The 60,948-nt window shown below is 44.6% G+C and overlaps 2 protein-coding genes and 1 non-coding gene across 6 annotated transcripts in view; 2 read left to right on the forward strand and 1 right to left on the reverse strand.

Moving 5' to 3' along the window:
- The window catches only part of LOC103182533 (striatin-interacting protein 1 homolog), a 16,333-nt gene extending 9,097 nt beyond the window's left edge, over positions 1-7,236 (reverse strand). Inside the window, 8 exon segments of the mRNA XM_007899598.2 lie at positions 240-346; positions 637-705; positions 1,034-1,154; positions 1,834-1,968; positions 2,925-2,999; positions 3,117-3,186; positions 4,892-5,627; positions 7,199-7,236. Of these exon segments, the coding sequence (XP_007897789.2) occupies positions 240-346; positions 637-705; positions 1,034-1,154; positions 1,834-1,968; positions 2,925-2,999; positions 3,117-3,186; positions 4,892-5,627; positions 7,199-7,236 (1,351 nt within the window).
- Positions 7,237-16,090: 8,854 nt separating this feature from the next.
- Positions 16,091-60,687, forward strand: rap1aa (RAP1A, member of RAS oncogene family). 4 transcript variants are annotated; one of them, NM_001292429.1, is given in 8 exon segments: positions 16,091-16,139; positions 44,123-44,208; positions 48,978-49,046; positions 52,600-52,656; positions 53,828-53,968; positions 57,854-57,997; positions 58,349-58,464; positions 60,073-60,679. In NM_001292429.1, coding segments are annotated over 6 exon segments (555 nt in total). In that variant the 5' UTR covers positions 16,091-16,139; positions 44,123-44,151; the 3' UTR covers positions 58,436-58,464; positions 60,073-60,679.
- Positions 20,473-20,547, forward strand: trnas-cga. The gene has a single exon. It is a non-coding gene; the product is annotated as a tRNA-Ser (tRNA).
- Positions 60,688-60,948: the final 261 nt, after the last annotated feature.

The following is a 60,948-nucleotide window of genomic DNA, read 5'->3' on the forward strand; positions in this document are numbered from 1 at the left end:
GTTCCGTAAATGTGTCCTGGCCTCAACCAGTTCCATCTGTTGATTCCCTTCTGTGAGCAGTGAATGAGGTTAGGGTAGAGAGCTCCAGTGGAGGGGGAAGTGAGCACCAGCAGAGAGAAATGAATGGCCTCCTCCTGCATTGTGTTGTATCGCTATTAATATCAAGGCTTACAGACATCACACGGTCAATAACTTCCATTGTTTTCCCATCTGTGGAACAGAATGATGTCACCACAAACCTAGGTCAGCTCTGAAGGCCTCCCTCATTGTTCTCCACTCCGACTTATCCTCGTCTGCTTCCTGACGGATCGTCTCCACCATTAGGTACATGATGTTCAGCAGCACTCTGCGGGAGAAACAGGAAACCGGATCAACTCCAGGCCGGCCGGAGCCAGCGAACGCAGGGCACAGAGCCAGGTCCTTCAGTGAAGCATCTGCAAACAAACAGCGCGTCCTCCTCCCACTAAACCCATTGTGCGAGGGTGGACCCGGGTAAATATACTGTTAGCTTCACGAACAAAAGACCTCATAGAGACATGACCTGCTCAAACAAACCTCCCCTCTCTATTTCTGGGTCGGCTCTGAGCAACGGCAGCGTTGGATGGGCCATTAAAAAGTGCCTCCGCACATTCCTACCTGAGATCTGTGCTGTCAGCCAGAGAGATGGCCGGCTTCCTCACTGCGTTGCTACAGGCAGCACTGTTGCTGGAAGGCAAGGAAGCGTGATTAACAAACGGCAACTTCATAAATCTCAAGAGAGGCTTCAGGGCAGCCTACAGATCACAAGACGTCCTCCCGACGTGAAAAGCGCTATATCAAATGCAAGGATTATTATTATTATTAAGAGGCAACATCTCCCCCCGCGCACACACACACGCGCACACACACACGCACGCACACACAAACACACACACATACACAATGCAGACACCCCCCAAAACGCACCCCCCCCACCCCCATCCATCCACACACACACAATGCAGACACTACCCCCACCATACACACACCTCCACACACACAACGCTCCACTCACTCGATCTCCATGCTGAGCAGCTCAACCAGAGCCGTGAAGGTGCCGACCTCGAGGAGAAGAAAGACATTGTACCGCATCCACTGCTGCACCTCGGCCTCGGAGTTACATTCCCCAAAGGTCCCTGTGGAAGGAGAGGAGAGAACCACGGTTAGCACAGAGTCCGTCACCGGTCACCAGTCATACAGCAGGGCTCCGAGACCCTAACAACATCCATACCAACACGAGTCGTTACTGTATACAATTTGCCTACAAAATACAGTCACTACACCTACTTCACAGTTAAATTACACACATTGTAAAATTATGACGACGCGATAAGCCGTCATAATAAGGATTATTGCTATTGTATATAGTGAACGATCAGCCATCAGAGATTCAGCTACGGAGAAAGGCAAGTCGTTATCTTTCCCCTCAACCTGCCCGACAAGCTGCCGCTTCACGAGGTGGCTGGCTGCTGTAAACGTTTCATTCTCTTCATCATTTCAATCACCCCCGCGCTCCTTAACATTCGCAAACATTGGTAAGTTTTAAATAAACAATCGACAGAGTTTTCCCCTTCTCTCTCTCTCTCTCATCGCCACCAAATGTACTCTTTCGCCCACAAAATATACATCAATTCACTCTGCAGTATATTCTGTGAAGCACTTTGCGATGTCTCGAAGACGCTATATCAAACCATGGATTATTGTTATTATTATTATTATCCCTCCCCCATTGCAAAATGACAGAGCCAAGCGAGCTCGGAGGTGCTTTCTGTTGACCGTCTCTGCTTCACTTGTTACGAGCAGGAGGGACCATACCTTGTGCCACGTAGAGTATCGCTCGAGCCACTCTCAGTCTCTTTTCCCTTGCGGTGACCTCCAGGCCATCCAGCAGCCTCATGGCATGAGCTCTGTGTTCGCAAATATCCACCTCCGTCCATTTCTTGTCTTTCACTGCATAACAAGGCATTGAGACCCACAGGTTATTGTGGTGAAGCAACGCGTGTCATCAGGACAGAGCTATACACTGTTTAAAACTTAATAAAAATAATAATAAATTGGTCACATCAATCCACGACTGTTTGCGGGGACGCTGCTGTTCGCAATTGGCTGCCGCGTTTCACCCCGTAAAATATCCAGTCACTTCACTTTACAGTATTTTCTGGGAAGCGCTTTGAGACGTGTCGATGACTTGATAAGGTGCTATATCAAATGTGAGGATTATTATTATTAGACACCTGAGATATTGCTGCAAGACGGTAATGTGACTGAGCTCCTACAGCTTCAGAAATACATCCACGTGACAGCCACAGGTGTGGAGAGAGGAAAGGCTGTTCAGCTATAAGGACATCAGAATTGCTGGATGAAAGAAGACCAAGGTACATCCAGTTCACCTTCCACCAATCTGGCAGTCGCTTGCACATGTCATGTCCCAAAGTACACTTTATCCCAAGATATTAGTTCCTATAAGAACAAAAGAATTTCTACACAAAATCGACCAGGTTCTGCTTCTTCCGTAGACAATGCAGCTGGTAAGTACTCTATATCCTGAGGTAAAGCTCTGCATGAATATTCCCGACTTCAAAGGTAATTAAGCAAAATCTCCACAGTTATCCCATCCCTGTTACTCTCCGAAACATCACACATTATCTCATCCCAGTACACACCAAGCCCCAAATTCTTGCACAAAAGGCAGGGTGATCATCCATCAGTCAGCAAAACTAAAGCTAGCTGTAGAGGTGAGTCCACCTCAAGTACCAATCGAAAAGAACTGACTGCAAATTATAACACAAAATTACATTTGTATAGTGCCTTTCACGTCAGGAGGAGGTCACAAGGCGCTGGACAGTGAGGGATTTGGAACCGAGCTGGGGGTCGGGGAAGTGGAGGACAGGGCAAATAGTTATTACCGTGAGTCCTGAAGTCTTCTTCGAAGCATTTTCTGTTCAGGTGCAGTTCAGGGCCCTCTGTGTAACTGTATAGTTCTGTCGAAACAAACCTATATATTCAATATACCAGCTCCCCGAAAGAGCGCTTCACTCTAATCCCATTCCCCAGCTCTTTCGTTGTGTAGCAATTTTTTCTCCCCTCCCAGTTCTTACCGGACAGCTCTGCAGTCCATTTATCGGTGTCTGCGTATTCAAACTCGAGGTCGGGAGACTCGGAAAAACCCTGGGAAGGAATCAAAAGGTGCCATTTAGTCTTATAAGAGCATAAGAATGTGCTATTAGGCGACAGAAGACCGAAGTCCTTCTAGTGCGCCTTCCACCATCCTGGCAGTCGCTTGACACGTCGTGTCCCAAACTGTATACTGGGTCCCCCACACATTATTTTCCAGCAGAAATCTATCTCGTTTGTTCTCTAAACAAACAACACTTTCTGCTTCCACCGTCTGCCTCCCTATGTTTACTTCTCGCTCGCTGAAGTAGTGTCTCCGCAGATTTGTTCTCAGCGAGAAAGGAGGGAAAATCAGCCGCAGTTGAAACCAGCAAAAGAAAACAGTCAACAACAACAACTTGCATTTATATAGCGCCCTTCACGTCTCGGAGCACTCCTGGGACAGCAGTCTTAAGGAGCAGTAAATAGCTTTCTAATGGAATCTACGACAATATCACTTTTTCTTCACTGTATAAAGTGCGACAGTAAGTGTTAGTGTGAAAGACAGTGAGTGTGACAGTGTTTCAATGAGTGTGACAGGGTGAGTGTGTGACAGGGTGAGTGTGACAGTGCCAGTGAGTGACAGTGCCAGTGTGTGACAGGGTGAATGTGACAGTGAGTGTGGCAGTAAGTGTGAGTGTCACAGGGTGAGTGCGTGACAATGCCATTGTGTGAGTGAGTGTGTGACAGTGAGTGCGTGACAGGGTGAGTGTGTGACAGTGTGACAGTGAGTGTGACAGTGACAGGGTGAGTGTGACTGTGAGTGTGTGACAGTGAGTCAGTGACAGTGAGTGTGTGATAGTGAGTGTGTGACAGTGAGTCTGTGACAGTGAGTGTGTGATAGTGAGTGTGTGACAGTAACAGTGTGAGTCTGACAGGGTGAGTGTGACAGTGACAGTGTGAGTGTGCTACAGTGAGTGTGTGACAGTGAGTGTGTGACAGTGTGAGTGTGTGACAGTGAGTGTGTGACAGTGACAGTGAGTGTGTGACAGTGACAGTGAGTGTGTGACAGTGAGTGTGTGACAGTGAGTGTGTGACAGTGAGTGAGTGTGTGACAGTGACAGTGAGTGTGACAGTGAGTGTGTGACAGTGACAGTGAGTGACAGTGACAGTGAGTGTGTGAGTGACAGTTAGTGTGTGACAGTGTGTGACAGTGACAGTGAGTGTGACAGTGAGTGTGTGACAGTGACAGTGAGTGACAGTGACAGTGAGTGTGAGTGACAGTGAGTGTGTGACAGTGAGTGAGTGTGACAGTGACAGTGAGTGTGTGACAGTGACAGTGAGTGTGTGACAGTGACAGTGAGTGTGACAGTCAGTGTGTGACAGTGACAGTGAGTGACAGTGAGTGTGTGAGTGACAGTGAGTGTGACAGTGACAGTGAGTGTGACAGTGACAGTGAGTGTGACAGTGAGTGTGACAGTGACAGTGAGTGTGACAGTGAGTGTGACAGTGACAGTGAGTGACAGTGAGTGTGTGACAGTGACAGTGAGTGTGTGACAGTGACGGTGAGTGTGTGACAGTGAGTGTGTGACAGTGACAGTGAGTGTGTGACAGTGACAGTGAGTGTGACAGTGAGTGTGTGAGTGACAGTGAGTGTGACAGTGAGTGTGTGACAGTGAGTGACAGTGAGTGTGTGAGTGACAGTGAGTGTGTGACAGTGACAGTGAGTGTGTGACAGTGACAGTGAGTGTGTGACAGTGACAGTGAGTGAGTGACTGACCTCAGAATCCTTCCGCTGGTGCCTGAGCAGTTCACGGCCTTTGGGTAACGGGCGGCCTTTGCCGAAGCCGCCGGGGCCTGACACCGGGGCCGCGGGGAGGAGACCTGGACCTGAGCCCGGGGCCGGGGAGAGAGACCCTGGGGCCGGGGCTGGAGTGGGGGTGACGCCGGGACCGGGGCCTGGGGTCGGGTTCGGGGAGAGGCCTGGGCCTGGGCTCGGGGAGAGGCCGGGGCCTGGGGTTGGGGAGAGGCCGGAGCCTGGGGTCGGGGTCGGGGAGAGGCCGGGACCGGGGCCGGGGGTCGTGGAGAGGCCGGGGCTCGGGGAGAGGCCTGGGCCTGGGGTCGGGGAGAGGCCGGGGCTCGGGGAGAGGCCTGGGCCTGGGGTCGGGGAGAGGCCGGGGCTCGGGGAGAGGCCTGGGCCTGGGGTCGGGGAGAGGCCGGGGCTCGGGGAGAGGCCTGGGCCTGGGGTCGGGGAGAGGCCGGGGCCTGGGGTTGGGAGAGGCCTGGGCCTGGGGTCGGGGAGAGGCCGGGGCTCGGGGAGAGGCCTGGGCCTGGGGTCGGGGAGAGGCCTGGGCCTGGGGTCGGGGAGAGGCCTGGGCCTGGGGTCGGGGAGAGGCCTGGGCCTGGGGTCGGGGAGAGGCCTGGGCCTGGGGTCGGGGAGAGGCCTGGGCCTGGGGTCGGGGAGAGGCCGGGGCTCGGGGAGAGGCCTGGGCCTGGGGTCGGGGAGAGGCCTGGGCCTGGGGTCGGGGAGAGACCGGGGCCTGGGGTCGGGCTCGGGGAGAGGCCGGGGCCTGGGGTCGGGGAGGGGCCGGGGCCGGGGGTTGGGGAGAGGCCGGGGCCGGGGGTTGGGGAGAGGCCGGGGCCTGGGGTCGGGGAGGGGCCGGGGCCGGGGCCTGGGGTCGGGGTGACACCGGGAGACAAAGCCGCCGCCTCCATCCCGCCGCCGGGCAGCAGCTCTCGCGAGATCCGCGCCGCCCCGAGAACAGCGCGTCACACACTGGGGCACAAGCCCCGCCCACACCACGTGCTATAGATTCCATATACAACAATAACAACAATAACAACAACAACAACAACAATAACAATAATAATCATTGCATTTGATACAGCGCTTATCACGTCGGGAGGACGTCCCAAAGCGCTTCACAGAACACACTGTAAAGTGAAGTGACTGTATATTTGTGGGCGAACGCGGCAGCCAATTGCGCACAGCAATGTCCCACAGACAGTCGTAGATTGAAAATGACCAATTTATTATTGTGTTGGTTTTGGAGGGATTATTATTAGGCTCTGTGTGGAGTAAGGAAACTTGCCCAAGGTTTCGCCCTGACCCCCCGGGGATTGAACTCAGGTCTCTCACTTGCAAAGCGAGTGCTCTAACCACTGAGCTACAGGACTCCACGAATACCATAACACACCACAAGACACCGTAACGCACCACAAGACACCGTAACGCACCACAAGACACCGTAACGCACCACAGCACAGCACACACCACAACACACCACAGCACAGCACAATACACCGCAACACACTGAGATTATCCATCTGTGACCCCCCAGAGACATGTGAAGTTTTTTTTATTGTTGTATAAATATTCTATCTTTACTGTATTACTACTATATAAAACAACCGATGTTTTGAATATGTGTACAAGTTTCTTTGCTCAACCTGTGGCTTGGATTGTTAGCCAAGCGATAATAATAATCCCGGCACAAAAACAGGGAGAGCTGGGAAAACTCAACAGGTCAGGCAGCATCTATGGAGAAAGGAAAGTGAGTCAACGTTTCAGGTCCACGACCCTTCTTCGACTGCAGTATTTTGTGTTTTAATAATAATCCTGGCATTTTGATACAGCGCCTTGGGACGTCCTCCCGACGTGAAAGGCGCTCTATAAATGCAATCTTGTTGTTGTTGTTGTTATCACGTCTTCGAGACGTCTCAAAGCGCTTCACAGCATATACTGTAAAGTGTAGTGAGTGTATATTTTGTGGGCGAAACGCGGCAGCCAACTGTGCACAGCGAAGTCCCCACAAACAGCCGTGGATCGAGGTGACCAATCCAAGTAAAAAGGGAGGGAGGGGGAGAGGGGTGGGGGGGGGGGGGGGAGGGGTAAAATAAAAATGGTGGTGACATGCAGATTATTCAGTGATGAGTGTTCACACAAGGGGAGGGTCAATATCCTCTGAGGTTCCTTTGGGCCAAGGTCAGGTAATTGGAATTGAGGTACAGATCAGCCCATGACCTTATAGAATGGCGGAACAGGCTCGAGGGTCTGAATGGCCTCCTCCTGTTCCTATGCTCGTGCCCTGCCACTTGCTGCCACACGGGGACGATGTTGCTCATTCCGAATCCCAAACTACACACATTGACCCACAGGATTCAATCCAATTCGGTGCTTTAACAGTCAAAACATCTCAAAGCTCTTCACAGGAGTCATCTAACGCTGGGTCTCATGATTGCTTTTGTTGCGGGCAAATGCAGCAGTTTGGAGTCCTGTAGCGTAATGGTGACAGCACTCGCCAGGCAAGCGAGAGGACCCGGGTTCGATTCCCGGTCAGGGCGAAACATTGGGCAAATTTCCTTACTCCACATGCACCAACACAAACCCCCCTCTGTGTATTCAGCAGTAAGTAGAAATTTACTGACAGATCGCTTTTCTGAGGCCAATAATCTCTTCAAAAAGTCAAGAAAAGAAAAATGATTCTGTGGTCACTCAAGTCCATGTTGGCCGTGGGACGCTGCTGTGTGCAATTGGCTGCTACGTTTCGCCCACAAAACACACAGTCACTCCACTATAATAATAATAATAATATAATAATAATAATCCTTGCATTTGATATAGCGCTTTTCACGTCGGGAGGACGTCCCAAAGCGCTTCACAGAATAGACTGTAAAGTGAATTGACTGTATATTTGTGGGCGAACGCGGCAGCCAATTGCGCACAGCAATGTCCCACAAACAGTCGTAGATTGAAAATGACCAATTTATTATTGTTTTTGTTTTGGAGGGATTGTTATTAGGCTCTGTGTGGGGTAAGGAAACTTGCCCGAGGTTTCGCCCTCTGCCTGGAATTGAACTCAGGTCTCTCACTTGCAAAGCGAGTGCTCTAACCACTGAGCTACAGGACTCCACAGTGTAGCAGACGTGCTAAGGCGCTGTATGAAATGCAAGGATTATTTTCTTTATTATTATATGTGGATTCCCCACCACCCGACCCCACCCCACACCGCATCGGTTGGAACCCCAGCCCCGGCCCCTCCCCACCCAAGACCATCACCAGAAAGACTCCCATCACAAGAGCCATCCACCACCTGCTTCCTCTTTTCTTCAAGCAGCTGCTTCCTGCTCTAGCCTCGCTGTGAGGGAGGGACTCGCTGTGAGTCTGCATCACTGCTCTCTGGGATTGTGTACAGGGTGTCCGCAAAGTCCTGTTACTGCAGTAATAATACAACTGAAACATGTGGAAGAGCAATGCTAATTATTTAGAATAATAGGGATAATAACAATAATAATCCTTGCGTTTGATACAGCGCCTTATCACGTCTTCGAGACGTCTCAAAGCGCTTCACAGGATACACTGCTCAGTTAATTGACTGTATATTTTGTGGGCGAAGCGCGTACTTAATAAGAATAATAATAATAATTTTATGTATACATTAAACCTCACATTTCCCTGCTCAGTGTCCAGTGGTAGACATTGCTAAGCGCTTATGTGAATTGCGCTGTGTTAGTGCAAGTGGTTGCTGTAGAGAGAGGGAGGGGGAGGAGGGGGTGGTGGTGGGGGGAGTGGACCTTGCCTCTGGGTTGAAGCAGAACCTTTCTCGGTCCAAACTTTCTTGTGTTTTGAAGCCCCAAAAAGTTTGTTTTGAAACTTTCTTTCTCAGTGCGTTGGCAAGCTGATTATGTACTGTGCTCTGGACAAGATCAGAAATAGGCAGCAGTTACCATTGCTCATAAAATCCACCCACGCCGTCAGTTGGTGTAAATCGTTCCAATTCTCCTTTTAAAGCCAACAGAACCTATTGATATTCCTGAGACTTAGAGAGTGGAGGTGACCGGAAAAAGATAGACAGCCACAGTTAGTTAACATGGGACGTCCCGCTGCTATAAGGTGTAGGAAGAGAGTGAGAGAGTATTGTTCATGTCTACGAGTTTTGCAGAGACACTCAGACTGACAGAGAGCTGAACGAGGTACACCCATTCGCCTTTTGCAATGACTCATATCCCATTTTTTCCTCAAGGGAGGGGTTGTGTTTGTGTAGCTGCTGTTTGTACAAATGCTCTGAAATACTGTGAACTTGGGTGGGAGTGAGAGTGGTTGGGTGGGGGAGGCTTAGTATTGTTTATCATTGGAGATGTCATCACAAGACCTTTTGATTTTCCCTTTGACCCATAAAGCCTCTTCCCATCCCTGGACATCTCTCTCTCTCGCTCTGTCTCTCTCACATAGTTCAGTGTGTGTGTATATTAACTAGATTCATCAGGTCTCTGTCTGGCTCAGTCAACGCACTCTCACCTCTGAGATAGGAGGTCGTGGGTTCGGGTTACGGGGACTTTGAGCTCACAGTCTAGGCTGGCCCTCCAGTGCAGTGCTGGGGGAGTGGGGTGAGGGGCACATTGTCAGAGGTGCTGTCTCCACATGGGCCGGTCTGTATTTCTTCAGGTGGACTCAACAGATTTAAGGCAAAACCTTAGGCAAGTTTCCTGACTCCACGCACATGCCTCTGTTTACCGAGCAGGAACCCGGCTGTCAGTCGATTTGCAGATCGTTTTTCCGGGGGGTAATAATCCCTTTTTGAAAAAAAAAATAATTTGGTCAGTCAATCCATCACTGTTTGTGGGGACGTCGCTGGGCGCAATTGGCTGCCGTGTTTCGTCCACAGAATACACAGTCACTACATTTTACAGGGTATCCTGTGAAGCGCTTTGAGATGCCTCGAAGCCGTGATAAGGCGCTGTGTCAAATGCGAGTATTATTATTATATTTGTATTATTATCTGAGATGGATTGGGGAGGGATGGGCGTTGGAGTTTCTGACGTCCCAGGCTACGTGGGAAGAAAAGGACGACACGTCTGTTTAAACAGCTTGGTTGTACCTGCACTTCCTGGTTGGCGGCCCCGGCCCTGTTTTGTCCCTGTGCTCCTGTCACCACAGCAACAGTTGCCTGTTAAACAATAAACCAAAGCGGAGCTAAACACAGAACAATACTGAACGGGAACATGGGAAGCTTCGCCCTTGTTCAGAGGAGACGTTTGCTCGGTCCGGTCTGCGATTGAACCCAGATCTCAGCCACGAGAGGGAAGGAACTTAACCCTCCCATTGCCAAAGAACCCCCACCACACCTCCCTCTCCCCCCGTCTCCCTCCCCTTCCTGCGCACAAGAATCGTGTTGGCACTTTTCAAGCACTTTTTAGACGTCTTGGAGACGTGATAAGTCGCTAAGTCAAATCAAGGATTATTATTATTATAATGTGTCGGGTCTCAAGCCGTGGCTTTGTGGAAAACTCTTAAATTCAGTCGTTAATTCAGAAGGAAGCCGGTTTCTTTTTAAGGACGACAGAGAAAGAAAAAAACAACATCTAAACGAAGTCTTTGAGAATTTACCGCAATTCTTATACGCCATCTTTTTAAGGTTTATAACAATGGTCTCAGGGCCGAGAAGGGGTGGAATTTGAGGCCTGGCTGTTGCCGAGCCCCACGACAATGGGAACGATCACTGGTTAACAGCGAAACACCAGAGAAGCCAATATAATAATCACTTGAAGGTCTCTCTCTAAGAGCCTCATCAGGAGGTCAGCAGACACTGCTATCTTCTCCCAAGGACTTCATTGATTTCTGAAAACTCTTTAAGTTCTGCATTAAGTTGAACGCAATGAATGAATTCATTAACGGGCTTAGGATATAAGAGCCTTGAGGTTTATTTGACCGCAGGCCAAGGAAACTTCAGATCAATCCACTTCTCCGTCTAATGCTGTGGGCTAAAAGCAAAGCCAGGTTGATTCCATTTCCTGAAATTGCTATTTTAACACTGTAATAAAAATCATAATCCTTGCATTGGATGCAGTGCCTTATTACGTCTTCGAGACATTTCAAAGCACTTCACAGGATAGAGCGTAAAGTGGTTTCGGTTTGTGTATTTTGTGGGTGAAACGTAGCACACAGTCACACCCAGCAGTGCCCCACAAACAGTCGTGGAGTGAGTAAATGACCGATTTTGTTTAAAATTTTCTTTAAATGTGTCTTTAATTCCTGTTTAGTTTCCGTTCACTGACTCGCTTTCCTTCCCTGCGTTCAAGAGGCCTTTGGGCGGCATCATAATAATCCTTGCATTTGATACAGCTCCTTAGAGACATCATAAAGCGCTTCACAGGATATGCTGTAAAGTGCAGTGACTGTGTGTTTTGAATACAGTCATTGCCGTACAAATGAAGAGTCAGTGGAAATTTTAAATGACAATCCATGTTACACAGCCCCACACATCTGTCTGAGGCGCTCATTTAAAGGGACAGACACACACACACACCAGCACGGCAGTGGGCAGATGTTTGCATAGGGGAGGTGAGCCCGAATGTCTCTCCGATGGAATATTCATTAAGCAGGAAGTGAGGCCGCTGCTCGAAGGGCTTCCTGTTTCACACGCAATCAACTGCCTGGTTTCCTGACAGGCAACAGGCATGTTTGTCAGTTCAAGGGGTTAACCTGTACCTTATTCCCAGCCAGCGACTTCTCTCAGGCTTTGTGTGGAAACTCAACCAGGTCCTGTGGAAACTCTCTCCCAGGAGACGCAGTGATTGTGCGGTGGACACAGCGAAGAGGAAATAGATAAATAGGGCCTAAATTCTAGTCCTCCTCTCCTCCTTCCCTCTCTGTTTCTCAGTGGTGGCTATATGGAGTAGCTCTCTCCCCCGTGCATTTCTAAATCATTACAATCTTTGTCATCCTGATCTCAACGGGGTCTCAGCCTGGGGTCAGCTGGTAACACTCTCACCTCTGAGTCAGAAGTTTGTGGGTTCACCTTCACCCCCTCACCCCCCGCCCTTGCCCCCTTCAAGGCCCATCTCAAGACCCTCCTCTTTACTCTTTGACCGTGCCTTCAGTCACCCTCCCACTGCGAATCCCCCTGCCCTCCACCCCCTCTTGATTCCAACCCTCAGCTTGGGTGCAAACCCTTCACTGTCCAGCACCTTAGGACGTCCTCCCAATGTGAAAATACAAGGATGATTATTAATATTATTATTGTTCCAGTAAGAACTGCCTCAGTGTCCAGTGGTTAATTCTGCACCACTGTTTCCACAGCTGCACTTCCCATGTCTAGGCTTTAACAGGATGGATGGCTCTATTATTCTTAGGAGGTGAATGCCCACCTGACTGCTCCCGTCTCCAAAAATAGCGAATCAGCTAACATTTACTCTCCCCACCCCCCCTCACACACACACACACACATATATACACACATGCAACCGCATACACACACACTCCTCCCTCTCACTTCTGCTTAAGGCTGTTCCTCTCTTCAAGAGGACTGGTTACCTTACCTTTCCCAGCCTGGTTGGCTGTGCGGCCAACACTCAAAATGAATCATGTTTATTCGGAGCTTAGCCTCGAAGCTCTTGTGAGAGGTCCAGCTCTCAGGCTCTTGACAATCGCTCGTTCACTCGCAATATCTGCTGTCAGACTAATATCACTGAGAAGCCTCCAGGGGGGTTTCCAGGCTTCAGGCTCAGTGTCGCACACATGGGTGTGGAGTTTCCATTGTCTGAAGGGAATAACAATGGGGTTTGATTCCTGTATGGGATTCACCGCCCCTCTGCCTTCGGGATGGTTCTCAGCCCAGATAACGGCTCGGGACGACACCAGCCGCGTGGAATCAATTCGCCCACAATATACACAGTTACTACATTTATAATAATAATCCTTGTATTTGATACGGCGCCTTATCACACCTTCGAGACGTCTCAAAGAACTTCACAGGATACACTGTAAAGTGAATTGACGGTGCATTTTGTGGGTGAAACTTGACAGTGTATTCTGTGAATCGCTTTGCGATGTTTCAATGACATCAATCTTCACCCACAAGGTCACCAAGGGAGCGAGAGTGAAGGTTCAATTGAAGAGACAACTCATTCTACAGCCCCGCGCGGTGTATGTAAGTGAGAATCTCAACAGCCCAGAGAGCTGTCAGGGCACTAGTGAACCCATTTATGTTATGTGTTACCTAATTGAATTCAACTAATTCCGCTCATTAATTTTTAATAGATTGTATAAACATACTGAAGACCCAGAGGAGAGTCCTTGTCCCAACGATATGATTGCTGCTGATTGTTAACTCCAAGTCAGCTACATCACTGCTACATGTTCAAGACTGAGGTGGAGAGATGTTTGTTAGGTTAGAGTATAATAATGATATTAATAATAATATTTGCATTTGATATGGCGCTTTATCACGTCTTCGAGACGTCTCAAAACCCTTCACAGAATATATTGTAAAGTGCATTGACTGTATATTTTTTGGGCGAAACGCAGCAGCCAATTGCACACAGCAGCGTCCCCACAAACAGTCGTGGATTGAGTGATAAAATTCTTATTTCTTTTTGCTTTGAAGGGAATATTATCGCCGGAAAAACAATCCGCCAATCCAATAACAACTGAGTTCCTACTTACTGCTAGGTAAATAGAGGTGTGTGTGTGTGTGGAGTAAGAAAATTTGCCTAAGATTTCGACCCCCCCGGAAATCGAACCCAGTTCCTCTCACACGCGAGGCGAGTGCTCTAACCGCTGAGCTGCAGGACTCCATCTCCAACAATCTATCCAACTGAGCGTCACTTCCTTACTGCTGTAACAGTTTAGGGATGTTCCCTAACAAACAACCTAACAGCACTCACACAGTAACATCTGTGTAGAAATGGCGCTGTGGTTACAGTCTTCTCAGCTTGGTGGTTGGCAGTGACGTGTACTCACATCCTCCCTTCCCGAAACAACACTGGTGGCACAATTCTCTGCCTCTCTGGACACACTTGCCTGCACCGCTGACCAGAAATCATCGCCCCGCAAGTTGGCTCGGAAACAGAGTCATCAAATTTTACATCACAGAAGGAGGCCATTCGGCCCTTTTGTGTCTGCACCTTATTATCGGCAGTCGGGCCTTCAGCCTTTCTGCCTCCGCCCTTTGGAACTCCATCCCACAGTCCTCTGACTCACCCCCTCTCTTACCTCCTTCAAGGCCAGTCTCAAGACCATGCCTCCGGTCACCCTCCTACTATTATTATAATAAATAATAATAATAATCCTTGCATTTGATATAGCGCTTTTTAAGTCTTCTCGACGTCTCGAAGCGCTTCACAGAATAGGCTGTAAAGTGAATTGACCGTATATTTGTGGGCGAAACGCGGCAGCCAATTATATTATCATTTCAACCTGATATGTGTAATCTTGGGCTCATGATGGGGAATGATACAATGGGCTGAGGATAGGGGAAAAATATCAGCTAGAACTCCCCTTATGCATTATAATTAGGTCGCTTCTGTTAGAAAGAGCACAGGATGTCAGCGGACAGGATAGAGCTTGGTCGTGACAAATATTTGCCGCTCGCTCTCAGTTGAGCATGTGGTTGCTAGTTGATTTCCATCTACACTCCGTGTCAGGCCAGAACGCTCAACATCCAAAGGATATACACCCAGCTTGGTGTCACCGAACACTAGATCTGGAGTCATCTCATCTCTTCATTGTTTTGCAAGAAAGGTCTGAAATGGCATATTATCTTGTCGAGATAGATAAACCATTCTTGTTAATGTTGTCTTTCCAGTTGTTTCTCTTGGACTGATTGAGTCATCAGTGCCTCATCAACACGTTCTTATCTCTCTCTATCTTTGTCCCCTCGAAAAGCGAGGTATCTTCAGGGGGGGAAAAATGGACTAATAGCAGTTTTTCAGCCTATCTGCCCCCACTCCATGCAGATTCACATACATGTTTATATCAGAGCCTTGGGATGGCCTTCTAACATGGAAGGCGCTATATGAATGTAACTTTATTGTTGTTATAGCGCCTTTCATATCGAGTGGTGGGAGGGGGGCGCGGACGTGGGGGCTTCTTGACAGCCTTGAGTTTGCCACCACTGGCTTAAACCATGCGAATCCAAGTGCTGCCAATGGGGACGGTGGAGGGGCACTGAACCCACAACCTTCTGACTCAGAAACGAGAGGGTGACTGACTGAGCCATGACACCCATATTTCAGTGCATGGAAGTAGGAATGGGTGTGAGGGAGTGAGTGTGGGTGTGAGTGAGTGAGTGTGGGTGTGAGGGAGTGAGTGAGTGAGGGTGAGGAGAGTGAGTGTGGGTGTGAGTGAGTGAGTGTGGGTGAGAGTGAGTGAGTGAGTGTGGGTGTGAGGGAGTGAGTGAGTGTGGGTGTGAGGGAGTGTGAGAGTGTGAGAGTGAGTGTGAGTGAGTGTGGGTGTGAGGGAGTGAGTGAGTGTGGGTGAGAGTGAGTGAGTGTGGGTGAGAGTGAGTGAGTGAGTGTGGGTGTGAGGGAGTGAGTGTGGGTGAGAGTGAGTGAGTGTGGGTGTGAGGGAGTGAGTGAGTGTGAGAGTGAGTGAGTGTGAGAGTGAGTGTGGGTGTGAGGGAGTGAGTGAGTGTGGGTGAGAGTGAGTGAGTGAGTGAGTGTGGGTGAGAGTGAGTGAGTGAGTGAGTGAGTGAATGTGGGAGTGAGTGAGTGTGGGTGTGAGGGAGTGAGTGAGTGTGAGAGTGAGTGAGTGTGAGAGTGAGTGAGTGTGGGTGTGAGGAAGTGAGTGAGTGTGGGTGAGGAGAGTGAGTGTGGGTGTGAGGGAGTGAGTGAGTGTCGGTGAGAGTGAGTGAGTGAGTGAGTGTGGGTGTGAGGGAGTGCGGAGGGGCAGGGAATGGGGTCCCACTGGGGTGGCCGCTTTATAAGAGAATCTGCCTGCGTAAGGGAGGGGGGGGGGGGGGGGGGGGAGGGGAGGGGGAGGCGAGAGTGAAGGTGGGTGGAGTGAGTGAGTGAGTGAGTGAGCGAGAAGGAGTGAGCGAGACAGACAGACAGAGAGAGAGGGAGGGAGGGAGGGAGGGAGGGGGTGAGTGGGGTCCGCCGGCGTGGCCGCTTTTAAGAGGCATTGCCCGTTTAAGAGGCGAGAGCGAGGCTGGCGGGCGGGGCGGCGGCTCCGAGCGACACAGAGAGAGAGAGAGAGAGAGTGTGTGAGAGGGAGTGAGAGAGAGAGGGAGTGAGAGAGAGAGAGAGAGGTAAGTGACCGCCCCCACCCCCACACCCCCACACACACCCCCCCGAGGCCCTCAGGCGCCCCCTCCCCCTCCCCCCCCCGCCCCGGGCCCGGGGGAGAGGCAACTGGCGGCCCGCGGGCAGCAACCGGCCCGCCAACAGGGCCTCGGGGCCGGGGAGGCCGTGTCACAGCCCTTAGGGTGAGGGGAGGGGGGGTTGAGTTATTTCCCCCCCAACACCCCCACCCGCGCAGGGGTTTGTAATTCCTGCTCTCACCCCCTCCCCGTTGGGGTGGGTCAGGGTGGGGGGGAGTAGAGGGGGTGTGGGGCCCTGTGTTCGGTCACATACCCCCACCAACACCCCCACACACACACCCACACACACACCCACACACACCCACACACCCACACCCACACACACACCCCCACACACACACACCCCCACACACACACCCCCACACACACACCCCCACACACACACACACACCCACACACACACCCCCACCACACACACACCCCACACACACACCCCACACACACACCCCCCACACACACACCCCCCCACACACACCACCCCCCCCCCACACACACACCCCCCCCCCACACCCCCCCCCCACACCCCCCCACACACACACCCACACACCCCCCCCACCCACACACCCATACACCCCCCCCCCACACACACACCCCCACCCACACCCCCCCACACACACCCCACACACCCCCCCCCACACACACACACCCCCACCCACACACACACCCTCCTCATCTCACGTTCTCCACAGTTACCCCCACTTCCCCCCCCCCAAAACCAACTTCCTTTCCTTCCTTTCCGTGTTGCTTCCCCCCCCCCCCTCTCTCCCCCCTCTCCCCCCCCCCCCACCCCCTGAATTGTGTGCACAGCCTTTGTTTTTTTTCAGTCACTACATGAAATATCTGGTAAGGATTTATTCCTGTAGCTGCCAAAAAAAAAGGACAGACAGACACAGAGACAGACACACACAGACACCCACCCACCCACCCTCCTGTAAGTCTGTTGCCCCCCCCCCCCACCACCACCCCCGCAAGTAGCTTTGAGTCGCTGCCAAAAAAAAAGTTGTCTTAACTCAGTCCCGTGTGGTTTTAAGCCATTTATTTCCCGAGGGGGAGGGCGTCGGATATAAGTGCAAGTTGTCGTCGCCGTCTGCGGGGGGGTGGGGGTGGGGGAGACGCTCCGTTTCGCCCGCACCGTATACACGCAATCAATTCACTTTACAGGAAATATAATCCCTCGAGAAGCGCTTTTGAGACGTCTCAACGACGTGATAAGGAGCTGTATCAAATGCGAGGATTATTATATTTTTTACCCCCCCCCAATCCCCCTCCCCACCGCCCCCCCCCCCCTCCGGGGCGCTTCCCCCTCTCCTCTCCTCTCCAATCGCATTACCAAATGCCGTCGATCCACAACTGGGGGGGAAAAAAAAGCAGTTGAGAAGTTTTCGGAGGGCACGAACCTCCGAGAGCCACTCCGGCTTCCCAGAGTTTCTGTTCTCCATGTGAGATCTTCTCCAGGGTTTCCATGACTGACCTGCGATTGATTATGTTCTCGTTACCAGTTGCGCGCGTATGTGTGTGTGTGAAGAGATTTTTATTTTGGCTGGAGGTGGACTACTGCCGTAACTTTTTTTGTCATACACACGCACATATACACACGCACACACATACATACACGCAGTGTGTAGTTAAAAGTGCTCGACGCATGTAGAGGTAGTCACTGAACTGGGAAGCAAAGGATTTAGAGCTGTTGATTCTTTGGAAGAGATAATAATAATAATAATCCTTGCATTGGCATTTGATATGGGACCTTATCATGTCTCGCTGACGTCTCACAGCGCTTCACAGAATACACTGTAAAGTGATTTGACTGTATATTTTGTGGGTGAGATGGAAGATAATTCTTTGGGAGGTTTTTTTGAAATGGGGGGTGGGCGGGAGGCGCGGAGTGGGAGGGGGTGGGGGGGTTAAAGAGGGAACAAAGTAACGTGGTTTGGGAAGTCTAGGGGCATGTTGTGTGAGGGTTTGGGAACGTGGAGAGTTTTCATCACAGCAGGAGGCCATCCCGCCCACATTGTGTCCTGAGCCCAGTCCCGTGGGAACGTTGGGAGATTTGCTTGAATCGCTCTGTTCGCTGCTGCCGCTATCTGCTCGGAGCCCTGCGAGGTGGAGATTAATATAGGATTGATGTAATCTTTCTCATATTAATAGTTAAACCTTTGTAGGCTCTGAGCTGCGCGGAGGAACAAGGTGTGTGTACTCTAAGCAATTTGTACCTGTCACCAGCCTGTTGCCGTAATTGGCTCCTGACAACTCTCTTCCGCCTTGGGTTTATTTGCAGGTGTATGATCGTGTGGGGTAGGTTTACTCTTTGCTGCACTGTAAACAACTGCTGATCTTCAGAACTCCCAAAGCCACCTCTCCCTCATTCACTGCTACGACGACCTTAATACCACTGTAGGAAGGAGTGATTATTTTACGGTACCAGTTAAAACTTGGTGCCAGACTAACCGGGGAGCATTTCTGCCGGGGAAGTCTAATCAGAGAATTGGACGCGCATGTGTTGCTAAAAGAGGTTAAGCCCCAAAAAGGGCATTTTACTAAACATCTAGCACGGCTGACATTTAGTGCTGCATTATCCTTGATGAGCTTAAACCCGGCTGTGCGCTTAAACTAAAACTTTTTAATTTTACATGTTGTGCAAGATGGCGCTGATCTTATCGGCCCTCTGCTGCTTATGAAAGAGTTGGTACAACGAGAGGATGGCTTTGATCGAGACTTGGGGACAGGAAATGTTGGTTGAAATGTGATGTCGTTGCAGTTTAGAAGCATTTTTTTTTTCCGTAGCTGCACCAGAGGGGAAGAGCGTTCAGCCGAAACATCCATGAAATTGAAAGTAGTTTTTTTTAAAAAAAAGGGTAAATATTTGACAGCCGTACAAGTATGTGAGAGTGAGTGTGTCTGACGGGATGGAGTGAGGTTTAATATCGGCAGTGGTGTGAATGCTGAAGCAATTGTTTGATAAAGTTGTCTCTTATGAGAAGAGAGGTTGAACAAGCGACGTTTGTGCCTTTGTTTGCAGGAAATCCGATGCAGTTGCCGATAGCGAGTCTCTTCATTTTAATTTTGCTAAATGGAGCTTGAGCATTATTGTTTGGTGATTATTGATGCGACTGTAATGGACTATTAGTGAGAACCCTTATCTGGGCGAAGAGAATTGTGCTGGGTTTTTTTTTTTTTGCCTCTGTGCCGAGATTTGATCTGCAGAAAATACTCAATACCGGCTTATGTCATGCCGCACACAGTCTAAATTGGTCTTATTTATTGCAGTGTTGCGGTTTATTTTGCTTGTGTGACTTGGGAGTAACTCCCATCTGCTGTGTGCTTTTTTTCATTAAACCAATTGTGTAAGGGTTTAAACGTGCCCGGCAGGAGTTGCGTGCAGGACAGAGTTGGAAGAAGCCTATTAATCTATTGCAAACTATGAATTTTCCTGGAGCTGTGGTATGAGGGTGTATTTGTGCAGCAACAACAAAGGTGCTAGCTGTGCCCGCTGCCGTGGTTAGAGGAATAAAATTCCAGCGTTTTATTGTTCTCAAAGTTTGGAACAATTGTGATTGAAACAATGGAGATTTTGGTTCCTTGCAGCACGGTGAAATCTCTGAAATGCAGTAAGTATTTAAATATCTGACCTGGGATTGACTTCAAGGATTTTTTTTTCCCCCCCGAAGAGGATTTGCTGAATTTTGGATGAGGATATTTTATTGGCCAGGACATCAGGGAAACGAACTCGCTGCTTTTCTTCGAAGTAATGCCATGGGATCTTTAACATGCACCAGATGGAACCTTGTTTTAATTTGTCATCCAAAGGACTGCACTTCAGTGCTGTAGTACAGCAATTGCACTGAGTATCATCTTAGATTATGAGCTCAGAACCTGCTATCTTCTGCTCAAGAGATGAGTGCTACCAACTGAGCTAAGCAAAACATGCACACTGTTTGCTTTCGGTTTGTTTTTAGTACTTGTTACTTTCCGTGTAATTCTGTGCTTAAGAGAATGTTCTGATGAGTGCGACAGCAGTGCATCTGTCAGTGTGTTAATTTGCAATGAGGAGATGTGTGTTGTGATGAACCTCGCAAACTCTTTTGCGTACCTTGGTACGGAAACAAATTTAAATCTTGCGTCGGGAAGATTAACGTCGAAAGCATCTTATTTAATGCACTGTTGTGTGAATGTGAAATAGCTTGTGTTGAGGATCTCTACACAGGACAGACACTGTGTGAGGGAGAAATGCATCCAGAATTCTAATGTCTGCATTTGTACAGCCTACCCGTAGCTTAGTGGTCAGAGCACTCGCCTCGAAAGTGAGAGAGCCTGAGTTTGATTCTCAGGTGGGGCGAAACATTGGGGATACTCCACACGCCTCGGTTTACCTAGCAGTAAGTAGGAACCTGGTTGTTAGTTGATTGGCGGATCGCTTTTCCAGGCTAATAATTCCTTCAAAGTATAATAATAATAATAAATTGGTCACTCAATCCACGACTGTTTGTGGGACGCTGCTGTGCGCAATTGACTGCCGGGTTTTGCCCACAAAATATTACAGTCGAATTCACTTTAAGATATATTTTGTGGAGCGCTTTGAGACGTCTCGAAGACACGATAAGACGCAAAATCAAATGCAAGGATTATTATTATTGTGAAAGGCTAACTGCATAAATACCGGCAGCGTTATTGGGACCATTACGCGCGTGGCTTAAGAAATATTGAAGTGGTCTGTTCTGGTTGAATTTCAAGCATCGCTTGATGAAATGTTGATTCTCAAAGATTCCTGTCGGCCTGCCTGAAAATATTGGATAGCACAGTGCAGCTGCTCATGTAAAAGTGGCCCACACCTCTTTCCAAATAGTACTCTTCCTGTCCAAAATATTTACCCTAACCCGTTGAGTATCTATAATAGCACCCTTCAGATTCCAGAATTATCCTTTGCTTTTTTTTCCAAGGAGTGAAACGTATCCCAAATATAACCAATACGAGTCCAGGGAATGCTGTTAAAACTGGCCTAGAGACAAGCACACTGAAGAAAAGTACTAACACGAGCAGGCGGGCTGGTCTCTGGTGCGCTACTATGCGTTTGCTTTTCTTTCCTTTCCCTCCCAGCTCGGTTTTCCAGACCGGGAAGAAACTGGTGACATTCCTGAGGGTTGGTCGATGTTCGGACTTTGCTGCCAACGGGAGCCTGGGGTTGACATTCCATGTCCCTGCGGGGCTGTGTCACCTCTGCTCCCAATCTGCCTCGATGGTGAGGAAGGTCAGGAAGGTGGCAAAGATGATAATATTGCTTTTCTGGGGGTAATAATCCCTTAAAAAANCAATAATAATTTGGTGACTCAGTCCACGACGGTTTGTGGGACGCTGCTGTGCGCAATTGGTCGCCGCATCTCGCCCACAAAAATATACAATCCGTTCACTTCATGGTATATTCTGTGAAGCGCTTTGAGACGTCTCGAAGACGTGGCAAAGGCGCTATATCAAATGCAGGGATTATTATTGTTACTAAACTTTCCCTCCTTCAGCGTTGTAATTTATTGATGCCTTCAGCTTTCGCGATGTCAGCGGGATATTCTAAGAATGTTTGGTGTCTAATGTTTTGAGGGCGTGGCCTTTATTTTTAAGCAAAAGCTTGCATGTGGAGGGATAAAGCAAAGGGTGACATCTGCTGAAAATAACAGAAACCCTCGAATACAAGAAGTGAAATGCAGTTTTTCTAACTCCCCCCCCCACCCCCCAAACAATTGTTGAATATCTTATAAGATTTTTGTGCTTGTTCTTGTTCTCTGTCGTGTGCAGGTGGATGGAGCGAGCGCAAGTGGCAGTTCTCTCTCTGAATCTAAGCAAAGCAGACCCATCGGCTCACCACACCTTCCTGTTAGACACTGAAATATCATGACCTCCTATTTTAAACAGCAGTGCCTCAAGGGGCTTTTGAGCTGGAACTTGTCTTCCTCATCGTGTCTGCTCTATTAACCAGCGTAGGGGCTTCTGAGTGTCTTCTAGTGACGTCTTTTCGCTTACAAGAAATGTGTCCGTGGGCAAGCGGAGTTGAGGCCGGAGAGCTTTCCCTTCCACCCGCCTCCTACCCCCACCATTTTATTTCCTAGGGAGGCACAGTGCTTTGTTACTCTCTTCCTGTGGCACGAGCAATTCAAGCGCTAGAATAGGGTCATGCCGTTATCTTTTAAGTTGCACGTTTTTATTGGAGTTTGATTGGAAATTTTGTTTTGGTTCCAGAGTGGAGATGCGTCCTCTGGAACCAGGATAATAATAGTAATCCCATTAGCATACTGTAAAGCGAATTGACTGTGTATTGTGTGGGCGAAACGCGACTGCCAATTGCGCTCAAACCGTCGTGGATTCAAATTATTATTTATTTTTGAAAGGTTTATTGCCCCAGGAAAAGCGATCAGCCAGTCAACTAACAACCGGGTTCCTACTTACTGCTAGGTAAGCAGAGGCGTGTGGAGTAAAGAAATTTGCCCAACATCTCGCCCTGCCTAGGAATTGAACCCAAGTCCTCTCTTTTGCGTGGCGAGTGCTCTAACTACTAAGCTACAGGACTCCAAAATGACATCACATTGATTTTTGAGGTGTGTCTGTGGACATACCTGAAAAGGCGATGCATCGTGGCAAAAGTTCATATTACCCTAAATATGTACTGTTATATGTGGGAAATGTATAAAAGAAGCTTTGTTGGCTGTATCGCTATGTCAGGAATCTCTGGCTGCTGAGTACGCTCCTTTGTTACTCGGAAGGGTTTGGGATTTCTTCATCATTGAAAGTATTGATGTAATAATTTGTTTCATTACAGTGAGCTGCAAGAAAAAAATGTTTCAGTTATCACAGCCGAGCGAATGCTGTACATTTCGGTGAGAGGAGTTCAATTGAGCAAAATTCATGCAGCAAAAGGAACAGTCAGGGAAAATGTTGGCGGCTTATTCCATGGTTTCACTGAGCACCAGATTGTGCAGTCGAGTGACCAATTTCATGACTGAAGAATTATTATCTGTAGCTTGTGCTCTTTACCTTACATACAGCTTTACTCTATTTGCCAGCACGGTTAAATAATGGGACCATTTCTATAAAATGCAGATTACTTTATTTTGCTAAGAAAAGCAACACAGAGGTATCGCCACAAATTGTTCAGGGGGATTACGTTAATCACATCACATGATGGATTATTTCGTTTTAAACCAGGACCACTTGCTGAATGTAAGGCAAAATACAGCAGATGCTGGAAATCTGAAATAAAAACAGAAGTCGTTGGGAACACTCAGCAGATCAGGCAGCATCTATGGAGAGAGAAAAGTGAGTTAATGTTTCAGGTCGACGACCTTTTGTCAGAACTGGGGGAGGTTGGAACGGAGCAGTTTATAAGGGCAAACAGAGAAGGGGGTGTGGAAAGAAAGACAAAGGAAAAGATTAGGTGGAGGACAGGCGATGGGGAGATCAGATGTGTTGATGGTGCCAGACAAAAGGAGGCAATCGTGGGAGCTTATAGAAGAAAAGATTTGCTGCGTGCTAAGTGTGTCGGGGTCACAATCCACCGCAGAATTGTGTGGGGAAGAGCATGTGGGTGCGTTGGTTGAGTGGGAGGGCAGAGAGGGGTGAGGTGGATTGCATGTTTTCCCCCCCCAGCATACTTTCACTGGTCTCAAAACATTTGGGCCAACATGTTTAGGAGGAAAGAGGTTTTAATTGCCATTATATCCACCACTTAATGGGTGCAGTGTGTTTGTGCGTATTGGAGCTGTTTTAAGTTCGTGTGACTAGACAATCCACGAGTGTTTGCGGGACGCCGCTGTGCACAATTGGCTGCCGCGTTTCGCCCACAAAACATGCAGCCAATCCACTTTACAGTTTATCCTGTGGAGCGCTCTGGGACGCTACTCTTCGTGAGGGACGCTCTATAAATGCAGGTTGTTGTTGTTGAGACGTCTCAAAGATGTGATAAGGCGTTATGTAAAATGCGAGGGTTATTGTTTTTTTATTGTATAACTTGCATCATTAGACTGTCGGTCCAGTTAACCTCAGTCTCTGGTTTATTACAGCAGCTGTAAAATGGGATCATGGTTATAAAGAGTGTCACGTCGGGATGACACTGTGGTAAAGGGAATTGCAACAAGCTTTATCTAATGATGCAGTAGGAAGCAGCCTGAGCAACTTTGTTATTTTGAACCCCTGAACTGTAGGGAATCTGAATTTGGTACCAGGAACACTATCTATTGGACAGGAACTCTGCAGCAAATGTCATTATTGACTTTATCTGCAAGGCAAGCGTGGTAGGATAATTGGCTGTGTTTCTCGACCTTTCTCCCAAACTGATACCAACGAAAGTGATACTGTATTTTGGGACCTGAACTCTATCCGGAAAACAGGAAATGTTGCTGAAAGCAGGATGTCACTGATAATGGCATTATCTGCCGGGTAAGAAAATGTAGAATACCACAAAAGATCTGTGACTTGTCATAATTCTAAAATCCCATCTGGAATTCCCTGATAAATAGTAACTGAGCTCAAGTCGTTGAACGTTTGCTACATTCCAGTTCTGATGAGTCAGAAACGGCATGTTTTTTGCTCAGATTAAAGCGAGTTTTCAGCAGCTGTGTGTTCTATTGTATGTATCCTGTGAAACGCCTGATCTACTGAAGCTCATGGAGTCCTGCAGCTTTGTGGTTAGAGCACTCTCGCCTCGCAAGCGAGAGGACCTGGGTTCGATTCCCAGACAGAGCAAAATGTTGGGCAAGTTTCCTTACTCCACACGTCTCTGCATATTGAACCGAGGTCCAATCTGCCTCTTCCTCTTTCTCTGTTTGACAGAAAATGTTATCCTTCCAGTAGGTCCCCATGTAGATTTTACTTCAACTTCACTTGGTATCTGTTTCTTTTGAGCTTCTCCCCTTCAGCTCACTTTAAAAGACCAGATTAGATCAGACAGTTGCTGTAGATTTATGGACCTGAACCAGCTATATAAGAATTTGCTCGGCAATACAAGTCCAAGGTCCATCCAGTTCGCCACCACCATCCTGACAGTCGCTTGACATGTCGTGTCCCAAACCAGCTGACTCAATGCTACAGGGCCTTCCGAACTATTTGAAGACAATTTGTCATACGATGCTGAAGAACTCATGGTTTAGAGGGTTAGTGGAACCAACCAATTTTGTGCATTCTTTTGGAAGGGTAAGACCTTCACACCAAATCCATTGCTTAGAAAATAGAAGCAATCGGAATCCCTTCAGGGCAAGGCAATGCAGGACAACGCTTCATACTTCATTTGTTAGATTAGGCCACAGTGGACTGAAGCTAGTGACCATAAGACAGAAAATGTGTCTTGCATGACTGCATGATTACAAAATTGTTCCAGCTAAGAGTTTTTGTCTGTTCCTAAAACTATTTGTACAAAGTAATATTCTTGTGAGACTAAACTGGTTTGCTGCTGCTGCAGAGATATCTTGCAATGCAATTCAGCCCTGTGGTTTGACTGCAGTAGAGAACATCAATGAAATGCAGTGTAGAATAATAAAATTCACTGGAATCATGAAAAATGCAGAGGGAGTTTTGTGTGTCATTGATTGGCGATTTAGCATGATGGAAAATGTTTTCATAATTGTCGTGGTTTCTTACAAGAGCTGATAAACTCATCAAAACAATGCAAACTGACTGATAGTTCACAAGCAATATTTAAGAAATGTTAAAACTGAATCACTGAATCTGTTCCTTTTCGTTAAAGCATAGTTTTATTCCTTGTTATGCACGAGTCCTCAAAACCTCAGGTAAGTTTCCTTGCTCCACACGCCTCTGTTTACCTAGCAATAAGTAGGAACCTGGTTGTTAGTCGATTGGCGGATTGTTTCTCCGGGAATAATAATCCCTGAAAAAAAAAGAAAAATTAAAAAAGCATAATTCACCAATCCATCAGAATTGGTGAAGGGTCGTGGACCTGAAACGTTGACCCACTTTCCTTTCTTCATAGATAGTGCCTGACTTGCTGAGCGTTCCCAGCGATCTCTGTTTTTGCACCTAATTTGAGTTCAGTTTTGCACGCAGTCATCACACTGTGACAGTGCACTTAATAGCTCCTGAGTTACTAAATGCGCACAGACAGAATAATTAACCTTAAGAGCTTTACCGCTCTTTTTTTAGCAAAAGCTGGTCTCTGACAAATTGTTTTCTACTAGTTCCGAAGGCCCTCTAGCATTCAGCAGATGGTGAAACTAATTCAGTGGGAGCCTTCAGTGGGGGGAAACAGTTTAAAGTTTGACCTCTGGACTTCCAGTACCAATTTAGAAGCTGTTAAGTGCTATACTGTACATTGGGATTCAACTTCAGTTGAAGTAATTATGCAGAGTAATTAAACAATATAAATAAGGACTGTATGTATCAACTTGGGTTATTGTTATTTGATTTATATAGTGCATTTGAGATGTCGTTGAGAAGTCTCAAAGTGCTTCACAGAATATACTGTAAAGCGTAGTGACTGCGTATTTGTGGGCAAATCGTGCAGCCAATATTGCACAATAGCGTCCCACACACAGTTATGGATTGAGTGATCTGATTTTTATACATAATGTATACATATGTGTATGTATGTATAGAGATTATTACTCCTGGAAAGTGATCCACCAATCGATTAACCATTGGATTCCTACCGACTGTTAGGTAAACAGAGGCTTGTGAAGTAAGGAAACTTGCCTAAAGTTTTGCCGTTTCCGGGAATCGAATCCGGGTGCTCTTGCTTGCGAGGCGAGCGTGCTAACCACTACGCTATGCGACTCCACTTACAAACTGTGCAGCGTATAGGATTGGCTGGTCTGTTCAGATGTAAATCATCCACTTTGTTTTGAAATATTATTGGTGATGCTGAGAACTAATGCATGCGTAATAGTTTGGATACGCTTCAGCCTATCTTCACACCCCTGCCTTGAAATACTTTCTTTAAGTGTTCTCAGTAGGATTGCTCATGATTTGCTTACAAGGTTCAATGAAATTTATGTCTCTTGTGTAAACTGCTTTGGTCTTTGTATAATCGGACTGTACATTACAACGCTCGGGCTAGTTTTACTGGGAACCTTGCTCCTCAGCACATCTTGTTATCGGCATTAATGGATAGTTTGTGGTTTCTATTGGTCTGTGCTTATCGGCTGATTCTGAGGTTTGAGCAAAAAATAACTGTTTGGGTTAGGCTTTCATGCCGTGTTGATACGATTGGGACAAGCCACAAGGTTTCACTGTTGGAATCTATTTCACGCCATTTCCTCGAGTAGCCATATCAAATGCAAAAACTCCTCAAGTGTGGGGCTTGAGCATTGATGGTCAACTCAATTGGCTGCCACGTTTTGTCCACAGAATATACAGTCAATTCACTTGACAGTTTATTGTGTGAAGCGCTTTGAGACGTCTCAACGACATGATAAAGTGCTAGGTCAAATGCAAGGGTTATTATTAATATTGCTAGCTGTATACCTGTAGACCGTCAACCTTGGCCACTTCCTGAATCATGAATGGCAATCGGGAGCAACAAAATTGTGTGTATGGGGCGGTGGGGGGGTGTGAATCTGCACATTAGAGCTACAGTAAAGGTTTGTCCCTTTTTTGCTTACAGCACATTGTTTGACTGGCATTATAGACATTTATTGTTTAAATGTGGGCATGCTTCTTTCAAGATTAATTTTCGCAACACTGAACCTGGCAGAAATTGATTTTTTATTAATATCGCTCTCATTTTTCCTGGGGCATGTCTTTTTGGGTGGAGCAAGCTCTTTTTGAGAGACGTTGAATGGATTGCTTTATATTGAAGCATTTGCAGCTAATGGGAAAGGGTTAGAGACTAATTCATTATCTCTATCCTCTTCTCTCTCCCCCCCCCCCCATAGTTGACATTCTGCCATTATTGGATCTTGGACTTTGAATCCAGGCCATTCAATATCAAATTCAATGAATAAGCAAATTCCTGGCATTTTCTGCCACTGAGTGTCTTTAGAATGATCTGTGCCTAGCATTAAATGTGGTTGTGACCGAGCGTTGGGGCCTCCAGTGTTGAGATATTGATGGTAAAATTGGGTTGTGAAACTTCCATTTATGAACTTTCTTTCCAGTTGCTGAGCTGAAGCATTGTGTTTGTCAGTGTTACTCAATTAAAGGGTTTGCCCTTGGATATTTAGTCTTATGGTTTTTGATGTACCCTTCACTTTTCCCCTCTGGCTAGTTTGTGAAATGTTTTCTTTGAAGCTTATTGTAGAAAGACTGGGGTATATGTCACAATTCACGGCTTCAAAACGTAAGGAAGTGCAGGTGTATTGATGTGACTGGTAGAGGAGCTGTTTGTGGTTTATAGCTATTTATAGCTGTTTTACCTTTTCCTGATTGTATATGCTAATGATGTAGATGCCTTACAACACTGTCTGATGGGCTTTTAAAACTGCAATAATATGTACAAAAAGGGTGATTCAGGTTTCATTTAGGTATTAAGGATCATTTGCATTTTGTGTAAAGTCTTTGGCTTCAGTCCAGAAGCTAAGTAGCTTTACTTTAGTGTAATTACTGTTCCTGTCAATTAAATGCAGTTAGGACATGTCGTATACTTCTGATGTCTTAAATGGATATTTCAAAAAATCTTACAGAAGTTCATACAAGTCTCTGGCAAGCTGCTTTGGGATTTCATGGAGATGTACTTTATCCAATCAAACAAAGCAAAATATTACAGTCAGTTCACTTTACAGTACATTCTGTGAAGCGCTTTGAGACATCTCGAAGACGTGATAAGGCGCTACATCAATTGCAAGGCTTATTACTATTATTAATGGATTGATGTTCATCGGCAGGTAATTGGTTTGCACAACGCGAATATTGAAAGGCTTTCTTCCCTATAAGGAAATAGCCCAACTAGTCTGATTAATTGGGTGATGGATTGAAACTTCTAACACCACTTCAGAGGGGAAGGATGTGGGTTGCACACTCAGTTCCTTGTCGAGTGAGATACTGAATGGAGGCAGTTACTTAAACCAAGAGACGTCACCTGTAGCCAAAGAATGGGTCTGCCCTCCTGGCCTCGAAATGATATTTGGCATTGGAAGGGGAGGCAAAGGGAGAAATGTGTAAAACTAACTTGAAGCTAAAACTAACAGATCGCGCCTGAAGACCTTCCTCTTCGGCCGTGCCTACACTTCCTCCCACACGTGCTCCACCACTGTCAAGTGCTCTGTTTGATGCCACCCTGTGTGAGCAGTGCTGTGTCAATATAAGTTGTTGTTGAAGCTGTTGGGAATAATTCTACGTTTGAGAAAACGGGAGTCACATTAAAAAAACACATTTTTATCACTAGAACACCATTCTCTTTGAGCTCCAGTCTTGAACTAGTTTATATTGATGCAGGATTAGCTTTCCCCTTATTATCTTGACTTGACACTTTTACCAGAGATGACTGTGAAGCTTCGTGTGGTCAGACCTCAAATGTTCAAATTCTGCTTTGACAGTTGGTCAGTTATGTAATTTCAAAAGGGCTGTGAACGTTTATAAGTAATGACATCCTTTGACTTGCCTTCGACTTACAGTGAGTTGCTTTTTTAAAGGTACAATTTCACGCAATCAACCAGTCCCGGGATCTTTATTAATGCTAATTATTAATTGCACAACTCGTGTATCCAGTTGACTTTCGTCTTCAGTATTTTAGCATAATTTAAACTTCACTTTATAATTCCGCTATTTTCCTGCTTTGTTCCCCTCCTCCTCCCTACCCCCCCCTTTCAATCTGTAAGAGACGCTCTGAGATGCCACTCTTCGCGAGGGGCGCTATGTTAAATGTAAATCGTTGTCGTCACCCAATTACTCTTTGAGGTTGGTCTTTTTATCCCCAAATGGTCACAAGCTTTAAAAAAAATCATTAGTTATTACTTTTACAGTAGCCTTAAAAACGTAACCAATGTTAGATATGGTTTATTGATGGACAATATTCGAGTGACTTGTGAAGCCAGGGGCTGCTAACCGCAAATATTGATGGCCACAGACGTTTTAAAGAAATTAGAAAACTCTGCAGCAAAATTGTAAGTAGTCAGTCAGTGGGAAAAACTTTTCTGAAATGATTTCCAGGAAGACAAGAGGTAACCAGATCTCTTAATGTGTGAGTCATATTGGGTGGGTGAAATGTGACTGAGATTTCTGGCGTGGGCTGTGAACTTTGACCATGTTACAGGGTGGGGTGCGAACTTAGCGTGATCAGTTGTGGGATGTATCTCTGAGTCACTTTGTGTAGCTAAAAGTTGCCCACTACTTGTATATTATAATAATAATAATTCTTGCATTTATTATACCTCCTTATCACGTCTTCGAGACACCTCAAATCGCCTCACAAGCTATACTGTAAAGTGAATTGACTGTATATTTTGTGGACGAAATGGGTCAACCAATTTGCACAGCAGTGTCCCGCAAACGGTCGTGGATTGAGCGACCAAATTATTATTTTTTGAAAACAGATTGAAGGGATTATTGCCCCCGCAAAGTGATCCGCCAATCAACTAACAACCGGGTTCCTACTTACTGCTGGTAAGCAGAGATGTGTGTGTGGAGTAAGGAAACTTGCCTAAGCCTTCGTCCTGTCCTTCCCGCCCCAGAGTTGAACCAAGGTCCTCTCGCTTGCGAGGCGAGTGCTCCAACCACTGAGCTACAGGACTCGACATGTCTACTAGTAGAAATAGTTGGTTGAGGGATTTCTCCAACGACGATGAGGTTTATTCAACCACAGAGAGTAATATTGTGGGTGGGGGGGAGCGGGGGGGGGGGGGGTTGTTGTGTGCCATGCATATAGCGAGTTGAATGTGTATCCAGAAAATAGTGTTACAGACAACTCATACGTTTTCAACTGCAAAATTCCTCCCACTTACTGAGGCATGAACATTTCTCATTGACACTTCAATCCTCTGGATTAATGTACCCGTCTCTATTCTGGGTAGGAAGCGTAAAAAGGATTAATGCCGACTGGAGTAAAATAAATTTGGTGGAATAACTTCCGAAGTGTCATTAGACAATGATTTTGAAAAATGGAAGCATTTTATCAAACTGAAATTGGAATTGGGATACTCATCCACGTTGGGTGTGAGAACTTCTTCCTTTTAGATGCGTATTTGATGATGTGGTGAGGAATAAATGCTGAGCATTTTTATAATAATAACTACACTATTCTGGTTTAGAAACATTAGGTTAGGCCATGTGTTTTTAACGCTTTCACATTCCGGTCTTAAAATGCTAACATATCAAGGTCCTCACACTTGCTTCTTGTGTATGCTTTACATATGGCCTGTTCCTGTTTGTTGTAGATTTAATCAGATTTCGAATTGGCGGAGGGAGGGGAAAAAAACTCCCTTCATGGGTTTTTAATCCAGAATGTCTTGACCTCCTTTTGGGTGGAACTAAATTTCTTTTTTGCCAGAATGTGTTCTATTTTTGAGAGCTGTGAATTTGGAACATGTGAATAGAATGTTCTAGTCTCTGATGTGAATTAAGCTCTGACCAAAAGTATTAAACTCATCAAAGTATTAATTGCTAAATTTAATTTTTATTTCGGAATTTATCCATCCTCAACAAACCTGCCCGGTGTTCAGTTCAAAATGCTTCTGTTGCCAAGAGTTAGTGTTGTGGAGTCCTGTAGCTTAATGGTTAGAGTACTCGCCTCGCAAGCGAGAGGGCCTGGGTGCAATTGGCTGCTGCGTTTCACCCACAAAATATTCAGTCCATTCACTTTACAGTATATTCTGTCGCTTTGAAATCCAGACGTGAAGACGTGATATCACGAAGATGTGATAAGGCGCTATATCAAATGCAAGGATTCTTGGTATTATTAAGCTAAGACAAGGGTGGCAAACAATCCTCGAAGATGCTTTGTTCTAAGCTAATTCTGAACAGTATTAAATAGGTGGCTGTTTTTAAGGAGTATTGTCCGTGGTTGTGTCTGACTCTCCACTGTGCTGCAAACAATGCTTTCTCTGATCCTCGGAATCTTTTGCACTCCATTATGTCATCAGTAAAGTGATGGCAATACATGTACACTGGGCAGTTGTTCTGTGCCTGTCAGTTGACTTGCTCCTTCAACGATGTGCACTTAATATTCAGCAAATATCCTTTCTGTTAGATTTATTGACAAGTGGAGAAGATGCTTTTCTGAAGGAGAAAGAAAGCATGTCATTTTCCTCATGTGACACCTCATCGCATCAAAGCATTTGGCTTGTCAGTCCAGACAAGTGTAGTGATTTGCTTCTGTAAACGTCTATTAGGGCCAGATGATTGCCTGTTACTCTGGAGGAGTATTAGCCAGAACACCACGAAGAAAAACTCCCTTTCAAATAGCCCCAAGGGCTTTTAATGACCACTTTGGTTTCAATGTCTCATGCAGAGGACAGTGCCAGTACTGCGCTTCTATCTTGATCTAAACTGATCAAGCCAAACCAAGGGTGTGAACCCGTACTCTCTGACCCAGAAACAAACTGAACCAATATGGCAAGGGAGAGAAATGCTCTTCCAAAGGTTAGGTAAAGTATGTATTGTCGAAAAAGGCTTGAATCCGATTTGTTTGCTTATTTACTCCATTGATTTGTGGAAGATTTGAAGGGCGATGTTTGTTAGGTCAGGGTATCAAGGGATATGGGGCAAGGACGGGTAATTGAGGTACAGTTTAGGTACAGATCAGCCGTGCTCTTATAGAATAGCGGAACAGGCTCGACGGGCTTACCAATCCTTTATTCCTCTCATTGGGTGTGCGTTTAAAATGTTTTTNAATGTAGGTTATTTTTCATGTAAGTTAGTGATTTGTGTCAGAAATTAACCCTTGGAATTCTTCACTTTTCGGAGCTAGACAATGTATTATTAGGAACCATAAATAATGCACAAACTACCAACCCCATAAATGTCCAATAGATGCCTGTATGAATGTGTGTTAAATTGACAGCTCTGTACTGTTCCCGTGGGTTCAGCTTCATAGTTGTAGAATTTTCCAGAACATCCACTTAAATTTCATCTTAGATTTAGAGTGAACTTGCTGAATTCTGGTCTATGAGGACTGGGGATTAGGCTGGATTAGCGCTGTGTGATTAATGATCCTCTTTCACACAGTCCTGGATGGAATGAAGGTAGCGGAAGTGGGAGTATGCTACCAACCTGCTGCTGCCTTGACATGGAGCATGCAGAGCACAGTATAGTCATTTGGCCATCAATAGACCGTATTGTTGCTGTGCGAGAAAACAAATGCTCTTAAATCAGACAAGTATTCACACTGCTATCTCGAAATTGTACTCTTGATCCTTGTACTTGGAGTCCTCATGCTGCTGTTAAGCAGTTAAAAGTTGAATTATGCGTGGGCCGGAAAATGTGTGTATCCAGACCATCTGTATCAGTCTATTCGCTGACATTTGGGAATTGTCATTTTGAAAAACTGATCTGATATTAAATGCTTCTGGCAAGTTCGTTTCTTCCTGCAAACATGGAATCAAAAGTCAATTTGACATGTCCATTGATGTTATCTGTTTAAAAAAAATGGTGCCCCTGTGTCAGCTTCAGTAGACAATTCAAGGTGAATTTAATAATAATAATAATAATAATCTTTGCATTAGTTATTGCGCCTTATCATGTCTTCGAGACGTCTCAAAGCGCTTCACAGAATACACTGCAAAGTGAATTTAATATTTTGTGGGTGAATTTGAAAATTCTTGGCAGGCTTAACTAAACCGAATATTTGTGCACTTTTTGCAATAGGAAGCTGATGACCAGAAGTCCATTTTAAAAATAAAATGTCTTGAAAGAGCATTTAGACTTTGAGATTCTGCATGGTCATGCCTTTTCAACTGACTCAATACTCTAGTTAGTGACAGGATGGCTCATTTAATTTCCTGTTGGAGACAAACGGGCACAAAAGGAGTAATTATAATCTTGCATTTAACTGAATTCTTACAAATTGGAAGAGAGAGAACCTATTTTTTGTGGTTTGTTTTTCTCTCTGGACGTTTTTGCTTCGATCTTTGCTTTTGTATCTCAGCTACAGAATAGCTTTCATAAAAATAATAATAATAATCCTTGTATTTGTCAAGTTTATAAGATGGAGAAAAGTTATTCCTTGGGTTGTTTGCTTAGCTTATCTACAATTTAGGGCAGGCAATTGGGATATATGTTTTTCCTGGATCTGTCAACAATGGAAATCAATTTGTCCTTCAAAATTAGTGATGTGTGTGGTGGTTTTGATAGGACTTGTGTGAACTTTTGAATAATCCATCGCTGGCAATGGAAAGACTTCCTGCATGTGTCTAGATTTGTTTAAACTGGTCAATAATTGTTGAATGCTGTACTCGTAACAACCCCAATCCAGCTCTGGAGCATAAATGTCTTTTCTCTCTGCCGGTTATACAGTGGGACTACAAGATTTATAATAATATAATATTATGATGATAATAATCCTTGCTTTTGATATAATAATAATAATCTTTGCATTAGTTATTGCGCCTTATCATGTCTTCGAAACGTCTCAAAGCGCTTCACAGGGTACACTGTACGCATATTTTATGGAGAATCTCAGCTGCCCAATTGCACACAGCAGTGTCCCACAAACAGTCATGGATTGAGTGACCATGGATTTTTTTTTTTGAAGGGATTATTACCCCCGGAAAAGCAATCCGCCAATCGCCTAACAACCGTGCTCCTACTTACTGCTAGGTAAACAGAGGCGTGTGGAGTAAGGAAACTTGACCAAAGTTTCACCCTTCCAGGAATCGAACCCAGGTCCTCTTGCATGTGAGGCGAGTGCTCTAACCACTAAGCTACAGGACTCCACTGTACAGAGGTTATGTGAGAAATTAACTTGCAGGCATTACTTTCATGCAGGCCAGTATCAGACATCTGCCTTCTGCTACGATCAATGCTTTTAAAAGATGCATCACCAGAATTTTTTCCACTTGATGCCTTTGGCTCCGAGTCCTACATGTGTCTGGCTGCTGTCCCATCAGGCAGAACTGTATCTTGGCAATAGTTATACTCTATCGTAATATTAAATTGTTTCTTAGCCAAAAATGTCTTAACAATAAGTAGATACTGTAAGGAAACTTACTATCGCTGTATGATAGGCTGTAGCTGAAGCTGTGAGCAATGTCATTTAAAATATAAAGAACATTTGTATTTAGTGTTCTGACAAATAATAGAACCTGTAAATAACAGACTTCAAATTTCTGATTAATTCTGTTTATGTTCGCTTTCAGCCACTATGCCTCTTCTGTGGTGGTGGTGGTGGTAGGAGGGGGGAGAGGAGGACGAGAAGACAATAGACAATTATTCAGCATCTTTGAAGATTTTAGTTAGGCATGCAGTATTGTCGTGATGAGCATCACTGTTGTGTTGCTGCCTTCAACAACTACTGAGTTTTAATTCGGAAACAATTGGAACCTCAGCTTTAGATCACATGCCAAGATATTCGCTGTCAGCCTTGTGGATGGGGGGGCCTTAAACTTGCAAAGGTTCTTAGGACATTAGAAATTCAGGTATTCCTCATTGCGATGGACATGAGGACAGAGTCGATGAACAAATGGTATCCAAGGTAGCGTTGCTGATGGTTCTCTTGTCACATTGGTCTTTTGAAAGCCAGAGGACCTGCTGATAATCCTTCAGTTAGGGCGCCAGAGGCTTTTGTCTCTTTGAGACGTCTCGAAGACATGATAAGGCACTATATCAAACGCAATTCTTATTATTTGATGTTGAAAGCAGTGTGTAAAATGCTGAATGCTTACTGCAGTCCTACCCATCATTGCTTTGACCGTATCCTCTTTATTGACCTAGATAAGGCTAATCCGTGGTGCTTTTTAACGTGCTGCCCTAGTGGCTTCTTGTCCCTGGCCGCTAAAGCACCTAATGAAGAGATTTTACTGTAATCCAATTAAACAATTTGCAGAGTATAAAGACTTGGATCTGCAAACCTGTTGCTGAAGTTTTTATTTTAGTCCGAACTTTAATATAAGGCCTTATCTACACAAAGTAATTTTTGACACGAGCTCTGATTTTTGCATCGCTCCAAATGCACACACTTCTGTTGTGTCTCTACCATCAGACAAACTCCCTGTTGGCAGCAGTGATGGTTGAAAGTGTTGAACTGCTTAGTTGGCGGATGTAATCGCTTTTGCGTACTTCTTTGTACGGAATGAAGTCGAAGTCAAAGCACAACTATGTTCCGTGCAGTTTTGTGCAACTGAACTCTGTCTCCCCACTAAACAGTAATCATAAGCTTTTCACGGAATATACTGTGAAGTGGATTGACTGTATTTTGTGGGCGAAACACAGAAACCAATTGCACGCAGCAGTATCCCACAAACACGTGTGTGTGTGTGTCTAACTGGGCTCTCCTGTGAACCCACGGTTACTAAATGTGACACGCTTGCAGTGCTGATAGGCTGACTACCTGTTTAGACTATAAGCTGATGTATGACATGACCCAAACCTACCCACTGTGACACTACCACTTGACACTATAAGAAGGCCACAATCTCTTACATAAAAGCTTATTGGGATGTGGAACGCATTACCATGAGTGGTTGGTGAAGTGGATCGCATATAAAACGGTATTGGATAGTCACTTGCAGAATAAAAATCTACAGTGTTTTGGGGGAAAAAGCTCCAGTGGGGAAACAGCACAACCAACACTGTGGGCTAAATGGCTGTCATCTTTGCTTAGCATTTTTGTTCCCCTTTGCCTGACTTAATTGGAAATATTTTTTAATCCATATTCTGTCCAGCGCAGAGCTTGGCGAGAGGAATTGACATGTGCTCTATCCCAGCTGGATACTATTGAATATAGCTTTTATTTCATCAATGTTTTTTCCACAAATGCCCTTGGAATTAAAACTGATGAATTTTACACCGCTTTACACAGTCACTATAATTCGCGAGCTTCAGATTTACAGCTCGCATCGTGTCATCCGATTGTGGACAGTCTTAAAGTCCTATTTCACACTGAACCAATGCTTTATAAAGTGCTGATAGTTTCACATTATATCAGTTGATTTGTCTGGAACTCAAACCAGGCTCAAACCTAAAGGTCTGTTTGGTTGGAACGTCCTCCCGACGTAAAAGGCGCTATAAGAATGTCATTAGTTGGTTGGTGGTGGGTTCAGCTGTTAGCAGTCATGTTTCTGGGTTATGCATTGAATTTCACATTTCAGGTTTCCTTACTCCATCGCCTAATAATAATCCCTTCAAAACAGTAATAAATTGGTCATTTTCAATCCACCACTGTTTGTGGGACATTGCTTTGTGCAATTGGCTGCCGCGTTTCGCCCACAAATATACAGTCAATTCACTTTACAGTATATTCTGTGAAGCGCTTTGAGACGTTGAGAAGACGTGAAAAGCGCTATATCAAATGCAATGATTATTATTATTATTAAAATTGGAGTTTGCCATTTAGGCTGACACTTCAGTGCAACACCGGGTGGGGGAGGTGCTGTCGAATGAGATGTTAACTGAGATCTGATTTGCCTATCGGGTGCACGCTAAAGAGCACATGATGTTATTGAATAGAAGTTAGTTTCTCCTGGCTTCCTGGCCAGTTATCCTACACGTTTAAAAAAAACAATAATTTGGTCACTCAATCCATGGCTGATTGTGGGACACTGTTGTGCGCAATTGGCTGCTGCGTTTTGCCCACAAAATATAGAGTCAATTCACTTCACAGTATGTTCTGTGAAGCGCTTTGAGATGTGGTAAGGAGTTATATCAAAATGCAAGGATTATTATATTATAAATCGGTCTTTCAGTCCACGGCTATTTGCTGTACTCAAATTGTTTATCATGGTTGACTATAGACCCCGTTTCTGCACTTGACGGCAAATACCTGTGAAGTGGTTGGAGCTGTTTGAATGTTCTCGGCGCTCTGTACAATGCAAGGATGTTTCTGTCGAGCACTGTTTGATGTTTTTAGTAATGCTAACATTTAAAAGCTCTCACACAAATAATTCGATTGCCACTGTCCTATTGTGCAACAATGGCACACACACAGCATACAATTTGTCAGGAAATTGCATACAATAAATGTTCGGATTAAATGTATTTCCTTGGTAAAGGCCATCTAGACAATATATTGCGTCTTCGGGAAGAGGAGAGACGGGCAAAGGGCAAGTTTTTTTGTTCCATGTTGCAGAGTGCTTTGATTGCTTGATCTAATTTGTACCCTCTGGTTAAACATGGTGAGCTGTAATCAAGATTGCTCTAATGTCGTTTTTTTNGAGAAATTGAGTGTAAGTATTCAGTGCTTTTTTTAAAAAAAATATGTTTTTGGAATGTAACTTTGCTTCTGATCTCTCTAGTCATCAAATGTCCCTTGTTGACCTAGGTCTGGTATTTCGCCCACAAAAATACAGTCAATTCACTTTACAGTATATTCTGTGAAGCGCTTTGAGATGTTTTGAAGACACGATGAGGCGCTATATCAAACGCACGGATTATTATGATAATATTCTGGGTCGATGTACAGCACAAGACTAGTAATATTTGCATATATTTCAGTATTCCTTCTCTGTGGTTCATATGGCAGTTGAGTGTTTTTTAAGCTGTTTTACTGCTTTGGATGGTTTGAATTTTGACAGAAAATCTTCAGGCGATGAGCAGGAAACAAGTGCTGAGAATTTTTTGGTGAACATTAAATTATACGAATCTGAATAGTTTGAAATGAGCAAACCCAGCGCCGCATTCTCGTAACATTTATATATGTATGTGGTACTTGGTGCTATCATTATTGCTCAAATGTCTGTCTTACTGTAACAGCAAATGGCTTATATGGGACGTGGGACCATACAGGTTGCCTGGTGCTGTTGCTGGTGTGAACAGTTCCTGCCCAGGTGCACAGAATCTTAACTGAGATTAGTGAGATCTTACTTTCCTGGATACAGCTGCTTCCAGTCCTTTTTAACAAACATGGCCTTCCTGTTCATTGTATTAGTCAAACAGTTGTGCAGATTGATCTTGTGTCTTGAGCCTTTATCCTTCGTTGCTTGCTATGTCTGAAGCAGGAACAAATTGAGGCCATGAATCCATGTTCAGTCCTGTAGCTTAACGGTTAAAGCACTTGGCTCGCAAGTGGGAGGATCTGGGTTTGATTCCCGGGCAGGGCGAAACATTGGACAAGATCGTTTTTCTGGGGGTAATAATCACTTTTTAAAAAAAAAACTTTGGTTACTAAATCCACGGTTGTTTGTGCCGCACTACTGTGCGCAATTGGCAGCCGTGTTTTGATCAATTGTGGATTGAGTGACCAAATTATTATTATTATTTTTAGAGCAGTGATTCTATCTTAAGTATTCAGGTGGATATCAAAAAGTACACTGACTATTTGCGAGTTGCAGTATATTGCTGTATTCTCCCAACAAAGTACGAGAGAATCGTTTGGATGGGCTTGTTGTGGCCTTTTGTTTTGGCTTGTTGTGGGTGTTATCTCTTCTATCTCCTAAACTTTTGGTCTACTGGATAATGGGGGGGGGGGAGCGGGAGAGAAAGAGAGAGGGAAAGTAGGCTCAGCTTTTACTATCAAAGTACACTTATTCAAATATTTGCGTTAGTACTATTTGTACTGAGTAAAGGCTGGGTTTCTCTGCTTGGCTGGTCTGCTCCCATTGTGGAATTCCTGTGACATAGTGGTGAGAGCACTCGCCTCGCAAGTGGATTAGATTCCCGGGCAGGGCGAAACACTGAGAAACTTTTCTTACCCCACACGCCTCAGTATACCTCGCAGTAAATAGGTACCCAGTTATTAGTCGATTGGCAGATTATTTTCCCAGGTGTCATAATCCCTTACATAAAAAAATGTGGTCACTCAATCTACGACTGTTCGCGGGATGCTGCTGAGTGCAGTTACTTTCCGGCTGCATTTCGCCCACAAAATGTACAGTCACTCCACTTTACAGTATATTCAGTGAAGCGCTTTGAGACGTCTTGAAGACGTGATAAGGCACTTATATCAAATGTGGGGATTATTATTAATATATTGTATCTATAACCAGGAGATTTAAAATCTCATTAATCAGGAACCTGAAATGAGGCCTGTGTTAGCCCACTGTATCATAGTCTCATCAAAATCAATCACCATGTGAGACCCATTTATAATTATATAAGAACTTGGCAGCAATAAAAAAAAATCTGTGCGAAAATGGTTATTCAGTTCTTCGTTCTGCTCTCCATTAGTCACGTGACAACTTATTTACAATGGCTGTTTTATGTTCACGGAATAATTGTAGTATTCAGCTGAATCTAATTTCTGTTTTTTCATGAATAGTCAGTTTATCTTCAGGAGTGAAAATGGCTACTGATTTTTCTTTTTCCCATCCTCGCGTCCATTTTAATGTTCTCAGGACCAGTGTGATCGTCGCAGTGGAGGGATTTGTAAAGACTGAATCCGCTGTGTTGTGATATCGTGTTCCTTTTAACAAATGCTACACCAGTGGAGCCTCTCGTAAAATAATCATTTTGCAGTTTGGTGCCAAGACAGTATTTCTCTTTGTCGGCCTGGCGCGGAGGGTAGCGAGCTCACCTCGGAGTCAGAAGGTTGTGGGTTCAGGTTCCCCCCATGTCGGTACTTGGAATCTCATAATCTAAGGTCACGCTCCAGTGCAGGGCGAGGGGTGTGCTTCATTGTCGGAGGTGCCATCCTTCAGGTGAGACGTTAAACCGAGGTTTCATCCACAGAATAGACAATCAATCCACTTTCATTTTATCCTGCGAAACATTCTGAGACGTCTCAACCACATGATAAGGTGCTATATCAAATGCAAGGATCATCATTCTTGTTGTTTAATCTCAGTACTTTCCAGTACAGATTACTGGAAATAATCTGGACATCAAGGAAGTAACTACAGTACTAAGCCTCTTGTTCCTGCCCAATGATAGCGTAACTAATGAAATGCTGTACTTCACGTGACGGGTAAAGGTAGAAAGTAGATGAGTTAAAGGTCACTAAGGCAACTACCCACGTTCATTCTTTAAGCCCCCATTTGCACGTTTTTGTCAAGTTAATCGAGTGTTTCTGGAACACTCAATGAGGAATGTGTTAAGTTTATCTAAGCAGCTATCTGATCTGCAGGATTTCCCTTCTCCACCCAAAAAAGGTCCTAACTATGTTATACATTCTTTTAGATTAGGTAAACCTTTTTCTAATGTCAGTTAGTGGTTTTCCAAGTGTCGGGCCTATAGAGTGACTGAAAGTATTTATTTATTTCTTTTAGAAAAGAGAATGTGATTTTCATTTTTTGTCAGTTTATGTAATAATAATACTAACAGTTCATGTAACCGCTCTTGTTTTTAGGGTACTGCATCCCAAAGGCTCAATGTGTAGTTAAACAAGGCAGATGCGGAAATGTAGTGATGCAGGTATTAGAGGTGCAGAAGATTTCAGTGCAAATCTCACACACACTATGGCAGTAAAACATTTGTTTAATCGCTTCAAAAAATAATAATAATGATAATTTGGTCACTCGATCCACAGCTGTTTGTGGGGACGCTGCTGTGCGCAATTGGCTGCCGTGTTTCGCCCACATAATACACAGTCAGTTCACATTCCGGTGTATCCTGTGAATTGCTTTGAGCCACCTCAAAAACGTGATAAGGCGCTATATCAATTGCAAGGATTATTATTAATATAATCAAACCGCTCGGAGAAAGTTTTTTTTAATATAAGAACTGATTCAATCCTCAAGACATATTAAATACTTTAAGGAGCGTAAAGGCAGATTATCTGCAGGAGCAAGAAAAAAATGTGAGGACATTCTGTGGTTTCTCTCTTCCTCCCCGATTGCTTTTATGCACTTTTCGTAACCTTACAAGGAGAGGAGAGAGGTTTGCCAACAGCCAATTATAAAATGGGATAATTTGTGAGTGATGTCATTGTTTCAGAGCTGATCTCTTTGCAGGGTTAGCCAAGTTCATACTGCAAATGTAAACAGGCGCTTCATTCTGTTTACTGCAAGCCTCATCATCCGCTGGATTTTTCCAGTTGATTTTCAGTACAATGAGAAATTATCTGCTGTTTACTCCCCGCAGAGGGTTCTTCACTGCCTCAGGTTTTGGGCCAAGAGGGGATGCATTTCCATAAAAAGGCATTTTTTTTAAGAAATGTCGATAGTGAAGAGGAAGTTGCCATTTGCATTCACACAGTTTACTGATGGGATACAACAACTTATATTTATATAACGCCCTTCTCCCCGTGTATTTTGTGGGTGAAACGAACGCGGCAGCCAATTGCGCACAGCAATGTCCCACAAACATTTTTTGGGGGGAGGGATTATTACTCCTGGAAAGCAATCCGCCAATCAACCAACTAACAACTGGCTTCCTACTTGCGTACTATTTAGATAGCTTTATGGGCTGCCATTGATGTGGAAGACAACCTGCACTATGGTCCTAGTAATGTTCAGGGTCACTAATTCAGGGGTAGTGTATTGTGTGTTCTGTAATCCGACTGTAGGAAGTCTTTCTTAAAGCAGAAATGTTCTCTTTCTTTGTACATTCCCACACGAATGCACAGTTGACTTTACAGCGAGAAAAATCTTGTGAATAGCTTTGAGACTTCTGAATGATGTAAAGGTGCAATATCAAATGCAGGAATGATTATATCTTTAGAGAAGCGCTAGAAGCGGGGACAGTCCCTGTGATTCTATAGGTCAAGAAGGGGGTAAGTTCCTTGCGTGCTTCAGAAGCAGAGTGGTGCGTTTTCTCAGGCACTCCCAGTCATTCCAAACACATCTCGAACCTAACATGAACCACTTAAGCCGACAGTAAAAAGGAAAAGTCTCTTGTGAGCACTAACTAACGCCCACTGTACATCATTCAGGAATTAACATAGACGCGAGCCAAGATTGTTGGGTACTGTAGTTCCATTTTTTTATACTGTACAATGAAAAGTCTAAACTGACTCACCAATTGTATAAATAGAACACCTTGGCTCCTGGTGTGAGAATCCCGTCAACAGGTTTGGGGGAAACTCTAGTCTCCGAGCAATAACAAACACAGCGATAAAACTGTTAACATCAGCAACGTCTTTGCTGCAGCTTGGCTAAAAAATATTAAACAAAAAAAGGAATGATTTGAACTTGGATTGAGGTAGTACATCACAGAAGGAATGAATTTGTGACCCAGTTAAACTGCTTTGTGTTACATCAGATTGGTAATGACGGCAGCTCACTGGGCTTCGCTATCTTGATTTCAAAAGGCATGTGATTTACTCAATCTGATGTTCGTCAATTTTTGACCATTTTAAGCAGTGGAATGTTTTCCCACTCCTTTGTTGATTGTAACTTTCGTTGTGTGGCAAGGTTATGGATGGTGTATTGCAAATAATAATAATAATATAATATACCCAACAGTGTAAAAAATACTACAACAGAACCCCTTTAAAACACTTCTTTATAGCTCTGGTTTCCTTATAGCCTATTAGGGATATGGTCATTTACTTATCCAAAAACCCAAAATGGACACTTCAACTCAATCGATGCTTCAAAACATGTGGCTGTATGTGTGGGAAGTCAAAATAGACAACTTTCAGGTCATCCGGCTGCTGCCTCAGTTGCTTCCTGAATGCAAGGGCAATGAATGCCGAAGCGCTAACCAATGATCGTACCCTTTTAACAGCTAGTTAGGATTTTATGGAACCCCAACTACTGTTAACAGGGCTGAGCAGCCTGGCTAGCAGCTTAGAAACCTAGTTGCTCTGGTCTACAAGTGGCTGAGTGGGAGGCTGTTCTGAAGACTAAACAAAAGTTTACAGAATTTTGCATCCCTTGCTTGCTTGTTCCTTTCCCCTGTCAGTTTCTCACATGTACAGATTTACTGATGTTCTTTGCCTGAGTACCTGAGTCTAATTACAGAAGCTGTTTTTACTGCTGCAATGTGTAATGTGCCCTTTTAAACCTCTTCTCTTGCAGATAGTGGCGCTGTGTGAGAACGTCACAGGATGCGCGAATACAAGCTAGTTGTCCTGGGTTCAGGAGGTGTGGGAAAGTCTGCTCTGGTGAGTTCATGACAGTGACTGTTATCCAAACCTTGTTAAAATGGTATTGCTGAATTGATCAAGAGTATTTTCAAGACAAACACTTCAGGCGTTCAGCTAGTGCAGGGCTATAAGAGGAAAGCTGGAGCGGATTGCCCCATTCGTTCAGACCTTCATTGCTGTAGAACAAGGAAGTAAGCAATCTTAACACTGGAGCCAATTTTGGACTATCGCTTTGTCAGAGGCCCTCGGATGCAGAAGTAATTGGTGTTGCATGGAGATGCAGTCGATGGGTACTTGTGAAGTTGGGGAAATAGAGTTCAAATGATGGCCTGAGTAAATTCAGAGCAGGCTGTGTGGTTTGAATGGCCTGCCCTTGTCCCTTTGTACCTTACACCCTGAATAGCCCTGGGTTGTAGAGCAGAAATGGATCATTTCTGATCAGTGCCATCCCATAACTCCTAACTAGAAATTTATTGTGTGCGTGCCAGTGTAGGAGCAGATATACAATGGGCTGGATTAGGAGGAGGTCGTTCAGCCCATCGAGCCTATCCTGGCAGTTTATTAGATCATTGGCAGATCTTTTAATCCTATTTCCCTGCTTTTTCTCCATGCCTAGTAACGCCCTTACTTTCCAAGTTTTTTTTAAATCTATCTCCCTTTTAAGCAACCCAGTTAATTCTGCTTTTACAGCTTTGGGCAGTGCATTCCATATTTTCACAGCTCTTTGCTGACGTAGCTTACAGACGAAGGATAAGATGAGGAAACGTTTGCGTTTTCTGCTCGAACTTCTGGGTTATCTTTGAGAGGAAGTGAAAATTGAAGGTTCAGGCATTATTTTTTTTTAAACGTTGAGAGAATACTTAGTCTGCATTTACAGATCTAAATCTGCCCCCAAAACGTTCAAAGCTCCCCACAACATTTGCCTGAAAAATAATAATAATCCTTGCATTTGGTATAGCGCCTTATCACGTCTTCGAGACGTCTCATAGCGCTTCACAGCATATACTGTAAAATAAATGGACTGTTTTGTGGGAGAAACGTGGCAGCCCCCCAAAAAAGTGCAACCCTTAAGAAAACTGACATCCCGAAACTGACTTGAAGTGTTGTTGCAGTCTTCTGACGTCTTCTTACTCTGCAGATAAATTTGCATGTTCTAAATATTATCTGATGAGTTTTTATATATACATATAAGGAAAATCTTTCTTATTAAATGCTAAATTGAGTTGCACTTGTGAGACATATTGGTTATGACTTTTAGATTGCATTAACTAACTTAATTCATGTAACGTATAACCTTTACCCAGAAGAGCTGCACATGGCTGGCACAACAGTTACTACTTTTCATAAGGTACATAACAATCTTTGAACACTTTGTAGTAAAACTGAGTTCAAACCCAACACGAGAGTTCTACCTATGCATGTTTAGAATGTTTCGCTGCTGTGTATGTGTGTGTGTGTGTTACAATAATCTTTGCTTCAATACAGCGCCTACAGTATTAATATCGCAAAGTGGTTAACAGGCAATTGCTGTCAAGTGTAGTGACTATATGTAGGCAAACTGCTCATAGCAGTGTCCCTCAACCAACAGCTTTTAAGTCGATTGATTTTTGACGTCTTAAAAAGCCCAGACAGATGGTGAATTGGTGAAATCTGGGTTAAACAAGTGCTGGCGTTCATGTCCAGGCGTGGTCTGGTATTGATTGCACTGTTGAATGAGTGTTGGGAGACCTTTCATAGCCTGGGTTTGCGGAAGGTTGAGCGATGCAGTCTTTGTTTCCGTTTTTATTTGAATCCTTTTTGTTTCCTTGAAATGGCTCTACTAGTGACTCATTCTCCAATACTTTTGCTTGGTACTAAAAAAAACAATTGCTACTTGCTCCGTTTATATAATGTAAAGAGACTGAAGTTTCAGTCTGTGCTGGCCGAATGGAAGTCGCTAATCTCACATGTTTTCTTTTTCTCCTCCTTTCTCCCCCCACCCACCACATGCCCTTGACCCATGGCCTCATGGATGCCTCAACTTAAACCATTTGGAAAGATTTTGCTGCTATTGTAACTGATACCCTGACTGCTCGCAGGAAGGAATCTGTTTCCAGTACCCTTTCCAGTGTTGAGTAACAGTCACACAGAGTTGCCCTGTAGAAGTGGTCTGTTTCGCCAAGAGTTCTTCATCTGGAGTAAAGGCAGGAAAGATTATTTAAAAAAAAAAGAATCTGTCCTGCGTTCACGCAAAGTTGGTGTTTAGTGACAATGGTCTAGATCCATAGGCGTGCCTTGTGTTACAGTGGGGTGCGTGCAAGAATAAAGTCAGGGTTTCCGAGTTGTCAGTTTGCCGCTGACATCAATTCCGGTGTAAAGAAGCCGTAAGTGTACTGCACTTTGTGGATTTACGGTGTGTCCGTTCTGTACGTGTATTATTTTGCCTACAAACATATACGATTCACTTTACAGTATATCTTGTGAAGCGCTTGAAGATGTGATAAGGCCTGATATTAAATGCAACGATTATTATTATAAGTGGGTTGGCCTGAAACTATTTGCTGTCTATCAGGTTTTTACCAATGGAACACTTGGACGCTGCAGAAGGCTTTAATTCTACGAGTAGGAGCTGGGAATGTCCTGAGCTTTGGGAAAAAGTGGGGAATTCCGTGTTTTTTTTATTCAGTATTTGTGCAGTGGGATTAATGCTGGCATTGCTGTTGCATCAGTTGGTGGAATTTTGAGGGTACTACAAATAATAATAAGGTAGCTTACGGGGTCTTTTGATAAGGTGCCTTACGGGGTCTTTGAGACGTCTCAAAGCGCTTTACAGAGTATACTGTAAAGTGAATTGACGGTATTTTGTGGGCAAAATTTGTAGCTCTAAACATCTCGCTTGTACGGTGAACATTGATTTTTAATCTTCAACACAAGAGATTGTAATCCGCAAACATCTAGGGACTAAAATTAATGTGTATCAGCCTTGTATTCCATTATATTTTTTATGTATTATCTATTATCAACTGTCTGGGATACCATAATCAACTGATCTGAGGTGCTGATAATCAAATGGGAACGAGAGCTGGGACTCTGTCACATTTGCTTTGCCATCATGGGACAATTTATAGTAACTAAAGCTAATTATACCAGGGATTTGAGCTAACCTGTCACCACATGCCCTCGTCTCGGCCTGGACCGTCTTGCCAACTTTTCAGATATCTTTGACGTACGTCTCTGTATTGGTCCTGCTTGTCAGCACTTTCCCTAGTTGTGTCTATTTATTTCTGTTTTGGCACAGATGTTCCACTCTAGGACAGTATGCTAACATAGAAAAAACTGAGTCTCATTCCTGCCCGCCCCCACCCACCCCCTGCGTTTAATCCAATCTCTTAATCCAATAGATTTGGTGTAGTGGTAATATGTGAAGTTATGAAAAATAGGACAATTGTACACATAATAATCCTTGCATTTGATTTAGAGCCCGATCACATCTTCGAGACGTCTCAAAGCGCTTCACAGAATATACTGTAAAGTGAATTGTATGTTTTGTGGGCAAAACACGAATTGCGCACAGCAGCGTCCCACAAACAATCGCGGATCGATTGTCCCAAGTTATTGTTTTTTTCCAAATGACCCAGAAATAGTGAATATCTGGGGTCGTCTGAAACCATTTGACCTCAGAGGTTAAATCAGTAAATCTCACTGAACGTGAGGCTCAGAAGTGGCCTATATTGACAGCGATGTTCAGTTACGCAACTACGCGCATTGACGCTCTCCTCGCCTGATGTGCGTGGGTTCAGTTTTCACACTCATGGTCAATTTCTCGTGTTTACAATTCCCATTACGCTTCTAACTAATTAGTGTTTTCAGTCAGTTATATTGGTTTGCTTAATGCAGTTCTAAAAATGTGGTCTCCCCAATGGCACAGTGAGCTTGATTTGTTCTTGTAATTCAGCCAAACGTTCAGGAGTGGTGCTGGGGTTCAGTCCCTCGTCTGCGCTAGGGACCTTGATAAGCTGTTTTATCTTGTACTGAAAAGTAGAACCAGGGAACATGGCCTGCGATTAAAGGGGGGGAATTTCAGAACAAACTGCGGAAACACTACTTCAGTGAGTGGGCAGTAAATGTATGGAACAGGCTCCCTCGGGAGACGATGGAAGCAGAAAGTGTTGATTGTTTCAAGAATAAATCAGGTAGATTTTTGCTGGAAAATAATACCTGGAGATACAGTATATGGTTTGGGGACACGACATGTAAAGTGACTGTCAGGATGGTGGAAAGCGAACTAGATGAATCTTGGTCTTCTTTCACCTTATAGCAAACTCTTAGGTTCTTATGAATTGGCTGATTGCAACTGGGATGTTCTATGGCTACTCCTGTTCGTCCCAGCAACTTATTTTAGGAGTGGAAATTTGGCTTGGGTTTCTTTTTTTGACTCCTATCCACAGGTGACTCCTGGAGATACATGGATGTGGCTAGTTAATGGTCTGGGTTGATGTTGTGTTGGCTGCTTTTAAAGAACGTGCAAATTGTAAAGGAGATGTTTAAAACTACTGTACTTGACTTAAAAAATGGCAGCAACTCACTGGTTGAGTTCCCAGCGCAAATGTTAAAATCTTTTAAGTTGCTGATCCTTTTTTTTAAAAATTGTTTTAATGTATCTCAGCACATTTCTTTGATTGTTTTTTTAAAAAAAATCTGAAATAATGCAAACATTTCCTCTGCCCCTCCTCCCCAAAACCCCACAGAGCGTTGGTCTAATTTCAAATGCCGTTGTCCTAACCACATGCTCCTTTCTTTTTTTTCAGACCGTACAATTTGTTCAGGGAATATTTGTTGAAAAGTATGACCCCACAATAGAAGATTCCTACAGAAAGGTGAGAGGTGATGGGGCAGAGACTGGGGGCTGAGGTAGGATGGGGTTGGTTTGGGCAGGAGAGAGGAGTATTGAGAATGATTGCTTGCACCAGCTATTATCGTAGCTCAAGCACTCATTCGTGGCCGTAAAATCTGGTTTGTTTAAAGGGGTTTTTAATCCATTAACACGGTTGTTTGTTCATCGACCTGCTTATTCCCGAACCCACTACCCACTGCCTCCGCTCGACTAACTCCAGCCTCCTGCATGTCCCTCATGCTCTCTGTTCCACCATCGTTGGCCGTGTTTTCAGCCACTACGCCCCGAAACTCTGGAACTCTTTTCCTCTATCCCTCTGTCATGCCCCTTCCTTCCCCATCTTCAGATTGAGCCCGAAGCCCTTCCTCTTCGACCGTACCTACGGTCACCTCCCTATACTGCCAGCTCGGTGTCGTGCTCCACCACTGTCAAGCGCTCTGGGACCCTACCCTGCTTGAGGGGCGCTGTGTAAATGCAAGTTGTTGTTGTTCAGGTCTGTCTTTTGTACCAAACTTTGGGCCTTTTATAACCTTATAAAATTCTAAAATGGTGGATCATGTTCACAGCCTGTGTTAATCGGTTGAAAATTATAGATTGGGAAATTATATTCAGTGATCGCTGGAGATACAGATCAAGACCTATCAAGACCTAGATCTTATCCTTCCAGAATACTGTCTTTCTGTTACGGTATTGAGTTGTTTCTTGTCTGAGTCCTGCCCACAATTACCTTTCCTGGCAACTTGCTCCAGCTGTTGCTTACTCTCTTGTTAAATAAATCATCCTCTGCGTAAACTACATTTTAACTTGAAGCTCTTTCTTCTTTTGTTTAAGGATGTTACTGAAGGCAAGCCTCTGTGCATTGACCTTTTGAAACCTGAACTATTGCATTAAAAGAAACCTAGATAAATCTCCACCCTATTATTTTCTTGTCAACACAAGTACTTTTGCAATGCAAAGTGTTGTTCTTATTATTTTTTGGGGGGGTGGGAGGAGAAAGCATCCCTTGGTTCATCTGTTTTGTTACCATTTTAATAGATGAAGCCCTGTAATTTTGCACAAATACCTGAGGATTTTGTAATGAACTTTGATTACACCCTGAAGATTAATGCTGCATTGCCGTTTGTCCACAGAAAGGTCCATTTAATCCAACTGTGGCTGGTGATCACAAAGCCACCTGCTGTTCAGCAATGCATGTCATCTCATCTCCTCCTCCTTCATTCTTCCCCAAACCCATGTTAATCAAGTACAGCAGCAGCATTTCACAGCCCTCTCTTTCTCCCCCCTTTTAAGACTTCTTTTTAAAAAATAGGGTTAAATTACAATATTGTAATCTGAGTTATTTGGAGCTAAGGGTCAATGATATTTACACGTGATTCAAAGGATGAATTCAATCGCACTTTCAACGGGCTGCAGCTGGAGATGGCCCTTTACTACTACAACTACTACTACTACAACAACAACCACAACAAATTACATTTGTATAGTGCTTTTCACATCGGGAGGACGTTCCAAGGCGCTGGGTGACTCTTTACTCTGACTGCTCTGAAATGATGTCAGGGTTCAGTTGCCTCATTTCATTATTTGGCTTCCCTCCAGTCTTGCTTGAAGGGCAGTTTGGTTTGATCGTACTTTGTCTCCTACCAGATTCCTCCAAGGGCTGGGAGGGAGAGAGGTATCGTAATCTATGACTCTTTAAATGAAGAAATCTCTTGTTTAGCAATGGAAGAAGTGGTCTGACAATCGGACTGCTTTGATTGAAGGACTCGACTTGCAATGAAATCCTTCATCAGGCTATCCTCAATTACGTCCTCACACTCTAACACTGCAGCTATTATTGCGGCACTGAATGTTTTGTATTGGAGATTTCCCTTTTTTTAAAAAAAAAGAGCCCTGGTTCGATGCATCACCCATTGTTCTCGAATACACGCACTGACTCTGTGTGTTTGTCCTGGCAGTTCCACTTCGAGTTCAGTGGATATCAAATAAATAGCACACAAGTAATAGTAAAATGCTTCGATGTGTGTCGAAAAATGTGAACTATCAGTTGTTCACACTTGTAGGGCTTTCCTAGTAATAATAATAATCCTTACATTGGATATAGCGCCTTATCACATCTTCGAGACGTTTCACAGTGCTTCACAGGATACACTGCAAAGTGAATTGATTGTGTATTTTTGGGGCGAAGCTTGGCAGCTAATTGCGCACAGCACCGTCCCCACAAACAGCCATGGATTGGCTGACCAAATTATTATTTTTTTTGAAGGGATTATTACCCCCGGAAAAGCGATCCACGAATCGACTAACAGTTGGGTTCCTACTTACTGCTGGTAAACCGAGGAGTGTGGAGTAAGGAACTTGCCTAACATTTCGCCCTGCCTGGGAATCAAACCCAGGTCTTCTCGCTTGTGAGGCGAGCGCTCTAACCACTGAGCTACAAGACTCCACGAGTAGTTTTAATGCAGAGTGACACTGACCTAGGACCCCACTGAGCACGGCTTCCAGTCAGCACTGGAGTGTGCAGTGATAGGTTTATAAGCTGATTAAGAGTTTAGTTTTGGATTTTGCGACTGGCTTTTACTGTCAAACAGTCAGAATAGTGCTTGCTCTTTAAATTGCTCTCTCACGTAATCCAAACAGTTGATCCAAAGTGAGTACTAGCTGTTATTCTGAACATTGACTGACGTGGGCCACCCTGCTTCTCTTACTGGAATAAAGACCCCAAGTGGTTTGGCTCGATGCACATTAAACATTTATTTGAGTTTCCTCGAGTCCCATATGCCCTAATTATATTGAGTAATAAGCACTCCCTCTGTTTATCTTTGGAAATATTATTGAGATCTGTGGGTTGCAAGGAAAACCCAATGTGAACACTTCTCCAGCCCCTGGGTATTTCTTGGAGTTTGGGGAAATACATTGAGAATCACTCGATGAAAGTTCTGAATGAATTCACCTGTGAACATAAACGTTTTCAGTGGAAAATACAGTAGCAGCTATTGTTTCTGAAGACCTGCCAGCCCTCATACTCACTGCTCTTGTTCCTTTTAACGCTTCATACATGGAGTCCTGCAGCTCACTGGTTAGATCTCGCAGGCAAGAGGACCTGTGTTCAATTCCCGGGCAGGGCGAAACGTTCAGCAAGTTTCCTCACTCCACACACACGTCTTTGTTTACCGAACACTAAATAGGAACCCAGTTGCTAATCGATTGGCGGATTATGTTTTGGGTGTAATAATCCCTCCATAGATAAGTAAATAATAATAATTTGGTCACTCAATCTACGATTGTTTGTGGGACACTACTGTGCGCAATTGGCTGCCACCTTTCGCCTGCGAAGTATACAGTCATTACACTTTACAATATATTCTGTGAAGCACTTTGAGACGTTGCGAAGACGTGATAAGGCGTTGTTCGAATGCAAGGATTATTATTATTATACTTCACTAAATGCCTTATGTGACATGTGATAGGATTGTTAACTTTGAGTATCTGATTGTGAAGAGGTTTACTGAATATGTGTTGTTTTTCTTTCTTTGCAGCAAGTTGAAGTAGACAGCCAACAGTGTATGCTTGAAATCTTGGACACAGCAGGAACAGTAAGAAATCTTTCCTCCATACACAATCTTTAACTGGCTACTGTAAATGTATTTCACTCACAACTTGCAGGTCATTAAATGTATCCTATAAATGGATATAGATATATATATATATATATACGCGCACACACAGACATTGCATTACACTGACGTTATGACATTGCTGGATTTAATGAAGAGGCAAAAAAAGAATCCAATGCCCTAAATTGTCTAAATCTCACAGATTTACGAGGAGGGAAGAAGCCAAATTAAAGAGCTTTAACTCCTGAAATCTTGTGGAAACCTCACCTCTTTATCTGCCTTCAGACATGCTTGTTGTCAAAGTCCTTTCATCATTTGTCTAAATTTCTGTTATATTTTGCCTTCCTCTGTTGATGATAAATTGAGGATCAAAAGGCCTTATTAGGCTGTCGCTCCTGATGTGAACTGTGCATTTCCTCCATTCGCTCTACGCTAGCACCAAAGCCTATTCAAACATTGCCATTAAATCCTCTTACTATCGAACATTCTCTTATTGTCTGCCAGTAAATTGAGTATGTTGATGCATAACCCCTCAAAGGTGCTCGATAACAGCATGTTCTGTGTTGCTTGAGGGACATCAGCTCCTGTTGTGTCTTGTGTTGGCAGAGTGCATCCATGTATTGTGGATAAAATACATCTTTGCAAAGCAGTGCAGCAATAGACAACAGTTTGCGATTGTAAAAGTTGCTTCTTTTGGAGCTCATTACTAATCTTGAGCCTTGTTCTTTCAAAGAGCCATGATTTCCCCTTCCTCCTTATATTCCTCATCTAAATTTACCCCCATATTCAATCTCTATGACTCATTGTTGCTGATGCAACTTATTTTTTTGTCAGCCGGGAGTCTGACACGTGCGGAAACCCATCCCCATTGCTTAAAAGTGTCCAAGCCAACCTGAGATTTCCATGCATCCCAGCTACACATGGGAATCCCAGGGATAGATTGTTGGAATGGAATGTGCGTTCTCTCTCTCTTCCTGGAGGGACATACAAATTAACTGCTGTGTATTCTATTTATAACACTCATGTTTTCTTTTTCCAAAGTTTTCTTTCGGAAGCCACTTGAGTGATGGTTTGACTTGAAACGTACTATTTATGCAATTTATGCAAGAGGGAAACACTAAATTGCTGTGTGTGCCTTTGTCCATTACAGGAGCAGTTCACGGCAATGAGGGATCTGTATATGAAGAACGGCCAGGGGTTTGCACTAGTATATTCTATAACGGCACAGTCCACATTTAATGACTTACAGGACCTCCGGGAACAGATCCTCCGAGTCAAGGACACTGAAGATGTAAGTAAACAGCTCTCCGACTGCAACAGCAAATCTAGACACGTTTGTCAATCTCCCGTCAATGGGCTAACGTTCCATACCGAAGCCAATGGCTCTCCTTTAACTCTGAGTTGGCAGCGCGACTCTTTTCTAAGCCAAATGCAGTATACAGTCACCTCCTACCCCAACTCCCTGCCCTCCAGCGCCTGACGAATTTTGTAAATGGAGAACACACATCGTTTGTGGGTTTCTAAGTTTACAGGGAAAAAACAGTTGTTTGTTCCAGGTTTCTCTTTTCTCTGTCTCCCCCAGCCCCCCCCCCTCTCTCTCTCTCTTTCTCTCTCTCACTCCCCCCCGCTCCCCCAGTCCAATTTTGTGTGTGTTTGGTAAGCATTTCATACAGCCTAACGGGAACTGGTAGCTGAGCTTAAGCAACCGCCTGCAGGAAGTTGTCTTTCTGTGTATGAATCACAAGGGAATTTCCCATTAATGATAAAATCAACAGCTGTAAAGCATTAATAGCCAGGGCTTCACTTCCCACCTTCCCTGATACTACCCGGACACTGATCTCCCACAGCACTAACCCTTTAATTTATTTGCCTGTGTGTGAGGGAGGGAGAGTTAAGCAAATAGTTCTACGTACAGAATTGTATTTATGAATAGATCTCTTAAACACCTCATCTAAATGTTCTAAGTGTTCACATTAATCCTTCTGAGATATTAGGTTCACCTTTCCACAGCTTTGTTTCCATCCCTGAGCCTTTTGAGCTCAGTAAGGTGAAAGCCATTGCATTATCCCTAAATGACTGTACGCTTGTGAAATAAGGAAGGGTGCATTGCTCAGTGGTGTGCGGAAGCTCTTGGTTTCCCATCAATCTGCTGTAACATCCCAGCCCGTTGTTACAAAACTGAATTGTAGATTTACTTCACATAAGGAGGCTGTTCACCCCATTGTGCCTGTGCTGGTGCTCTCTCCCCCAGTGATTCTGTCAATTCTGACCCACTGTTATAGCTGGGGTTATGCTTGCTCCATTAACATGGGGGTCCTAGCTCAGTTAGAGCACTTGCCTCACAAGCGATAGGACCTGGGTTTGATTCCTAGGCAGGGCAAAACATTGGGCAATTTTCCTTACTCCACATGTCTCTGTTTACCAGCAGTAAGTAGGAACCCGGTTGTTAATCGAATTTGGTCACTCAATCCACCACTGTTTGTGGGACGTTGCTGTGTGCAATTGGCTGCCACGTTTCGCCCACAAAATATACATCAATTCCCTTTATGGTATATTTCTATGGAGCGCTTTGAGACGCCTCAAAGAGGTGATCAGGAGCTATATCAAATGCAAGGATTATTAATGTTGTAAAACTCCTAAACTTTGTTAAATCAGTAACTTGTGATGAATTTTTTTTTGTCCTCTCTTCCCTCCCAATTTTGATCTGCCGTTTTAATCGTCGAAATATTTGCTGTATTGTGCGTGCGGAGACTGGACAATTACATGAGGCCAGTTTTTAGTTCAGAAAGGTTATTGTACTCGAATAGTGGGAACAGTGTTCTCCTATATGGTTGAATCTGGGCCATGTTTTCATTAATCTATTCAAATGATGATCTCATTTAGTAAATCGTGATGTTAAAAAAAGGGGAAACTCTAGGCTAGTGGATTAAGATTGTTCTCGCAAAGTGAGTCTAACTTGGAATTTAATAACTAACCCACCAGGTGTAAATGTGACTAGTTGGGGATTCATGGTGTGAAGAGTCCTGCAGTCTAGGTTTCAAAATTGACCACAATTTACCGTTTTACATTAAAAAAAAATTACCAGGGGAGTTTTTTTAAAAAATCGCCAGACCAAATTCCGTCAGGCAACCGGAATAAACAGGAAGGGAAGGAATTTTCCAACCCGCGGCAATGATTCCCATTTTAGTCCTTGTGGAACTTTACCTGGTACGAGGAAGGGGATGTAGGCTTAGATGCTTTTGAATGACTCCAGTTTACACTGATGATGATACTGAACTGGCTTTAAAGGTTACGTTTTCATGTAACTGAAAGCTCAGGCAACTAATCCTTCATGTGAGCAGGTCAATCAATCCCTGATGTGTCGAAACACATCCAATTAGGGACATAGCTCGACAGACTTGAGCTGGGATGAACACGCCTGCACTGATCCCCCTGTTGATGGCGAGGTCTAGCTTGAGTCCACATTCACTGAAGATTATCTGCTGGTGGGAAGCCAGCACATCTGTTATGAGTAGAGAAGCGTCTCTCTAGTGGTTATTATTAGTTTATTTTTCGACCTGTGATAAGCCTGGAGGTTGGAAAATACAAGCAGTTTGTAGCTGTGATGAGGGAAGGGGTGCACATGCTTTTAGTCATTTAGAGGCCATGCTAGGAACTCAACACTTCCCCCACCATACATGGTCGTGTAGGAAAATTCCACCCACTCTTAACATACAGATCTTTATCCGTTCGACCATCTCTGAGTTGAGACTTGGGCAACAATTGAGTGATATTAATTGGCCGATTCGCTACTTTGGGTGGAAAGTCCTCACTGCAATAGGGGAATTCTGTCTATCCCATCTGTTCTCCATCAAAATCATTGCAGCACTAAAGCCGTGAGATCTGTACTGTGTTCACCAGTAATGTCAAAGATAAATGGAGCTAAAGTTAATAACACTTTTTTTCTTGTGTAGTTCTTCCTCTTCCTTTCCAGTCAGCTGCTGATGACTTGTTTCAATGTGGCTTGAACTGTGATGGTAGCAACTTCCTCGTTGTTGTTATAATAAATAATCACTCAATCCACGACTGTTGTGGGACACTGCTGTGCGCAAATGTTGTGTGCGTGTGTGTTTGTATGTGTGCGTGTGCATGTATATAATTTATACAGTAGATGACTATGTCTCTCGGGACTGTTTTGTTCAAGAGGAAAATTCCAGGAAGCGTAAATGTTTTCATAAGTACAGCCAAGGTTTGGTTCTTCGAAATGTTCGAACGTGTTCTTGGGTTATTGTGAAAACACTGTTACCCGTGTTCAGTAATGGACAGTTTCCCTGCTGCGAGCAAACACTGCCCGTCTGTGATGAAAAGCATCAGGGTCCTTCATCAAACGGAATGAACTTCCACGCAAAAGTAGTCGACCTCTTTGGGAACAGTGAAATGTGCCAGAAAGACGGACATCTCTCTCTGACCAGACTTCCATTTGCAATTGCTTCATTCGTATTGCCATCTAGTAGCCTCTGTATGTTAGCCACTGATAGAAGAAGCGTTTCCTCTTAAGATGAAGTGTAGGTGTGGCTTCAGATGAGCTCGGAGTAAATTGTGTGCTGCATCTCCAGGGTAGGAGGGTTTAGGATGGGTCTAGTTTTTTGGGGGGCGTTGTGGGAGGAAGAGATATGAACAGTGGAATGTTTTGGACCATCTTTATTGAGAAGATTTCTGGCCTCATCTTGTCAGAACGGCATCTCTCATAAACATTGGGCCTTTTGTGTAGAATGAACGTCTTGCTACACTTCACACAAGGATCTGTTCTGCTCATGTTTGTCTCGGGCTGTTGCTTCACGGTGTGTGTCTGCCACTCACCCGAGTCCCGGATCATCCTGAAATTCCGTGCTCTGTATATTTGGGATCTTCCCTCAGAACCCTACTCATCAGAAGCAGTTTGGAGTCAACCTTCTGCTCCAGAACATTGGCCACAGCCAGTGGGGATTAGCCTGGCTGCTGTGATTCACAACTCGTTGTAAAGTAAGTCCTGTAAGTGAGTCGTTTTGTAGACTTGAATATCAGCCTTTAGGATGACAGGGGAAAGAGTTTCGTAGGGAGATGGATGGTGGTGATGGAGTTAGGATTGTCTTCATTTTGTGTGTTTGGCAGGCAGACGAATCCTGACTGAACAAATGTGTGATGTCTTGTCCTGCAGGTTCCCATGATACTAGTCGGCAATAAATGCGACTTGGAAGATGAACGAGTCGTGGGCAAAGAACAGGGCCAGAACCTAGCGAGACAGTGGAACAACTGTGCCTTTTTAGAGTCCTCTGCGAAATCAAAGATCAACGTTAATGAGGTAAGAAAAGGCAACACACTGCAGATGCTGAAAATCTGAAATAGAAACAAGTCGCTGGGAACACTCAGCCGGTCAGGTAGCACCTATAGAGAGAAGAAAGTGGGTTAATATTTCAGGTTGATGACCTGACGACCAGGTTCTGACGAAAGGTCATTGACCTGAAATGTTAACTCACTTTCCTCTCTCCATAGATGCTGCTTGATCTGCTGAGTGTTCCCAGCGACTTCTGTTTTTATTTTAGTTAATGAGGTAAGAGCCAGTCTATGGCACGAACAATTACATCATATCAAATGCATGGATCATTGTTGGAATGTAACCTAACGTTTGCTTGTTTCTCCCCTGTGTCTACAGATCTTTTATGACCTGGTCAGACAGATCAATAGGAAAACACCAGTGGAAAAAAAGAAAAGTAAAAAGAAGAGCTGTTTGTTGCTATAAACTTCTGCTCCGCAGCAGGTCTGAGCCAGGTAAGGCCCTCACAGCAAAACCTGACAGCAATGCTGTTGATCTGCTTATTCCCCAACCCACAACCCGCTGCCTCCGCTCGACTGGCTCCGGCCTCCTGCCCTCATGTCCCTCATGCCCTCCCTCCTGTCCACCATCGGTGGCCGCGCTTTCAGCCACTACGCCCCGAAACTCTGGCACACTTTCCCTCTATCCCTCCTCCTTGCCCCTTCCCCTTCTTTCAACTCGTGCCTGAAGACCTTCCTCTTCAACCGTGTCTGCCGTCTCCTCCCTCCAGCTTGGCATCATGCTTCACCACTGTTGAAGTGCCTGTGTGAGGGGCGCTATATAAGTGCAAGTTGTTGTAAAAGCTCACATTGCAGTGTAGACTTGGGTTTCACTTTGGGGCTGATGCCCCTTTATGTTCATGGTGTATGTGTGTGTGTGTGTGCACATGCAATTTTGCACAAGAGATGTTAAACAGTAACAACAAATTAGATTTGTAAAGTGCCTTTCACGTTGGGAGGATGTCCCAGGGTGCTGGACAGTTAGGGATTGGGACCCGAGCTGGGGGTTGGGATCGGGAAGGAAGGATGTCCCAGGGTGCTGGACAGTTAGGGATTGGGACCCGAGCTGGGGGTTGGGATCGGGAAGGGTAGAGAGCAGCTGAAAAGGAGAGGTTCCATCTGGTCAACGAACAGCATCTGTAAACCTGGCGCTGCTCCAGGGCCGGTGTGTGAGGATGCGGTGAAGTCTCTGTTCTGCCGTGCACTGCCCTCTGCTGCCTCCATATGTACTGCCACTTCCTGTTAACGCCTTTTCAACTTCCTGCTTGAAAAACATTAACCCCTTTTTACTTTATAAAACCGTCTGTTCGCAGACACAGCAGTCAGCAGTTTTGTACATTGAGAGAATTGTTCACCTTCACTGTTACTTTGGAACTCCATCCCACAGTCACTTCGCCTCTCTCCCTCCCTCGCCTCCTTCAAGGCCTGTCTCAAGACCCTCCTCTTCGATCGCACCATTGACCACCCTCCCTGCCCTCCACCCCTCGCTGATCCCAACCCCCAGCTGGAGTCCAAACCCCTGACTGTCCAGCGCCTTGAGACGTCCTCCTGACGTGACAGTCACCGTGTAAATGTCGTGTGTAAATGCTGTTTGCTGTTGTTCCTTCCTGTTGTTCTCACCTTGCTTTGATTTCGTGTTCAACATGCTCTTATGTTTGTTTCTTTTGCTGATTGCTTATGAACCTTTTAGTTACATGAAGTTATTACTTGTACTCTTATTGAAGTGTTCTGCTTCGCGTGCACCCTCCCCCTCCCACGCTGGCGAACTTTCCGACACTTTGCTCTCGCCGTCTGAAACTCTCTTCCAAAATCCCTTTCAACTCGCTCACTCCCTCTCTGCCCTCGAAACCTCTTAGATTGTGCGGTTAGCCACCCTTCCCCTTCTCCCTCGCAACTCGGGCTTTCATCCTCTTTGTTAAAGTGCTTTGTAAATTTTTCCCCATGTGAAAGGAGTGGCCTAAGATCAACTCGTTGAGCGTTCCGATACCAATTCCTTGTATTTGTCTGTATTTCTGTGTCACCCTCACGGTCCCATGTGCTAACTCTGCGTCTGATGATCTGCAGGTATGAAGAACTGTTGCCTAATTGGAAAGTGCCAGCATTCCAAATTTAAAACAAAACTAACATATCTGAAGAGGCTTCACCCGTTTTTATATCTTGGATAAAGATCTCCTCCTAGAAGACGGTTTGCACACACACACACTGTTCCTGAATTTGCTCTGTACATCGCTTGAAAAGACAGTATTTTCACCTTTGCATAGTGGTATAGCAGATGTGGATTTAATGATATGAGTTTAGTTGTATGATTATACAAAGACAACGCATGGACACGTTTCCAATGTTCTAGATGTTGCAAGTGAAATTAAAAGTTGATTAGATATTGGCCTTTTGTCGTTGCACCTCTTCTCCCTATCAAGCACTAATAGTTCAATAGTTTGACATATTTGTCCTCTGATGGACTTATCCCAACAGTTAACATCTACTTTTGGTTCTGGCGACTTCATTTTATATTGGGAAGTTGCGAGATCACATTACTTTCACTATACAATTGTATTCTAATTAAAAGATGTTTTGTGCATAATGCTTTGAAAAAAAATGGGTCTTTTATAGGAAAACTGTGGAAAACTGATTTCTATGTCTCTCTCAAAGCTGAAATATATTATACTAAACCAACTCTAATACAGCTTCCTGTGTCTCATTTATTTTCGTTCTCAGATCTAGATGCCTAGACACTAACCAAGGTCCGGTCTACCTGTTCAGGTAGACATTAATAATAATCCTTGCATTTGTTATAACGCCTTATCACATCGTTGAGACGTCTCAAAGTGATTCACGGGATATATAGTAAAGTGTAGCGACTGTGTATTTTGTGGGTGAAATGCGGCAGCCAATTGCGCACAACAGTGTCCCACAAACAGTCGTGGATTGAGGGACCAAATT

Source organism: Callorhinchus milii, unplaced genomic scaffold, assembly GCF_018977255.1.
Source record: "Callorhinchus milii isolate IMCB2004 unplaced genomic scaffold, IMCB_Cmil_1.0 Scaffold19, whole genome shotgun sequence".
Lineage (NCBI taxonomy): Eukaryota > Metazoa > Chordata > Chondrichthyes > Chimaeriformes > Callorhinchidae > Callorhinchus > Callorhinchus milii.

What these genes read in the sequence shown, in the direction of transcription:
- rap1aa (XM_042342004.1), top strand. Translation starts at nt 44,152, where the DNA reads ATGCGCGAATACAAGCTAGTTGTCCTGGGTTCAGGAGGTGTGGGAAAG. An exon ending in GAGTCAAGGACACTGAAGAT is followed by an intron (nt 53,969 to 57,853) that starts GTAAGTAAACAG and finishes CTTGTCCTGCAG; the next exon opens with GTTCCCATGATACTAGTCGG. An exon ending in CAAAGATCAACGTTAATGAG is followed by an intron (nt 57,998 to 58,348) that starts GTAAGAAAAGGC and finishes CTGTGTCTACAG; the next exon opens with ATCTTTTATGACCTGGTCAG.